General features: G+C 41.1%; 2 protein-coding genes across 2 annotated transcripts; one reads left to right on the forward strand and one right to left on the reverse strand.

The window, feature by feature from the left end:
- Window positions 1-16715: 16715 nt before the first annotated feature.
- Window positions 16716-35770, reverse strand: LOC134934057 (olfactory receptor 6N1-like). Its single transcript, XM_063929571.1, has 5 exons — window positions 35532-35770; window positions 22024-22141; window positions 18252-18379; window positions 17934-17965; window positions 16716-17650 (listed from the first exon to the last, which is right to left on the reverse strand). The coding sequence occupies exons 1-5, from the start codon at window positions 35768-35770 to the stop codon at window positions 16716-16718; spliced, it is 1452 nt and encodes a 483-aa protein (XP_063785641.1).
- Window positions 35771-67673: 31903 nt separating this feature from the next.
- LOC134934058 (olfactory receptor 11L1-like) lies at window positions 67674-68594 on the forward strand. Its single transcript, XM_063929572.1, has one exon. It carries the CDS (start codon window positions 67674-67676, stop codon window positions 68592-68594), a length of 921 nt encoding a protein of 306 aa, XP_063785642.1.
- Window positions 68595-72089: the final 3495 nt, after the last annotated feature.

A 72089-nucleotide genomic window follows, 5' to 3' on the forward strand; every position in this document is an offset into this window, starting at 1 on the left:
TCGGTTTCTTTGAATCCGAACCCGCACGAACTTCACTTTTTTTTTCACGGGTCCGAGCGACTCGGATCTTCCCGCCTTGCTCGGTTAACCCGAGCGCGCCCGAACGTCATCATGACGCTGTCGGATTCTCGCGAGGCTCGGAATCTATCGCGAGACTCGGATTCTATATAAGGAGCCGCGCGTCGCCGCCATTTTCACACGTGCATTGAGATTGATAGGGAGAGGACGTGGCTGGCGTCCTCTCCATTTAGATTAGATTTAGAAGAGAGAGAGAGAGAGAGAGATTGCTGTGATACTGTAGATTAGAAGAGAGTGCAGACAGAGTTTAGTGACTGACGACCACAGTGACCAGTGACCACCAGAGACAGTGCAGTTGTTTGTTTTATTTAATATATCCGTTCTCTGCCTGAAAAAAACGATACACAGTCACACAGTGACTCAGTCTGTGTGCACTGCTCAGCCCAGTGTGCTGCACATCAATGTATTGTATATAAAGCTTATAATTGTGGGGGAGACTGGGGAGCACTGCAGGTTGTTATAGCAGGAGCCAGGAGTACATGATAAATAATATTATATTAAAATTAAACAGTGCACACTTTTGCTGCAGGAGTGCCACTGCCAGTGTGACTAGTGGTGACCAGTGCCTGACCACCAGTATATTAGTAGTATTGTATACTATCTCTTTATCAACCAGTCTATATTAGCAGCAGACACAGTACAGTGCGGTAGTTCACGGCTGTGGCTACCTCTGTGTCGGCACTCGGCAGGCAGTCCGTCCATCCATAATTGTATTATAATATATACCACCTAACCGTGGTTTTTTTTTCATTCTTTATACCGTCGTCATACTAGTTGTTACGAGTATACTACTATCTCTTTATCAACCAGTGTACAGTGCGGTAGTTCACGGCTGTGGCTACCTCTGTGTCGGCACTCGGCAGGCAGTCCGTCCAACCATAATTGTATTATAATATATACCACCTAACCGTGGTTTTTTTTTCATTCTTTATACCGTCGTCATACTAGTTGTTACGAGTATACTACTATCTCTTTATCAACCAGTGTACAGTGCGGTAGTTCACGGCTGTGGCTACCTCTGTGTCGGCACTCGGCAGGCAGTCCGTCCATCCATAATTGTATTATAATATATACCACCTAACCGTGGTTTTTTTTTCATTCTTTATACCGTCGTCATACTAGTTGGTACGAGTATACTACTATCTCTTTATCAACCAGTGTACAGTGCGGTAGTTCACGGCTGTGGCTACCTCTGTGTCGGCACTCGGCAGGCAGTCCGTCCAACCATAATTGTATTATAATATATACCACCTAACCGTGGTTTTTTTTTCATTCTTTATACCGTCGTCATACTAGTTGTTACGAGTATACTACTATCTCTTTATCAACCAGTGTACAGTGCGGTAGTTCACGGCTGTGGCTACCTCTGTGTCGGCACTCGGCAGGCAGTCCGTCCATCCATAATTGTATTATATACCACCTAACCGTGGTTTTTTTATACCACCTAACCGTGGCAGTCCGTCCATAATTGTATACTAGTATCCAATCCATCCATCTCCATTGTTTACCTGAGGTGCCTTTCAGTTCTGCCTATAAAATATGGAGAACAAAAAAGTTGAGGTTCCAAAATTAGGGAAAGATCAAGATCCACTTCCACCTCGTGCTGAAGCTGCTGCCACTAGTGATGGCCGAGACGATGAAATGCCAGCAACGTCGTCTGCCAAGGCCGATGCCCAATGTCATAGTACAGAGCATGTCAAATCCAAAACACCAAATATCAGAAAAAAAAGGACTCCAAAACCTAAAATAAAATTGTCGGAGGAGAAGCGTAAACTTGCCAATATGCCATTTACCACACGGAGTGGCAAGGAACGGCTGAGGCCCTGGCCTATGTTCATGGCTAGTGGTTCAGCTTCACATGAGGATGGAAGCACTCAGCCTCTCGCTAGAAAACTGAAAAGACTCAAGCTGGCAAAAGCACCGCAAAGAACTGTGCGTTCTTTGAAATCCCAAATCCACAAGGAGAGTCCAATTGTGTCGGTTGCGATGCCTGACCTTCCCAACACTGGACGTGAAGAGCATGCGCCTTCCACCATTTGCACGCCCCCTGCAAGTGCTGGAAGGAGCACCCGCAGTCCAGTTCCTGATAGTCAGATTGAAGATGTCAGTGTTGAAGTACACCAGGATGAGGAGGATATGGGTGTTGCTGGCGCTGGGGAGGAAATTAACCAGGAGGATTCTGATGGTGAGGTGGTTTGTTTAAGTCAGGCACCCGGGGAGACACCTGTTGTCCGTGGGAGGAATATGGCCGTTGACATGCCAGGTGAAAATACCAAAAAAATCAGCTCTTCGGTGTGGAGGTATTTCACCAGAAATGCGGACAACAGGTGTCAAGCCGTGTGTTCCCTTTGTCAAGCTGTAATAAGTAGGGGTAAGGACGTTAACCACCTCGGAACATCCTCCCTTATACGTCACCTGCAGCGCATTCATAATAAGTCAGTGACAAGTTCAAAAACTTTGGGTGACAGCGGAAGCAGTCCACTGACCAGTAAATCCCTTCCTCTTGTAACCAAGCTCACGCAAACCACCCCACCAACTCCCTCAGTGTCAATTTCCTCCTTCCCCAGGAATGCCAATAGTCCTGCAGGCCATGTCACTGGCAAGTCTGACGAGTCCTCTCCTGCCTGGGATTCCTCCGATGCATCCTTGCGTGTAACGCCTACTGCTGCTGGCGCTGCTGTTGTTGCCGCTGGGAGTCGATGGTCATCCCAGAGGGAAAGTCGTAAGCCCACTTGTACTACTTCCAGTAAGCAATTGACTGTTCAACAGTCCTTTGCGAGGAAGATGAAATATCACAGCAGTCATCCTACTGCAAAGCGGATAACTGAGTCCTTGACAACTATGTTGGTGTTAGACGTGCGTCCGGTATCCGCCGTTAGTTCACAGGGAACTAGACAATTTATTGAGGCAGTGTGCCCCCGTTACCAAATACCATCTAGGTTCCACTTCTCTAGGCAGGCGATACCGAGAATGTACACGGACGTCAGAAAAAGACTCACCAGTGTCCTAAAAAATGCAGTTGTACCCAATGTCCACTTAACCACGGACATGTGGACAAGTGGAGCAGGGCAGGGTCAGGACTATATGACTGTGACAGCCCACTGGGTAGATGTATGGACTCCCGCCGCAAGAACAGCAGCGGCGGCACCAGTAGCAGCATCTCGCAAACGCCAACTCTTTCCTAGGCAGGCTACGCTTTGTATCACCGCTTTCCAGAATACGCACACAGCTGAAAACCTCTTACGGCAACTGAGGAAGATCATCGCGGAATGGCTTACCCCAATTGGACTCTCCTGTGGATTTGTGGCATCGGACAACGCCAGCAATATTGTGTGTGCATTAAATATGGGCAAATTCCAGCACGTCCCATGTTTTGCACATACCTTGAATTTGGTGGTGCAGAATTTTTTAAAAAACGACAGGGGCGTGCAAGAGATGCTGTCGGTGGCCAGAAAAATTGCGGGACACTTTCGGCGTACAGGCACCACGTACAGAAGACTGGAGCACCACCAAAAACTACTGAACCTGCCCTGCCATCATCTGAAGCAAGAAGTGGTAACGAGGTGGAATTCAACCCTCTATATGCTTCAGAGGTTGGAGGAGCAGCAAAAGGCCATTCAAGCCTATACAATTGAGCACGATATAGGAGATGGAATGCACCTGTCTCAAGTGCAGTGGAGAATGATTTCAACGTTGTGCAAGGTTCTGATGCCCTTTGAACTTGCCACACGTGAAGTCAGTTCAGACACTGCCAGCCTGAGTCAGGTCATTCCCCTCATCAGGCTTTTGCAGAAGAAGCTGGAGGCATTGAAGAAGGAGCTAACACGGAGCGATTCCGCTAGGCATGTGGGACTTGTGGATGCAGCCCTTAATTCGCTTAACAAGGATTCACGGGTGGTCAATCTGTTGAAATCAGAGCACTACATTTTGGCCACCGTGCTCGATCCTAGATTTAAAGCCTACCTTGGATCTCTCTTTCCGGCAGACACAGGTCTGCTGGGGTTGAAAGACCTGCTGGTGACAAAATTGTCAAGTCAAGCGGAACGCGACCTGTCAACATCTCCTCCTTCACATTCTCCCGCAACTGGGGGTGCGAGGAAAAGGCTCAGAATTCCGAGCCCACCCGCTGGCGGTGATGCAGGGCAGTCTGGAGCGACTGCTGATGCTGACATCTGGTCCGGACTGAAGGACCTGACAACGATTACGGACATGTCGTCTACTGTCACTGCATATGATTCTCTCAACATTGATAGAATGGTGGAGGATTATATGAGTGACCGCATCCAAGTAGGCACGTCACACAGTCCGTACTTATACTGGCAGGAAAAAGAGGCAATTTGGAGGCCCTTGCACAAACTGGCTTTATTCTACCTAAGTTGCCCTCCCACAAGTGTGTACTCCGAAAGAGTGTTTAGTGCCGCCGCTCACCTTGTCAGCAATCGGCGTACGAGGTTACATCCAGAAAATGTGGAGAAGATGATGTTCATTAAAATGAATTATAATCAATTCCTCCGCGGAGACATTGACCAGCAGCAATTGCCTCCACAAAGTACACAGGGAGCTGAGATGGTGGATTCCAGTGGGGACGAATTGATAATCTGTGAGGAGGGGGATGTACACGGTGATATATCGGAGGGTGAAGATGAGGTGGACATCTTGCCTCTGTAGAGCCAGTTTGTGCAAGGAGAGATTAATTGCTTCTTTTTTTGGGGGGGTCCAAACCAACCCGTCATATCAGTCACAGTCGTGTGGCAGACCCTGTCACTGAAATGATGGGTTGGTTAAAGTGTGAATGTCCTGTTTTGTTTATACAACATAAGGGTGGGTGGGAGGGCCCAAGGATAATTCCATCTTGCACCTCTTTTTTCTTTTCTTTTTCTTTGCATCATGTGCTGATTGGGGAGGGTTTTTTGGAAGGGACATCCTGCGTGACACTGCAGTGCCACTCCTAGATGGGCCCGGTGTTTGTGTCGGCCACTAGGGTCGCTAATCTTACTCACACATCTACCTCATTGCGCCTCTTTTTTTCTTTGCGTCATGTGCTGTTTGGGGAGGGTTTTTTGGAAGGGACATCCTGCGTGACACTGCAGTGCCACTCCTAGATGTGCCCGGTGTTTGTGTCGGCCACTAGGGTCGCTAATCTTACTCACACAGCTACCTCATTGCGCCTCTTTTTTTCTTTGCGTCATGTGCTGTTTGGGGAGGGTTTTTTGGAAGGGACATCCTGCGTGACACTGCAGTGCCACTCCTAGATGTGCCCGGTGTTTGTGTCGGCCACTAGGGTCGCTAATCTTACTCACACAGTCAGCTACCTCATTGCGCCTCTTTTTTTCTTTGCGTCATGTGCTGTTTGGGGAGGGTTTTTTGGAAGGGCCATCCTGCGTGACACTGCAGTGCCACTCCTAGATGGGCCCGGTGTTTGTGTCGGCCACTAGGGTCGCTAATCTTACTCACACAGCTACCTCATTGCGCCTCTTTTTTTCTTTGCATCATGTGCTGTTTGGGGAGGGTTTTTTGGAAGGGACATCCTGCGTGACACTGCAGTGCCACTCCTGGATGGGCCCGGTGTTTGTGTCGGCCACTAGGGTCGCTTATCTTACTCACACAGCGACCTCGGTGCAAATTTTAGGACTAAAAATAATATTGTGAGGTGTGAGGTATTCAGAATAGACTGAAAATGAGTGTAAATTATGGTTTTTGAGGTTAATAATACTTTGGGATCAAAATGACCCCCAAATTCTATGATTTAAGCTGTTTTTTAGTGTTTTTGGAAAAAAACACCCGAATCCAAAACACACCCGAATCCGACAAAAATAATTCGGTGAGGTTTTGCCAAAACGCGTTCGAACCCAAAACACGGCCGCGGAACCGAACCCAAAACCAAAACACAAAACCCGAAAAATTTCAGGCGCTCATCTCTAGTTCCCGGGGGACATCTCTATTGCGCATGCACAAATTACTGGAAAATATAAATTTGCTGAGTGGTTTTCCAAGTGTTTTTTGCCGCTGTGCTGCTAGTCCCCTGTCGACGGAGAGGTGAGTATAAATAAATGGGTGCAGGGTGCGTAGTGTGTGGACCCCCCAGGGGCCTGTGTGCACCACACATCTTGCACCCATTATAGATACATCAGTGCCCCTAATAATAACAAATGGAGAGAAGTGATAGAAAAAAATACTTCTATAAGAATGAAACTACAGTATATCACTTCCTTTGTTAAGTCCCTAGGGAAAAACTATTACTGTATGTGTAAATCCAATACAATTGTCTCCATTTCCTTGCTTCCTCCCTTATTGTTTTTCTTTACATATTCAAAAATAGAAAAGTAACAATGTTTTATCTTAGATTTGTGGACTGGCAAACTATGTGTTTTTATTTTATGTTTATTGTTAATCAAATGCTCTTGGATATGTCCAGTTTTTTGGCACTTCTTTTCATTTGTCCTTCACATGCTAAGCCACAGCTGCAGGTAGTTATGTAAACTATAAAATCCACATTGCATGTAACTACTTCTTTTAAAGTGTAACTTATGCCATTAGCCTGTTGGCAACTGGAAATTTTTCTCCATATACTTACAAAAGATCCATCAATTGCAAGGAAAATAACAAATTCTTTTAAGCAAGAAATTAATTTTCACTCTGTTAACAGTATTGTTCCGCTTTATTGATTTCAACATGCTAGGTGCTACTACAGTATACTTTTTTAGATTGGTGAGTCTTCTAAAAAACAAGTTTGGCCTACTTGGAAGACGGGTTTCTCGAATTGGATATTTTAAAAGTATGCTCCCATGTCAGTCCAGCACCTTTTTGATTGATTTTATTCTCCCCATTAAATTGGGTAGTAAAAGGTCTGCTTTGCCACTTCTTGTCATCTTCTGTCATGGGGTCCAAGCTTTTCAGTATGCATTTCATACCTGGTTCATCATGAGGACTTTGTATTCCATCAATAAAGCAGTCCTTTAACATTATTAGCCAGTAATTCTTAATATTGATGAAGGATTTTCTAAGTCTTAAATCTGAGTAAAAGTTACACTGACCTTCCAGCTTGAAAGGTGACAGAAGAGACAAAATTGTTTGCATCTACAGTCTCAATATATGTTAATAGATTTATAATACTGTTTATATGTAAATCCTAAGTTGAAGTCATTCGCATGTACAGGTATATGGGCAATGAACTGTTCTATTATGAAACTTTTACCTTGTCAGTTAAATAACAGAACAAATTTTAAATGATTATGTTCAACTGTCTTGAAGACAAAAAGCTCCTCCCATTCCCCCATCAGCAGTTGGCATACAATGGGGAAAACATCATCCCTACTGCTGTACCCTGCTGCTAGAGGAAAAATATATTCCTAATTAATATTTTATATATATATTTCTGTGTTTAGAGAGAGCACTCACGAGTCTTCTTAAATATCTCACAATGAAATTTTTATTCACTCACATAGCGACACATAGGTACGTCAATTTTTGCAGACCCAACATGGCCCTTCATCAAGACCAATATGCAAAAGCTTCTTCACCTTGGTATCTGGGTCTTGCTGTGCCCAAATCTTAATTAGAGTTTGAACACTGCTGATTGGGGTTCACTACGGCTGGCCGGCGGTCGGGCTCCCGGCGACCAGCATCCCGGCGCCGGGAGCCCGACCGCCGGCTTACCGACAGCTTGGCGAGCGCAAATGAGCCCCTTGCGGGCTCACTGCGCTCGCCACGCTACGGGCACGGTGGCGCGCTACGCGCGCCACACTATTTTATTCTCCCTCTATGGGGGTCGTGGACCCCCACGAGGGAAAATAATTGTCGGTATTCCGGCTGTCGGGCTCCCGGCGCCGGTATACTGAGCGCCGGGAGCCCGACCGCCGGCAAACAGAAGACCACCCGCTGATTGGCATTCTCAATTGCTTGGATATCTTTTTATATCCATTTCCTGTTTTATACAGTTCAATTACCTTTTCCCTCAGATACTTTGACAATTCTTTTGCTTTCGCCATGACTCAGAATCCAGACACGTCAGTGCAGCACTGGATAAAAGATGCAAGGGTGTCTCAGGAGTCCAGAAACTCACTGACCTTTTATACACACACACTGGTTACCTTTAGTAGCCATTCAAACCCGTTTGGGTCAACTTGTGTGCATGTAATCAGGCCAAAATCTCCAGGGTATGTAAACTTTTGATCAGGGTCATTTGGGTAGTTTCTGTTGTCATTATGATTAAAAAAAAAAGTAAACACCGTTGTTTGACAATAAATGGCTTCACCCAACCATTAACCATGAGTGAAAGAAAAGTTTGTGAGTTATCATTCATATTCTCCGACAAATGGCCAGAAAATCACAAATTCTGCTAGGGTATGTAAACTTATGAGCACAACTATATATATATATATATATATATATATATATATACCCGTGTGCTTTACTCCAGAATTTAAAGAATAATGCCAATCTTTGTCAGGCAGCACCTCTGGGCTTCCCCAGATTGATGCTGTCAAAATGCTGGTGCTGAGGAGAATATTCCACCTCCTTCTCTCCCCTGTCCTGCCTGTGATGCTGCCCTGCACAGTGCTGTAAATGTTGGGATGACAGGCCAAGCTCCGCCCATTGTATGTTAAATATGTTAGGTTTACAGGCTGAATCTATTTCAAAGGGCCCTAGATCTTCTTATTTAGCTTCAAAACTAACCTGTGCCCTACCCGTATGCCTATGATCCTATCCATGTGTGCCTCTGCCCCTACCCATGTGTGCCTCTGCCCCTACCTGTTTGCTTCTGCCCTTACCTGTAGGAGCCTCTGCTCCTACCTGTATGCCTATTCTGCTACCCATGTGCCTCTGCCCCTACCCATGGGTGCCTCTGTCCCTACCCATGGGTACCTATGCCCCTACCCATGGGTGCTTCTATCCTTACCTTTGGGTGCTTCTATCCTTACCTGTGGGTGCCTATGCCCATACCCATGGGTGCCTATGCCCCTTCCCATAGGTGCCTCTATCCTTACCTGTGGGTGCCTCTGCCCCTACCCGTGGGTGCCTCTACCCATACCTGTGTGTGCCTCTTTCCTTTCCTGTGGGTGCCTATGTCCCCCACCCATGTGTGCCTCTGCCCCTACCCTTGGGTGCCTCTGCTCTTACACATGGGTGCCTCTGTGTAAATTTCTCCAGCCATTCCAGAGTAATGTAAAAAACTATGGATTTTTACATGTCTCCCCCCTTCCCACCCCCACCACTCGGGGTGCTAGATGTGTCTTATCCCCACAGTATTTTCTTCCAGATTCTAAGCCATATGTGTACCACGTTTGGGGTTAATTGTTCAGGCATTCAAGGGTTATGCCAAAAACTATGGCTTTTTACATCACCCTTTTCCCTCTTCCACCTCTACGGGTGCTAGGGGTGTCTTAGCCACATAATTTTTTTCCAGATTGTAAGTCATATGTTTACCAAGTTTGGTGTAAATTGCTCCAGGCATTCCAGCGTTATGTCAAAAACTATGGATTTTTGCATGTCACCATCTTCTCCCCCCCCCCACCCCTAGGGGTGCTGGAAGTGTCTAACCACCACAGTGTTCCTTCCCAGATTGTAAGTCATATGTGTACCAAGTTTGGTGAAATTTGCTCCAGGCATTCCATAGTTATGCTGGAACGTTTATACATACATACATACATACATACATACATATGTACACGCATAGCTCTATATATATATACAGTATATATATATATATATATATTATTTTTATTTTTTTTCTTGAACAATAACATGCTCTACTGAGATTTTCACAAATGACCAATGGAATAATAAATAATTGATAGTATATAACTTATTAATCTTTCTATAAATCTTTGTGCCTAATTATATTATTTGTGATATTTACTTCAAGTGGACACGCTGGTGTTTGATTACTTTATGAATCATGTATTTGGATACATTTATTCATGTAAGTCCCTCATATTGTACTATTGCATTTTATTACATGGAACAATGTTTTTATCTTCTTTTTATTATAGAGAAGAGAGAATTTTCAGAAATTCCATCGGGTCCAGCTTGCCCTATGGTATAGATTTTGGCCCCTTTTTTCCATACCCCATCTCAAATTCAGCTTTAGGATAAGGGACTATTAATGTGGGACCCTCCTATAGGTATGAATCAATTCTAATTATTAAATAGCACTTTTTACTTATATTAGATATCTTATGCACTTATACTTCTCTTTCTATAGAGGCAAACGTCGCCCCAAAAATCACATTTTGGTCGGAATACTGTCCACCATATTAATTCTAAGCGTTTGAACTAGACCTTTCAAGGATTATTGTTTATCACACTTAATTAAGTAAGTTGAAATTGTAGTTCACCTTTATCTTAAAAATAATACAAAAATAAAAAATTAGAAAATAAATAATGTTTTCCTTTTTTATAGGAGTGACAATAGGAACTAGTATCACAGATGATTATGGTTTGAGTGGTATAACCAATCACACCGAAGTTTAATAACAAGCAGAGTATTCTTTAGGTTAGTATGAATATTTCTGCATTATTGTTGAGTTTATAGACATATAGAATTATGTATTCACTAATATAAATTTGTACCTAATAGATCCAATGCATGCCATTTTTTGGCCCACCATAAATTGAAACACATATGGGCAGTTCCCTTTGAGGACACCAATTCATTAAGCCACTAAGTTTTTAGGTTAGTTTTTCGCTCCCAATTCCTTCCTCATAATCAACCCTTCCTCCATGATTTTTTTTCACGAAGTATTTCTTTCACCCAGATACTTTTTTAAAACCTCTGAAGAAGTCCGTCAGGACAAAACACGTAGGGTTCGTCAATTGTTGTACACTGTCTTCTTGCTTCAAGTGTCCTACTTTGAGCTCAAACCGTTAGGTGAGGAGGTCACTTTGTTATACCATCTGAGCAATTTGATGTGTGTCCAATTGATTATGTATTTTATACAAAATCTTGTAATAAAAATCTTTTTTAACCAATATTTTAGTACTAATTGATTGTATTTTTGTCGGGTGACTGTCTTTCTGGTGAGTGGGTTTCTCTATAGGCTCCAATTGTGAAGGTAATAATTGGAACAGAATTCAAGAGAAGCTGCGATCACATGTTGCAAATTGAATATCATTCAATTTATATGTCATAGCGCACTCTGTTCTTTGATTGTTTTGATATATGTATTTTTTTTTCTTAAACAATAACATGGTCTACTGAGATTTTCACAAGTGACCAATGGATTAATAATTGATAGTATATAATTTATTCATCTTTATATGAATCTTTTTGCCTAAAAATATTATTTGTGATATTTACTCCAAGTGGACACACTGGTGTTTGATTACTTTATGAATCATGGATTTGGATACATTTGTTCATGTACATCCATCATATTGTACTATTGCATTTTATTACATGGAACAATGTTTTTATTTTGCACAGTAAAAGGATTATGTTTCAGAGATATAACCTTTTCATGCAAGCCACATGTTTGGCTCTGATTCAGGTGCTGTTATAGAACGCATAGCTGCTGCTTCTTTGGAAGCAGCAGCATTGCTTACATATGGTAATGCAGTAGGAGGCTTCTGGTATAAGTAGATACCTCCTGCATACATGTGTGATCTTCTGCAGCACCGGAGGACACAGCATCGGATCATGCTTGTCCAGATCAACAACACTGAGGTTATCCAGAGTGGCTGCCAGACCTCCATCACTGGGGCCAGACCTTGGACAACAAAATGGAGTCAAAATGCCTTTGTTTTTTTGTGTCAAATATTTTTATGAACTTCTTCAGAAAATAAACTTCAGCAGGGATGGTATATGTATAAAGTAGGTGTCAAAGCAATTGGGAACAAAATAACTTGTCATATGGTATGAAGTTAGAGCTACAATAGACTTGAACAGCACATAGGAAGTATTGCCATGTAGAAAAAAAAATATTTCAAAGAAGGTTTTTTTTACAATGACACCAGCTTGGGTACTGTGGAAGGTCTGAAAAGCTAAAGGACATCCCATGTTTAGAAACTAAATTAGTTAAAGAATTAGTTTAATTTGAGAAACATACAACAACATGAAAATAAGAGGGGAACCAAGACAGCAAATTGCATTTAAAAAAACTGTATTTTAATACAGTATCAGACAATATAAACAATACAGAACAATACAATGGGAAAGCACAAAAGGACAAGAGGAAGATAAAGGGAGGAGAAATATAGTTACTGCTTTTCCATTCATTAGCCCTGTACTAAGATTAGTATCAAAAAGATATTTGGGTGACGCTAAAGCTAAACATAGAATGGTCAGATAAATAGTGAGCCCCATAAGGCGAATTAGGTGAATGGAGAAACATATGCCTAAAATGAGTGTTTAGGTCTCGGGTAGCTAATGTATGCAATGGAACACTACTGTAATTCAATTAACCTTTCATGAATTCAATAACAGCTTTCAGTGGAGAAACCAGTCTGTGGATTCAAACATTTTAAAAATATGCATTTGAGTATGCGACTCAAGACTTTCAATATACAGTACTGTCCCCATTTTTAATAATGCTTTTTCCATCGCAATATTAATATTTGGAAGGGTAGATGGTCTATTGAAGTAGTGCAATCAGAGGAATCTCTGCTGCAATTCATTGATGGAGGAGGGGTGCAATCTGTCCAATTAAAGAGGATCAATTTCTGAGCTAGAGTAACTATAGTAGTGATTACGGGCAGTTTTGAGTATTTTCCCTCACCTAGCTCCCAATTCAAAGATTGAGCATAGGCTCAAGGCTAATGGATCTCGAAATAAACATAATTTTAAAATATTAATGAGTGAGAGGACTTTGTTCCAGAAACATCTAATTTTGCAACAGTCCCAGAAATAGTGTAGTAACTTGGCATTGTGCATAAGACATTTGACACATTCTCCATACTCCATGGATACCATATATTTTAGTAGTGGCATATCTGTGAGTGGCATAAGTATGTGAACCTTTGCTTTCAGTATCTGGTATGACAACCTTTTGCAGCAATAACTGCATGTAAACATTTCCAATAATTGTTGATTAGTCTTGAATGTTGCCTTGGAGGAATTTTACCCCCATTCCTCTGTACAAAACAGCTTTAACTCTGTTATGTTGGTGAGTTTCCTCTCATGTACTGCTCGCTTCTGGTCCATCCACAACATTTAGATTGAATTAAGGTCAGGACTTTAACTAGGCCATTCCAAAACTTTAAATGTATTCTTCTTTAACCATTCTTTGGTTGAATGACTTGTCTGCTTTTGGTTGTTGTCTTGATGAATGACCCAGATTCTCTTGAGATGCAGCACATGGACAGATGTCCTGACATTTTCCTGTAGCATATTCTGGTATAATTCAGAATTCATTGTCCCATTAATGATGGCAAGTTGACCCCAGCCAGATGCAGCAAAACAGGCCCAAACCATGATATCTTTATGTTTCACAGATGATATGAGATTTTTATTCTGAAATGCAGTGTTCTCCATTCTCCAAACATAATGCTTCTCATTTAAACCATAAAGCTCTATTTTGGACTCATCTGCCCACAAAACATTGTTCCAATAGACTTCTGGCTTGCCCAGGTGATTTTTAGAAACTGTTGACGGGCAGCAATGTTCTTTTGGTAGAGCAGCGGATTTATCCTTGCAATCCTGTCATGCACACTATTGTTGTTCAGTATCCTCCTGATGGTGGACTCATGAATATTAACATTAGCTAACGTGAGATTGGCATTCAGTTGCTTAGAGGTTACCTTGTATTACTCTGTGACCTTGCAAACTATTAGATGCCTTGCTCTTGCCCTGATCTTTGTTGGTTAACCACTCCTGTTAAGGGTAATAATGGTCTGGAATTACCTCCATTTGTACGCAATCTGTCTGACTGCTGATTGGTAGAAGCCAAATTCTTTAGAGATGGTTTTGTAACCTTTTCCAACCTGATGAGGTCTTCAGAAATCTCCTTTGTTTGTGGCATGATACACTTCCACAAACATGTGTTTTTAACATCAGACTTTGGGCCTAAATCAGGCCTGATCAGTGCTGCGAGTTTTAGCCTGTACATGCCAGACAGCCAATGGGTGTCTCAGCCCTGCGATCGCCTTTGCCTGATTGACAGGTGGTTGCTGGGCGGTAGGGGGTGGGCCGGTGGTGTTTGGCTGCAGTTTAGGGGGCACTTTATGGGCAACACAGTTGTGATACCCTCCCAGCAATGACTAGCTCCCTACCAGTGTGCAGGAGCTGCACTGGTAGGGAGCTACTCTTCAAGTACAAAAGCATTGCCGCTGTGCGATGCTTTTGTACTTGTGCAGGGGGGGAGTTGGGCCTGACATGCAGGGCAGACTAGCCCTGTTCTGGGTGTCCCCCCACATGTTTGTGTGACTGATCGTAGATGTGCTAAATTTAGCACATCTATGATCAGGTCTGAATTAGGCCCTTTGAAAGATCCTGTTCTTTTAAAAAGACAGGTTGTCCACTCACACCTGATTGTCATCCCATAGACTAAAAATACCTGACTATAATTTTGTCTTTAAAATATCTGCTAAGCCTAAAGGTTCACATACTTTTGCCACTCACAGATATGTGATATTGGATCATTTTCCTCAATAAAAAATTAGCACATCTATTTTTTTGTCTCATTTGTTTGATTTGGTCTCTTTATCTACTGTTAGGAAAAGCAGAGTCAGTTTTAGGCCAAATTTCAGCAGAAATATAGAAATTCTGAAAGGTTTACAAACTTTCAAGCACCACTGTATATGGTTCTGGATTACATAGAGCTGTAATATCCTGTTACATTATGACTGCCAATTGGACCCTGTGATGTGACAATAACAGCATGGGCCTACTTTTAATAAAGAGTGCTCCATCACCATTAAATCTGACCCAATGGTAGCAGTTAGTGGATTTTAATATCACATATTAGATTGAATTCAAGAAAAATATATGTATTTACCAAACTGCAAACTCTTTCTTTAAAATAAATAGGTGGATAAGGTTTATAATATGCTCATTACCCACTTTGAGGTCTGAGGACATTTTAGCATTATCCATTTAACCGCTATGTCACTTCTTCCACTGGCTCTTTGGAAGATTAAATAGGTAGTTATAGATAAAATAAGACCAACGGTTGGAAGAAAGATGTCTTATAAAGCCCTCTCTCAACTGTCAGAATGTATTTTACTTTTAAGCAACTGAAAGAAAGTTTTAAGAATAATTAATTCAATTAAAGTTTACTACTACTACTACTACTACTACTACTAATAATAATAATAATAATTATAAATTATTATTATTATTATTATTAATCTTGAAACACATTGGAGGAGGATGGGAAAACTGACATAATTGACTCTTTCAAAAATCACTCTTATGATGTGAAATTACACATTATTGTATATATGTACAGTATGTAGTATTGTATGTATTATATGACTTTGCCTATACTAAGGTTTTTTTATAGCTACTGTATACACTTTCTGTTGAAATCTTATCCACCTTAGTAGAAGACAGAAGGTCAGAGTTGGACTGTTGGATCATAACAATAATCCACAGAATTTTCCAACTATCACCCCTACATATGTTGCAATGTGTATAGTTTTTTGTTAGGAAAAAAAAAAAAAAAAAAAAAACACTGTAGTACAGCTACAGTATGCTGACTCACAAAAGTAACAGGGTATTAAACTCTGCTAGTATAAATGAAGGTCATGAAAACACTAGAGGCAAACACAATGATCCAAATGAGTAGAATCATACATTTTAAGTTAAGACAGGCCATATAGAAAAATAGGTACAAAGTGAAAAGGGCAAGTGATTAGCCCATGAAACTAAAGAGGAGGATGGTAAACTACAAAGTATTACCATGTAAGTTAATTAAGTCACAAAAATATTTTTATTAAAGTCAGTCGTTAGTAGTCAATTTTACGTTTTAAACTTACATGTGTGTTTTAGTAAAAATGTTTACAAGTTTTACTATTGTGACTTTTACTAAAATAAACATAAATTCAAAAGCCAATGGGCAAAATGTACTTAGCAGCGGATTGTAATTGCCGATGATTTTGTGGCAGTTTTGCAATCCGCTAATGTGCCAAGGCCAAATCTGCCACAAATCTGCAGACAAAGCACAGTTTTGAATACTATAGATCATAATTTAATATCAAATCACCATCATTGTTTTAGACCATAGAAAAATGGAATATAATAGAAACCAACAGAGTTCTACAATCCGTGCAGGCTTTGTTATTATTTAAAAAATGAAGAAGATTAAACAAAACACATATCAAACCACCACAAAATAGAAAATGTCACAGAGGGAAGTCTTCTACAATCCTTCAGGGATTGATAAAGTATTACAGTATATTTAGACATGAAAACCAACCTTTATTAAATGCTACCAATTTTATATGAAAACCAACATAAATTCACAGCATTTTTTGACGTGTTCTAAATTACACCAAAACTAATGCTTAATAAATGTAGCTCTGTGTCTCACATTAATGTCTATATCCCATGACAAATGGTATTCTCAAAAAACAAATACATTTAAATGCAAATTTCAGCAGCACAGAGAGATAGGATTTCACCCCCCCCCCAAAAAATTCTAATATTGTTGGCTGCAGTATTTACAATAATTATATTTCTCAATGTGGTTTTTAGGTAATTAAATAGAAAAATGTTTAAGTTTTTCAAAAGCTTCCTTGAAGTCTTTATTCCTCAGGCTGTAAATGAATGGATTAAGCAAGGGGGTCACCACAGTGTAAAGCAGTGATAATGCCTTACTGGTGGACAATAATTCTCCTTTGGCTGGAACAATATACACAGAAAGTAGAGTGCCAAAAAATATACACACAACAGTCAGGTGGGAGCTGCATGTGGAGAAGGCTTTCTGCCTCCCACTGATGGAGCGGATTTTTAGGATGGTGGTGATGATGTACACATAAGATACAATGATCATTATAAATGGACTTATGAGACCAATAAGGCCAACTAAAGCTGTATGGATGGGAATAAGTGAAGTATCTGAACAAGCAAGTTCTAGAAGAGGAGGGAAATCACAGAAAAAATGGTCAATAACATTTGATGCACAGAATTCTAACTTGTATATGTCTGTTTCAATGATCAACAGCACCAAAGCACTTAAGAACCACGATGCAATGACAGTTTTTATGCAAAATGCTTTGTTGATTATACCATTATATCGTAGTGGGTTACAGATAGCCAGATATCGGTCATATGACATCACCATTAGGATGAGGCACTCTGAGGAATCTGTGTTAGCAAACACATAAAACTGTAATATACAGGCAGCAAGAGACATGGTGGCACCTCCATGCAGGACAATGTGAAGAAAGTTAGGGAGAATGTCCGTGGTCATCAGAATGTCCAGTACAGAAACTTGTGTGATGAAGAAATACATTGGAGAGTGAAGCTTTTTGTTAATTGAAATTAAAGTAATAATAATAATATTACCACATATAGTGACACAGTAAATGAGGAGCATGGAAATAAATATTAGGATATTGAGGCCATGAAGCTGTGGAAATCCCAAGAGAAAGATGTGAGAGATATTGCTCTTATGCATTTTGTGACAAGATCCTGAAGAACAAGTTTAATTTCTATCCATAGAGCTCCATATTTGTTTGCTTGTTTCCTACTAGGAAAGTAAGGATCAAAAACCGTAACTGGAGATTGTCAAGACTTGCATTTTAAACTTAAGCATATTAAATATGAAATATTTTCCTAACACATTTTTTTTTAAAGTGCGAAATAATTTGTTCATGTAAAGTTTTTGTAATCATTCTGGAAGAAAAAAAAAGTAGTCCCCCCCCCCCCCCCCAAGCAGAAGCAACAAATAATTTAAATTGCTACAACTGATTACCATAATGGAAGCATTTGTAAGATTTGAAGGATCTAAGGAAATGTAATCATCAAATCATGAGCACAACACACAATCACATTGGGCCTTTGGGCCTAGCTCAAATTTGTAAGTAAAGCAAAAAAAGCAAATCATTTTGTGTGTGGAACAAACCATGTTGCATTGCAAGGGAACAAATACATTTATTTTGTTTCTGTGCAGGGTATATACTGGCTGCTATTGCATGTAGCACACGGCTTTATTTTTACTCTGCAATTTAGATTTCAGTTTGAACACACCCCACCCAAGTCTAACTCTCTCTGTACATGTTACATCTGTCACATCTGCAGTGCAACATGGGTGTCCCAGTTGCTTACTTTTTTCTTTGCTTGCAAATGAGAATCAGGCTCATAGTACAGATGTATTCTGTGAACATCTGTCTCCATAGCACAAGAGTATCTAGAAAATATCTAACAAAAAGAAAGAAAAAAGGGTACACATTGTGTAAAATTTCCAAGTAATTAATTATCACCTAAGTATTATGAAGTATTATGCACATACATTAAATTAATCCTAACTAGGCATATCAGACACATTTATCAGAGACTTACACATATCCACATTCCAGATTTAATTCTGGAATACCAATTGAGCCAAAAAGCTATTGTACAACAGGCTACCTTAGTGTAAAACTGTGAGGTTTATGAATTCAATTTAAAAACTCCAATAAAATTGTCTCTTACAGTAAGATAAAATGTAACAGACTTATTTGGTTATGAATCAGATAATTGGTTCACCATAAAATGCTCCAAGGACTCAACTATTGCCAACATGAAGAAGCAAATATGGGAAAGCAATCTAGCAAATTTAATAACTGGGACTTACTGTACTAAACATATTTGATATTCAAGAAAGAGTTCTCAACTATATGTATGGCCAAAATATTTGAGATCTTATCAGTTACTCAACACCATTGATCATTTACCCAAACAGTTTAAAGTCATGTATAGTTTTCAAATTCACTGATCATGTTATACCTGATTGATTTATGGCACATGAGCAATACACCGAAAAACACCCCAAGTGTGTTTCCTACAACATTCATTAACACATCCCTAAAAAAGAGATCTAAAATGTAATCTGTACAAAATCAAGCCATCAACCTTCAGAGAATATAAAATGTAATGTTTAAACTCTTACAATAAACATGCAAGATACTGAAAATCAATTAACAATTCTTACATTAAAAATAGATGTTAGTAGCATCTGAATAAAAAAAAAGTGTAAATCCACTATTCGTGTACTCATTACTTGAAAATAGTTTAAAACCACTAAACATGTATATTATATAAACTCTTTTTGGCAACATTCAAATCAAGAATAGCTAATCAACCAATTAAGTATAGCCTTACAACTATTAACACATTTCTTTCTAAGTAAGCTACTCAAACAGAAAATGAAATTCATGAACTAATCCACTTCCAATTACCATATGGCTCACTACAAACTCAGTAAAGGAATGATAAAAAAATATACAACTAGAGATTAATTGCTAATTAATGTACTATCAAAATGGGAAGAAATAGATTTAAAAAAACCCAAAGCAGTCCCATTTGAACACTTTTAGATAAAAACTTGATTCATTAGAAGATAGTCAATTGACTAACCTTATAAATAGAGGGATAGTAGAAAAAAAGAAAGATCAATACACATTACACTGCACTACTTATAAAGCATCTCTCATTCTAGAAGAGGACACTGAACTCACACTCTGCATGATATACAGTCAAAATGTTTTGCTACATTTAGGCTTATGGTTCAGTTTAGGGTTAGGCCTAGGCTTAGGGTAAAATATATAAAAATTGCATTTGACATTGTATTATGTCGACATGTACAATGTCACCATAATGAACATGTTGGTATTATGATCTTGTCTACATAAATGTACGTTGGCATGCTACATGTCAACATTCAGAAAAGGTTGACTTTTTGATGTACACATTCTGACTGTCAGCATATCATACCACATCCTTATGCACAAAGCAGAAATAACTATCACTCTAAAAGCTGACATTAAATTACTGCTTCACGTATCAATATGGAAAAAAAATCACAGATCATCAGGAAAGTAAGATGCAGAAGTGATAGCACTGTATAGTAACACAGCAGGAGGAGTCTATTACAAGCAGGTGCCTCCTGCTGCAGTAGAAATCTGATCTGCTTCCTAGGTTGCATCACTGGATAACTCCCTCAATATCGGGAAGTTTGTGGCACCCATAGTGCTGTACAAGCCGCCTGTGACTATGTAGTCAAATTAGATGTCACACAGCTGACCTGCACTCAGGAATCACATTTCCTGAGAGCTAAGTTGGGCTGCTTTAGATGTCTAGGATGTGCCATGTGCAATACGTTTATCACAGGAGCCACGTTTAATTACCCACTGATGTGCAAAAAACTGACCATCAAACGCCGACTTACCTGTACTACCACACATGTGGTTTATTTGCTTACGTGTCCGAGTGGTCTTGCCTATGTGGGCAAGACCATACGTCAGTTCCGAGAGCGTATGGCACTACATCGTAGTGGTACAGGGTACAGATCCACGATGCTGTACCCTGTGAGGTCACTGGAGGGCGACGCGGAATCGCTGCAGGGCATCCGGACAGACGTTTGGCACCGTGGAGCAGGTGAGTAACATAATATATAGTGATGATTTGTCTGTGTTTGTGTATAAATGTTTCCACTGTGGTTCAGTTTGGGTTGTTTAGCCCTGAGGATGGGGTTATATCCCCGAAAGATGTTGGTATATTAAACTGACCAACTTACTTTTGCTATGAAGTCTGTCTTATTTCCCCACACATATATATATATATATATATATATATATATATTTATATTTATTATTTATTTATTTATTTATTGTTTAAGAATTTTGAACATATCCTATCATGCAAATGCATTAACAAATTTGCCGTCATTATAATTTTTATCTGAAAATAAATAATGAAAAAAAAAAAAATACAAGAGACAAAAAGTGGCTTAGCATTCCTCAAATTAGAAAACTACATACTAGCTTGCCTCCCAGTTCACCTAAAGTTTGACACTCACCACTACTACCACAAATCTTGTGAGTGGACTTGAACATAATTTGAATATAACATTTCTTCTAAACATCTACACTATTCTGGATCCCTGCTAAAGACACTGTATATCAATTAATAAAGAAACCCCAAAGAAACTATAAATTCTCTACAATCCATAGAATTCAATTATAAACTGTACATATTGACATTTACATTATATTTAAAGTATGTAACTTGGCATTTTCTTACTGCTGCCAGGTCAGATATACCGTAACATTGATATAGTCCCACACTTATCTAACACAAAAATTAGTAGAAATTAGCAAAAATGCAGAAGAGTTTTGAAATGGAAACCAAATAATCTGCATCATCACCAAAAATGGAACAAGTGTGATGTACACAGCAACAAAATAAATGATTTATAAAATTCCAATCAAATAAAAAAAGAAAAGAAAATTGATCCACGCTTTTCTACTGAATATTTTTCCACCACTAGTAAAAAAGCCAGAGAATAATGTAAAGATCCAATAAACCCCAGCATTGGAAAATCAGGTTATCCCGTGTATAACTTAAAGTTCTCAATGACTATTAATACATAAAATCAATGTTGATTAATATAATCAATATAGCTATGGAATATTGAATGTTTAAAGCTGTTTAGGTTTTAAATTTCCCTTTGAACACTTGTCTCTACTGTACCTCCCTTACAATTCAATTTTTTCTGAACCTATCATATTCTTTGGAATATCGTAAAAATGACTAAATAAAATAAATAAAAATAAATGTAACTTTAAAACAAGAATGAAATAAATACTGTATGTTATTCACAATACCAGATTTTATTCATCGCCCTATAGTAAAGTGACAATCTAAGTAACAGATTCCCATCAATTTAGGCTTTATTGACTAACCTCGATAAATTTAACAAAATACTTCTCTGTTAGACATGTAATGTCCTATAAAGCATTTCATAATGTGGGAAACAGATGCAAGGCAATGTTCAATTCCTGAAGCCTCCTCTTATACATTACCAGAACTCTCATTAGTTCCATTTGGTTAATCTCTGGAGAGCTCAACGTGAATCTCTTGTGGGTGATGTACAGTAAGTAATATTCAGAGAATACAATGATTGTAGTGATGTTTTGATGACTAAATGATGAACATGTGAAACATTACTTATTATGGAGGAGACATTATTAATGGAGTCTGGCGTATTAATGAACATTAACTCTAATATATAAAATAATATAATCAACTAGTTATGTCATAGATTATATATTTATTTTGTTTCAAAACAATTTGTGTTATAACAAAGAGTTTGTCAACCTCTTTATAATACATGTAACACATAGGAGTAAATGTATCAAATGACAGTTGGATTTCAAACCACTGCATACAGTATTGCTGTATATTACATTTTGTTTTCAAAGCCACTGGATTTATTGTGTTAGGGTTTGGAGGGTTAAAATTCACATACATTACATATAATGGATTGTCCAGAAAAATTCAGAAATGACAAAAGACTAGAGCAGAGGATACTTGCAGACTTGCTGGGCTAAACACAGAGAGGAGAATGATGGGAATGGCAGAGTTGCTGGGCTAAACCCAGAGAGCAGGATGCACAATAACTGCAGAGTTGCTGGGCTAAACCAAGAGAGCTAGATGCACGTGAACTGAAGATAATGGAAATGCAGGTATGCAAGACAAAAGTACCAGATGCTGGCATACCAGGGACGTGCAGTCAGGGGAGGCAGGGTAGTAAGTGCCTTCCCTGCCATTAATGATAAAAATAATATAAAGAAGATACTTATGACATATTCTGTCATAAGTAATTTCTTTATATTATGATACCCATTTCAGTAATTTTAATCAGTTTGGGAGGCACTGATAGCAGTGCCTCCCATTAACAATAGAAATGGAATAAAACAAGGGGGCTGGGCCAAACACTGGGCCATAAAAGCCCATTGAAAAACTGAGGGGTAAGTGGCACTTATGCAAGTGCCTTGTTGACAGGGGAAACCCACCCCTGTCAGTGAGGCAGATGTGATTGGACAGCAGATCCAGTACTTGATCCGCTGATCCAATCACCCATATGCGGTGGGGTGAAGCGGCGGCGGGACCCGATGTTGGAGCTGCAGTGCCTGTCTCTACAGCAGCAGGAGCTACAGAGGCAGCGGGCCGGGAACGCCAGAGCAGGGGACCGCGCGGCGGCACCGTCCAGCACTGGGCAGTGCTGGTACTGTATCTCTCCTTCCTCGTCCTCCACCCTCCTCACAGCAGCACTTGCACCCTCCGGGATGGGGCCTCATCACCACGCAGGCGAGAGGGGGGGGGGAGTTGGGCTGGGTGGGAAGTGACTGGACAGCTCACCCTCATATCACCTAGACTGCAGCTCACCCCCAGATGATTTGGGGATGAGCTGCAGTCCAAGTGATCTGGGGGTGAGCTGCAGTCCAAGTGATCTTGGGGTGAGCTGCAGTCCAAGTGATCTGGAGGTTAGCTGCAGTCCAAGTGATCTGGGCCAGATCACTTGGACTGCAGCTCACCCCCAGATCACTTGGACTGCAGGGACAGGGAGGAATAAATAAAATAAATGTAAACATATTATATATATATATATATATATATATCACAGCCGCCGCTGACCAACGCTCACTACAGCACGCTGCACCGCCACTGAAAGCTGACCACTGCAGACCACAACTGGCGGTGGTCAGAGGGACATCAACGCCGCAGCAACAAAGAACAGCTTAGTACCGCTGCATTCCCTGCAGACCATGGGCTCCTCCTCTGCCACCAACGACAGTCCCTTCCGCACCTATGCTGCACATATCAGGTAATGTTCCCCTGCTTCCCTTTATCCTTGCTGTCACTCTCCCTGTCCCTGATGTCCCTCTGTCACTCACTGCTGTCACTCTCTCTATCTGTCCCTGAAATGTGGATCATACTGTGTGCTATAATGTGAATTTCGTCTCATACCATGTGCTGTGAATTATGGCTCATACTGGGGCTAATTCTGAGTTGATCGCAGCAGCAATTTTGTTAGCAGTTGGGCAAAACCATGTGCAGTGCAGGGGGGTAGATATAACATGTGCAGAGAGAGTTAGATTTGGGTGGGGTGTATTCAAACTGAAATCTAAATTGCAGTGTAAAAATAAAGCAGCCAGTATTTACCCTGCACAGAAATAAAATAACCCACCCAAATCTAACGCTCTCTGCAAATGTTATATCTGCCACACCTGCAGTGCACATGGTTTTGCCCAATTGCTAACAAACTTGCTGCTGCGATGAACTCAGAATTACCCCCACTGTGTGGTATAATGTGAATTTCGGCTCATACTGTGTGGTATAATGTGAATTTCGCTTATACCATGTGCTGAAACGTAAATTTCAGCTCATACAGTGTGGTATAAGGTGAAAGGAGCACCAGTATAGTATAATGGGTCCTACTACACTGAAGGACATGCTCCATTTGAGTGGCTATGACCCCTTTTCTGGAGGCGTGCACATAACCAGTGCCTCCCCAGCCAATGTCCTCACCACACGTCACTGTGGCAGACATTAGTGATTTAGGAAATCATAAGAACAGCTGCTTCAGACCTTGCAGGATGTAGACAGACAGGCCAGGAATCCAAGAACTACTGTGGCTTGGCCTTGCAGGATGTTTGGCAGACAGGCCAGGGGTCCAGAAACACCTGTGCCTTGACCTTGCAGGATGTTCGGCTGGCAGGTATAACAGGAACAGCTCCAAGATCAGCAACCTCCTCACATCAGACCAGGAAACGTAATGACAAGCACTGTGGATTGGCATCAAGCAGACTTTAAAGCTAGCTGACAGGTGTCCAGACTTTTGCTGATTAGGGAATCACTCAACAGGCACAAGATCTGCAAAAATGTCCATGGAGCAGCACCTCTGGCAGGGAGCAGAACTGTAATTCAGAAGTGTCTGGTGACCCCTGGTTGTGAGACAACAAATAAATGAACAGACATACAGTAGCAGACTGATTCAGAGGTAGACACAGTGCTGAAATGTGCACAACTGACCAATGGATTTTGAACTATGTGTGCGTCCAGGTAATACCATTCATGCATTCTGATTATCTGCACACAGAGATGCAGCCAAGATTCAGATGCAGGGTCTGTGAATTTTAGTCAGCATTCCTGGGCGGTAAAAGAAGGGTATGAAAGCTGCATGGGCAGGCCTAGGGCATGTATCTGAAAATGGTTGCTTTCAAAGATGCACATGTCTGAGTCAGCCTCATAACCAGGACCAAACCTTCCAAAATACTGGCATGTTTAACCCCTTTGATACTAAGGGGGACATGTTCCAAGCAGTGATAAAAGTGGAGAAGTGAGCCAGTGGAGAAGTTGCCCATGGCAACCAATCAGCTGCTCTGTATACGTTTATAGTATGCAAATTATAAATGTTACGTCAATGTTCATTGGTTGCCATGGGCAACTTCTCTACTGGCTCCCTAATCCACTTTTATCACTGCTTAGTACATGTCCCCCTAAGTGTTTTATCATTTTGCGCTGGGGCCATTTTTTTCCTGTTTCCACTTGGTAACACTAATACTGTTTCACTGATATTGTGTGCAGTACCCACACAATCCACCCTGTACTGTACTTTTCTGATTATTTTTTATTTTCCAAAAACAGCATTAGTCTTTTTGCTCATTCTAGAGAGTGCAAGAGAGAGAGAGAGGAGAGTGAGACAGAGAGATAGATAGTGTAGGTGAGAGTGCTGGGTGTATGTAGATGTATATGGAGTTGGTGGTCTCAGTCAGTGCTCATCCCGGAGGAAGAAGATGCTGGGACCGCCAGGCAGGTTGATCAGGGTGTTGATCATGATATGGGCCAGTCCTCCCTTTTCAGCTTCTGCCAATTCTGGCTCTGCTATCCAGCACCACCACCACACCTGACAATCTCTCAGACAGCATCGGGCACCCTCCTCTGGCACCACAAAGTCCATGGGAGATGCTGTGCCTGCTGCAACAGTACAGATTCACTTGGACATTCGTGGAGGCACTGAAGCACAGGTAGGGGCAGCAGTCCAATAGCAGACAACGCACAGTCCTTACTGGGGTGGTAGCGACTGTCAATAAAGGTCACACTCATGTAAGAACAACAACAACAGAGATGAGTATCGGTGTTACAATTCAACCTTGGGGGTTAATGCAGGTGGCACTTATATGCATCTGTACCCCTCAGGAGCTGGGACCCAGCCTGGCCCACTTAACAAGTACACAATCCACCCCTTAGTGCTCAGAGACACCTTTATTTTTATCCAGGGCAGTCTCATTTTATTTATTTATTTATTATTATTATTATTATTATTATTATTATTTATTACCAGTTATTTATATAGCGCACACACATATTACAGCTCTTTACAGAGAATATTTGGCCATTCACATCAGTCCCTGCCCCAGTGGAGCTTACGATCTTTATTCCCTATCACATGTACACACACACACACACACACACACACACACACACACACACACACACACACACACTCATACTAGGGTTAATTTTGTCAGAAGCCAATTAACCTACCAGTATATTTTTGGATTTTGGGAGGAACCCAGAGTAACCAGAGGAAACCCACACAAGTACGGGGAGAATATACAAACTCCACACAGTTAGAGCTATGGTGGGAATTGAACCCGTGACCTCAGTGGTGTGAGGCAGTAATGCTAACCATTACACCATCCATACTGCCAACCCTTTCAGGTGTTGGCACACTTAGGCAGCTACCCAAAGTGCCAGCCCTGCCTATAATTTTAAATAGCAAGAACTTAATGTGCCACCGTATTTGAAAGAGGGAAGTTTATTCTGTAAAATTATGTGTCCCACTAGTTGCTATTTTTCTGGAGATCACCTGTGATCTGTGATTACCAGACAATGGGGTTCATTCCGACTTGATCGCTCGCTGACGTTTTTCACAGCGCAGTGATCAGGTAACTACTGTGCATGCATATGTACCGCAATGCACAGGCGCATCGTACGGGTACAAAGCGGATCGTTGCTGGACAATGGATTTAACAAAGAATCCATTCGCACAGCTGATCGCAAGGAGATTGACAGGAAGAGGGCGTTTTTGGGTGTCAACTGACCGTTTTCTGTGTGTGTTTGGAAAAACTCAGGCATATCCAGGCGTTTGCAGGGCTGGTGTCTGACGTCAATTCTGGGACCAAAAAGACTGAAGTGATCGCAAGGGCTGAGTAAGTCCAGAGCTGCTCAGAAACTGCAAAAAAATGTCCCGCTTGGCTGCACAAGCGTTCGCACACTTGCAAAGTGAAAATACACTTCCCATGTAATTATCAATATATGGGGGATCTAAATTCCATATATTTTGTTAAATAAAAAGGTCATACCTCATTTAATGAAGTAGGTCGCCTAGTTTATAAAATGGTTGGCCATGTTGGGCTTCCATATTCTTTCTTAACATACAGTAGTAAGAGTTTTATTCAAGAAATTGACAATTTGAAATAAAATGCATTTTCATTTCAAATGCAGATTTTGTGTCAAAGCCTACACATAGAATCTTGCTTTGTCCACATTTGGAAAGTTGGATTACAACCTCTCTTTACTTCACCACTTTGAAACACCATTTTATCTGCCTCTTGTCCATGTCTACCTTTTTGCAGTTATCTTCTACCCACTGGTGCCTCCTCTTCCTTTCTTGACAATTGCACAGCCTGGATTGCCCACTTTTTAAACCTAGGACCTTCCTTCTCTCATCCAGGGTGATTTTAATAAAATATCTCCAATAGTTGAACAAAACTGTACTAATACAATCTGTAAATGTAAATACTATTGTTAAAAAAACAATGATGTGCCAGAAAAACCTTAGATACCTGTCTAGTAACATGTAGGTCCTCTGTTTGATCACAGCAGAAACTCATTGGATAATATATTCCATAAGTTCACTGAAGTACTTTAAAAATAGTATACACCATGCTTCCTGAATAATGGTAAACCATTGAATAATTTGGGTCATTCTGAGTTGATCGCACTCTGCCGATTTTTGCTGTGCTGTGATCTGGTCTCTACTGCGCATGCATTTGCACCACAATGCACACGCGATGGATTTAACGTAGCATCCATACTCACAGCCGATCGTAAGAAGATTAAAAGGAAGAGGGCGTTTATGGGTGTCAACTGATCGTTTTCTGGGAGTGGTAGGTAAAACGCAATCGTGTCCGGCCATTTGGAGGGCAGGTGTGTGACATCAATTTTGGCACCAAAAAGACTGAAGGTATCGCAAGGGCTGAGTAAGTTCAGACCTACTCTGAAACTGCACAAAATGTTTTTGTAGAGCTCGGCTGCACAGGCGTTCGCACACTTGCAAAGTGAAAAATACACTCCCCCGTGGGCAGCGACTATGCATTTGCACGGCTTCTAAAAACAGCTAGCGAGCGATCAACTTGAAATGAGGGCCAATATTCGCTGTTTGGTGGAACCCTGCCCTGCCATTGATGGCAAGTTGAACTACATCTAACATGTTCTACTAGATTTAAATCCTGTGAATGAGGGGGCTAATTCATGTTACTTACTGTTGCTCAGAGGAATGCTCCTCCTGTCACAGGGGGTTATTCAGAGATGAACGCAGATCACTGCATATGCAGCTGGATCTACATTCGTCACTGCACATGCTGATGGCCACCCAGCACAGGGAAAGGCCACCCAGCATGTGTGGGGCCATCTCCCGATACGTCTGCAATCTAATTACAGACACATCAGAATTAAGGTTGACCCTTGGCAGCGCAGCCTGGCTGTGCTGCCAGATGATAAGCAGCAATCTTTTTTATTGAAGTGGCTGCATGTGACATCATGCAGCCGCCCAGAAAGTGGTCCCAGGAGGTGCCTTCCTAGAAACAGTATTGGTATGGAGGCATGCACTGGGAATGGAAGTGTCTGTATCAATTTTTTTGTCATGAGTGTGCAAATATAGACAAAAGAGTCTCCCCATAGGGATTCAGTATGATATCCCAATGGACGGGATGCTGGCGGTTAGAAAACCAACAATGGCATCCCGACCATCAGAATCCCAACAGCCTTCTGGAAAGTAACCTAACCCTCCCCTTCCCCCTGCCCTAAATGTAACACCTCCTTGTGGGCACCTAAACCTTACCCTCCCCAGTGGTGCCTAACTCTATCCCTCCCGGGTTGAGCCTAACCATAACCCTCTCTTCCCCGCACATGTTACATCTGCACCACCTGCATTAAAACATGGTTTTGTCCAATTAATAACTTTTTTGGTTTTCTAACAAACCTGAATAAAGCCCTTAGTCCCCTGACTTTGAATCCCAAGTTTCTCCATCTCTCAGCTCCCTATTCTGTAAGTCACTATTTTTTCCACCCTGTTACCACCTACTGAAGCCTGCACAGATCAGTGAGATCCTTGCAAGCTTCTGTCAGAAAAAGCTTAGAAATCGTTAAAAAGTTTTAAAAAAATTGTCTCGCATTGCCAGTGGGTGCCAAGTGAAAGCTTCGAAGTATAAGAAATAGAATAAAAATTGTCTATTACAGGTGGGACTACAGGTCCCAGCACACCTCCTCCACATGCTGGTACTTGGGGAATCACAAGTTACAGCATGCAGGGCATTAAAGGGCCCACTGCTACCTGTAGTCCACCCTGTAAAATAAATATAAAAACACAATACACACACATCATAGTAGAACTTTAATAAAACATACTTGCAGATTTACAGTCACACTCATACTCACACTAACGCATGTTTGCCTACATTCCTTGTAGCTCTTCAGTCCTCTTCTCCTTGTAGAATCCACTAAACCAGTAAAAAACTTAAACTCACCTCTTCGTACTGTAGATCATTCCTCTTTCATCCAAAGTAGGCATCCAGGGTTTAAAGGAAAATACCCGGACCACACGCTTGGAAGAGGTCTATGTGTGTACTCATACTCCTCTCCCGAATGCCGTTCACCACGTAACTTGTGTCACTAGGAGAGCTGTGCCATTTAGGGCCTACCGTTTGATTGGCCATTTGCTGCTGCCCTGTCAATCACGTTTTCCCCATAGACTTCAATGGTAATAATTCTTCATAGAAGTTTATTGTGGGAATTGCGGCTTTATGTTATTAACCGTAAGGCTAATAGAGGTCAATCTTGTGGTACACCTCTTTTAACTTTGTGGTTACCGACATAATAATGTGATTCCCGCAATAAACTAGTATTAATATCTCTTTCAACCCTCTCCCTATGTCTCTTTTTCCCTCTTTGGGGTATATTTACTAAGCTCCCGATTTTGACCGATTTGGTGTTTTTTCTTCAAAGTGTCATCTCGGGAATTTACTAAGCACAAATCTCGGCAGTGATGAGGGCATTCGTATTTTTATTACGGCTGTGTAGTAAAAGTACGAATGAATACACCATCGGTCAAACGCGGCTGTTTAGATATAGAACTCGGTCATTTACTAAGCATTCGTATTTGTAATTTCTACCGTGAAAATGGAATAGCGGCCGCAAAAAATTACTAATCGTACAAAAAGCCTAAAAAAAAGTAGACCTGCTTTTGAGAAGCGTGTTTACATGTGTTGTCAATTCTACATTAGTCACACCTGACTTTTTGGACCTTTAAAAGGGGCCCCAACACATTTTTCAACACTCAACAGGGTCAGCAGGTTGTACATGTTCCGTGTAGGCTGGCCATGGCTTGTTTTTTGAGTGGGCGTTTAAACGATAAAAAAATTGCTGATGACCATGTTATACAGATGAGCAGACTAAATGTAAATAATATTTTCACTCTGTATGACCTTGTCAAACTGAACCTACACCCTGAGACAGTACGCTCTCGCTCTGTCTCAGGCCTGCACAAACTCCTGCCTGTGTTGCACTTTCTGGCTACTGGCAGCTTCCAGGCTGTGAATGCCGATGTAATTAGTATCTCATAGGTTACCTTTTTAAAATATGTAATTCAGGTGAGTTAACACATACATACACGTCTACGTCTAAGTGTTGCTTCTGTAATGTAATAGAACACAGTATTGTATTGCTTACAGGTTGTTTGTGTTGCGAATTAGGCAATACACATATTCTGTGTTAACAATTTAATTTTTTTAATACACCAATTTAGGCACAACAAAAACTGAAAAAAATTAAATTGTCACCATATTCTGGCCATGCATTATTATCTTTTTTTTTTTGGGTGCTGGGTGCGGAGGATTGTGCAGGCTCGTTGGCGCAGCTTCGACTTGAGCGTTGAACTGGGGATTGAACTGGTGTGGTGTTGTTGTCCCCGAGCTCGATGTCACATGGTGTGATGCCAACACACTTAGGCTTTGGCTAAGATTGTTCAAATTTGCTGTGAGCTGCGTATTTGCGGCAGTGTTGTTTGCGATCATTCTTGAGAGATTATCATTGATCATTTGATTATGTTGGATGATCTGGATGAGTGTTTGTTGCTGGCGCTGCTGTTCATCCAAGATGCGTTGGAGGTTTGACTGCATTTGGGTGTTGTCTGCCCTCATCTGCTCCATGGAGTTTGCGATTCCACCCACCTGCACTATAAGTCTGCCTGAGTTGCGACTCAGTCTAGGCAAATGATGGGGCAGACTTGACAGGTATTGGCTGTGGGTGGTGAGGCACGCTTAGTGTTGTGCCTGTTGTGACGACCAACGGCTCCAAATCTCAGGGCCCATTTGTGTGTGGCCTTGTGTTGTGCTCAAGTATGTCCTGATGCATGTTTGGCTGTGTCGGATCGATGGGCTGCAGGTGGAGTGTGAAGGTCTCCTGGTCACGGTCCTGCTGGACATCCTCGGTGATGATGCCTGGGTCTGTATGGGGTTGAAGACAGCCACTATTTAGTACATATGTAGCATTGGTCTTACGTCAGCTTTACGTCAACATGCATTACTTCTTAATATTAACGTAATAGCTAAATAGATTGTGGCTTAAACTTTTAAACTTAACTATGTTGGTCACCTTTTATTAAAAATATGTGGCTTCTAACATTCACTACTCAGTTGTTTAAAGTTTGTGGGAATAGTAGGATTCATAGCCATAATTACTGTTTAAACACGAAGAACTCTAACAAATACAAAGTACTACATTTACATATTGGGTATGAAGCTTCCTTTGGAACAACACACACAATACAATAAATGTGTTGACCAATACACTCATACATTGTTCAAGGCAGTCAGTGGTCTGGCCAAAACGTTAACTAATATAGTGGTCTAAAATGTACACATTAACAATGGGTGAAAAAGTTTTAAGGTGCCCTATGTTTAGAAGTGGTGTTTTTGGCCATGCAAAACAATTGGATGAGACTAAACATTTATGGGTTTTTTTAGGCCAAAAAATCATTTTAAAAAATGTGTTGATATAGCCAACATCACATATGACAATTAACCATCTAAAAATACCTTAACACCATCTGCTTGTTGTTGTTTGTTATTGCAAGTATGACTGGTCATTTGTTTTTTTGTTTTTTCAGTACTAACAGTGGTGCAGATGTATAAACCTGGAGAAGGCATAAGGAAGTGAAAAACCAGTGATATGTGCAAGGTGATAAAGGCACAAGGCAAACAGCTCCAATATGTACATTAACAGTTGTGTTTATTTTGTACTGCTGCCTTTATCATCTTGCACATATCAGTGTTTTTTCACTTCCTTATGCCTTCTCCAGGTTAATAAATCTACCCCACTGTTTTTTAACTTATTTACACGTAATTGTTAGGTTTACTCACCAGACAACTGAGGGGATTGTGGATCCTCACTTTGGGGGCTGGCCAAAAGAGCTAGTGGTGGCACGGCCGACACTGCGGAGATGCGCCGTTGGGGTGGTGATGCTGGTGCTGGAGCTTGAGCCTCAAGACGGGGCCTCTTGGGTGGCCTTGTAGCCACAGTAACCGAGCCCTGTGATGGGCGCCTTAGTGGAGGTGGATTAGCCGAAGAACCTATGTGATAAGATAATCATTAACATTTTGTGTTTCTATGTGTTTGCAGAATATGTGGTTACAGTTAAATCTTACCTGCATTGCCACCATCTGCATCTCTTGGCAATGTTGGATGTGGCCTGGCTGTGCTGCTTCTCCGGCGTACTGTAGAAATATGAAGAATGTCGATATGAACATACTGTTTGGTTGATATGTTTATGTGGTACCTGCTAAGAAGTAAACTAAACGATGCTTATGCTTGAATGCATGACTTCATTGGGTGTGTATACTTTAAATGCGAAACAATTTCACCAAACAATACATACACAAAGGCGCATAATGCACAATATTATACTACTTAAAACCAAAATGTCGTAGCTTTACACAGCCACAATATTGCACGCTAAGATACCAATTTTAGACGCTAACAAGAAAACACTAGCCACAAATATCTGCACAAAATTGTAAACATCAAATCCACAAATGCATGAAAAAACACATAATCAACACAAATGACCACCCAGAACAACACAAAATAAACATAAGTCCATTGAAATTGTTAAAATATAAACATATACATAAAACACAGTAATCACACTTCTTTAAAATACACCGACTAACATTTACTTTGAAAATTAGACACCATAAAAAGGCCAAGCCAACCAGAAACATTGACAATACATAAGCCAAAAAAACCCAGAATTGAGAGTAACACTACATCAGGCCTGGCCAACCTGTGTCTCTCCAGATGTAGTGAAACTACACATCCCAGCATGCCCGGCAACACATTTTGCATTCACTAATAGCAAAACTGTGGCAAGGCATGATGGGACATGTCGTTTTACAACAGCTGGAGAGCCACAGGTTGCCCAGGCCTGCACTACATCACCAACACATTAGAAGAAAGAACCAAATAACAATCACAATTAGCGCAAAGACATTTCACACAACTAAGGACAAAGCACAGATGTTTAAATTACATAAAAAAATTAAACAAACTCACCATCCTGCCTTGGCCGATCCGAATCCCGGACATGAGTTGCACCAACCACTTCAGGCGGAATTAGCGTACGAACAGGCTCCTCCCAATCCCGATAAGACGCTCGGAAGGGGTGTCCACCCGGTTTGGCGGGCTGATTTAGCCTCCTTCGCCATCTTCGCCTTCACACGGCGCTTGATGTCGTAGAAGCGCTTACGACAGGTGTCCTCGGTCCGCCTCACCACACCCTCACTATTCACAGCCGCAACGACCTTCCCCCACAGAACAGTCTTCTTGCGTGTCGACACCTTTGCAGCATCATGTCCAAACAACTGGCGATGATGCCTCATCAGCTCCCACACCAGAGCCATATTTTCAGCGTAACTGAACTTAACATTGCGGCCCGTCTTTGTAGTGGTGCGTGGCTGCTGAGCCACAACACCATCACTATTAGAGGAAGCCGCTGCAGCAACCTCCCCCTCCTCCTCACTAACCTCCTCCCTCTCACTCACCTCCTCCACCTCACTCACTTCCTCCCTCTCACTCACCTCCTCCACCTCACTCACCTCCTCCCTCTCACTCACCTCCTCCACCACACTCACCTCTGACTGGGACATAATCAGGACAAAGAACAAATAACACTGAGAAAAAAAACAATTAACACACTCCTCCACTACCACTACACACACACACACACACACACACACTCACAAACAATGACAATAGACGTAAAAAAAAACAAAGACAAAAAACTAGACAGACTTTTAAATAACTACACAACTAGTATGACAAGACTACATACACACACAGTACAGCACTCAACAATTGCAAAACTCCGCCTCAAATCCTCCACAAACTCCACAAAACTCACCAACTCCTAACACACCTTCCTCTCTCCTCTCCACTAGCTAAACCCACGAGGTGCGGCCAGTTTGGGGCGTTTTTATAGTAATGAGCACAGACACTCCTCCATCACGAATCAAACCAATCACGGACGAGTGACAAAATCGAAATTTAGAAAAAAAATGCGTCCGGGAATGGATAAACACTGCCATAACCAAAATGTGACGCAGTCGTAAAAAAACCTCATAACACGGCCGACAAACCACTAAATCGGCCGCATTATACCTTACAAAAATACGAATAACATTGACATCGGAAAACACGGAAAAAAAAATATGACAGCTTAGTAAATGAGGCGTAACAAATTCAAAAAGTTGCAAAATTACACTTTCGATGTCATTCGTGATGAATCTCTCTCCAAATCGGGACAAATACGAATTTTAGTAAATATACCCCTTTGTCTCTACCTCTCCCTCAGCCCTCCATCTAAGTCCTTTTTTTCCTCCATGTCTCCATCTCTCTTTCAGACAATCATTCTATGAATTGCTGTTTTTCCTCAGTGTCTCTAAGCGTCCTTTAGCTTTCTCTCACTTTGAATCTCTGTTTTCCCCTAGTGTCTCCACCTCTCCCTCAGCCTTTTGTCTGAGTCTGTATTTTTCCTCAATGTCTCCACCTCTCCCTCTCAATATATTGGTCAATGTGTACACAGGATAAGTCAGTCTTTTCCCTGCAGTGTATACCTCTCCATTAGCCTTCTCTGTTTCTTACTCTTTCTTAATCCTTGTTTTTCACTCAGTATTTCCATCTTTACCTTAGCACCTCCCTTCTTTCTTTCTTTTTCTGAATCTGTTTTTCGCTCATTGTCTTCACCTTTCCCTCAGCCCCTTCTCTCTGAGTTAATATTTTCCTTGCAATGTCTTCACCTCCCTCTCTCAATCCTCTCTTTCCTTGAATCACACTTTTTCTCCTCAGTGTTTCTCCCTCTCTCTCAGCCTCCTCTTTGACTGGAGTTTTTCCATCCTGTCTCCACCCTCTCTCTGCGTTAACCATTTTCCCACTATGTCTCTAACTCTCTTTTAGACTCCCTCCATAGTCCCTCTTTTTTCCTCAGTGTCTGCGCCTATTGTTCCATTATGGCTACAGTTGTGTCTTTGGGTCCTCGATCATTTCTGAACATTTAAGTTGAGTACATAGGTTTGTGAGACCATTCTCTCTACTTTATTATCACCTGACGTTTGTCAGCTGCATCCCGTTGCATAATTGACAAGAGGCTGGGGTGACATGGGCAGGAGTGGAGATAGATGTATCCTCGATCAGCAGCCCCTTTGATCTTTATTTATTGGTGCCCCTTTGACAGCTGGAGCCCAGCAGCCAGTGCCTCCAATGTCTCTTGGAGTTACACCACTGTTCAAAAGAGAAAAAAGAAAGACTATGTTGGGGTACTCTTACTAATAAACTTAAACATAACTTTTAATATTGTTCATTAAAAACATTGTTAGCAGCATACATTCTCATATAAATGTTCTTAGTGCTAATTTACAAAAATGTGCTTATCTATTGGAGACTCCTATCTTTAAATGTATGCGTGCCTTTATTAATGAGCAGGAAACTGCTTTATCATTAGAGGTGAATACAGATATAGGGCCTAATTCAGACCTTATTGCTGTTGTGCGAATTCGCAAGGTGGACGATTATCGACCAAACTGTGAAAACATCCTGCTTCTTTTTTGATCAATATGCATACGCAGGCTGATTGACAGGAAGCGTGTGTTTGTGCGTGGTAACTGGCCATTTTCTGGGAGTGTCAGGAAAAACGCAGGCCTTTCCAAACATTTGCAGGGAGAGTGTGTGACGTCAGCTCTGGTCCCGATCAGCCTGATTCTATTGCACTGTAGGAGTACGTTTTGGGCAACACACATACTGCACAGACTGGAAAAATCATTCGATGGTGAGTGAGTTGCGAACGGATTTACAGCAGACCGGCATATGCAAAGTTTTCGCACGGCGTATGCAGACTTGCACGGGGTGGATTTTCTCTCTGTCTGGATGGTGACTATCTGATCGCAAACCTCTACAAATTCACAGGGGAGTGATCAGGTCTAAATTAGGCCCATAGCTTTATAGTTGGAATATCAGATATGTCACCAATAGGGTAACATAAAGATGTAATATTCAAAAATATTTAGTGAAAATATAAATTAGGCAGCTAGCAATATAATTATGACACAATTATGAGTCTAGTTTTTTTTAAAATTGTGTTCTATATGCAGCATCTCTCCTGGTACCACTCAAAATGTTGGTGCTTATTATCCATAGGTATTCATCATGAAAAATGATTTTTTCCCAATGTGGTTCAAGATATCTTGTTGTTTTTAATGGTAACCAACCTAAATAAAAAATGATTGTGAAATTATAGGTAAATTAAAACTTGGGATAAAACTCCAGTATAATTCTCTGAAATTGTTTTATCTAGTTGCTGGGGGCAACTGCAAGGAGAGTTCCCACTTGTTAGTGGATCATTGCATATGTATACATATTATGCGTACAGGTTTATATCGGTAAACAAACTGGCATAAATGTAACATTTTATATTGACTGTGCATATGTCAGGTTGCTATGTGCAACTGTATATGCCATACAAGACCAATCTACATTAAAACCTATTACTTTTTATTTATTAACAGTTTCTTTTTTTTCTTTTTTTTTGAAAGTACGTTTTATTAAGGTTTTTACATGAAATGGAAAATACAAGTCATACGTGTGAGACACATTGCATGTATACAGAAACAAGGCTACAGAAATGTAAGCATTAAAATAACTGCACCATTTCACCTTGAGTGTAACTTCATCTTTTTCATAGAAACTCTCAAACCTGACAAACCTGACAAAACAGACACAAAACGGGGAAGGTTGAGAGGTGGTGTAGGAGGTAAAAGGGTGAGAATTAGATGAAATGGGGAAGGGGGAGAAGAAAGAATAGTGGATAAAGAAGAGATACCTAAGGAAGAAAGGATAAGCATGGGCCTAGTATTTCAATGAGTAGAGTAGAAAGGGATTTCGATTCACCTCTAGAACATAGAAAACATTCTGACCTGAATGGGGGAGGTTACAGCAAGCAATACATAATAAATATAATGCAACAAAACACCATTGATGATATAATGAAATCACACAGGGAGTGTTAGCAGCATTCGAGCCCTCGTTCATTGCTGAGAGCCGAAAAATGTTGATATAATGGATTTGCTTTCATCACCCAGAGAGTTTATATAAAAGTCCCATTTTTTATAAAAATTAGAAGTGGGATGGGCCTCGGTGAGTAGGAGAGATCTCATATCAAAGTACAGTAGGTGTAAGAGACGGGATTTGAGCTCATGTATGGTAGGTGCTGTTTTCTTGATCCAATGAATTAATATCAACTTTTTAGCCAAAGTCAATACCGTGACAACAAATGGGATTTAACGAGAGGTGACATCACCAAAGGTCCATTCCCTGATGTCCAAAAAGTAGACAAGCCTCCGGGGAGGGTGATAATGAAAGTCGTAGTGTGGCATTAAGATAGCATATTATTATCATCCAGAACCTGTGCACCTAGAAGCAGTCCCAAAAGCATTGAAATAGTTTCGCATTAGACATATTACATTTTACACAATTCCCGGATTCCCCAGAAAGCATATATTTTCTCTGAGCTGGAGAAACATAAGCTCTATGCAGAAGGCGTAGATGAGTATCCTGTAAATATGTAGATTGCAGATATTTAGTGTATTTGCAATAGTTTTGAAGCAACAACACCTCTGACCCACATAGCCTTGGCATATCCGCAGCCCACCCGGAGAAAACTTTTTGAGAGTGCTGAGGTGTCTTAACCTTAGATTCCATGAGTAGAGGGTAAAGATGGGAATAGGGTTAGAACAAAGCCTTATCCAAACTTACGTCAGTAAATGTGGAAGTATCAAGCAGCCAGTCGCTGGCATATCGAAAGAATACTGCTAAAGTGTAAGCAGCAAAATCTGGGATGCCAAGGCCCCCTTGGGTTTTAGACAATATGAGTTTGGAGAGTGCAATTCTGGGTCTTTTGCCATTCCATAGAAAATTTGAAATAGAGGCATTCACCGTAAGAATGTCTCTGTTGCTCAGAGCAATAGGGAGCATTTGAATTGCGTAGAATAATTTAGGAAAGATAACAGTCTTGACCGCAGCAGCACTACCCAGCAGCGAGAGAGGGAGAGAGTTCCAAGAAGTCATTAACATAGTAATTTTGCTTACGAGGATGGAGAAGTTTGCTTGGTATAATTAATTTATTGTATTAGAGATATAAATTCCCAGGTATTTTAATCGGGTGGAATTAATTTTAAATTCAGAGAACACTGGGGAAGAGGAGAGGTCTAGAGATTATGTGCCCAAGAGTAAAATTTCTGATTTGTCTACATTTACCTTGTAACCCGATATATGACCAAAACTAGTAATTAGAGACATGATTACAGGAATGGAGTTCAAAGGGTCTGAAATAAAGAGCAGCATGTCATCTGCGAAAAGAGACACTTTCAACTCATAATCGGAGATGCATATACCCCGAAAGCCTGAGGAGTTTCGTAACATGATAGACAGGGGCTATACAGCTATTGCAAAGAGGAGGGGGGACAGGGGGCATCCCTGTCTCGTACCTCTATGCAAAGTGAAACGGTCAGAGAATTGGCCGTTACACATGATTTGGGAAATTGGATTTGTGTACAGCATCCTAATATAGGAGAGGAATGTGGGGGGAAATCCAAAATGTTCCATTGTGTGGTATAAATGTGTCCAAAGAACAAGGTCAAATGCCTTTTCTGCATCCAATGACATAACCACTCCCGGGGGGCCAATGCCAGAGGATTGTTGGAGATGTTGGACTGCTGACAAAACTTTTCTGACATTAAGGACCGAAAGCCTTCCCACTATAAATCCGGTTTGGTCAGGGTGAATAATTAGAGGCAGGACTATCTTTAGTCTATCCGCCAGAATTTTAGACAGGATCTTGTAATCTGAATCAAGTAAGGAGATAGGTCTGTACGAAGTAGGTTGGCATAGGTCTCTGTTTGGTTTAGGTAAGATTCGAATATACGCTGCATTAAAGTACAAAGGTATAGACACGGATTTCAGCATGTGATTAAAAGCAAGTACAAGCGAATCCAAAATGTCAGAATGCATCAGCTTGTAAAAGCTCCCACCAAATCCATCTGGACCCGGGGCTTTTGTCATCTGCAGAGATGATAACAGCGGAAACTTCTTCGTGAGTGACAGGCAAGACCAGATTAGTTTGCATGTCAGCCGAAAGAAGGGGAAAAGGGAAATCATGCCAGGGGAAGGGGGGTGTTAGAGGAGGGTGGTTCGTGGAGATTTGATTCCTCCACAAATGGAAATCCTTCATAAGCTGCGCTGTTTATTGGTGGACCTGTAGGAGCCGTCCGGTTATCGTAAGGGTTGGACTGCTGCGGAAGAGTTTGCACCCTTCAAAATATTTGTAAGCAACTTTCCAGATTTGTTCCCAAATCTATGATATTTAAAATTAATACTATAAAAATATTTATTACCTTGTCTTGTGAGGTATTCATCAAAATGTGTTTTGGCTATGTCATATTATAATTTGTTATCTGTAGTAGGGGGTTCTATTAAGTTCAACGTAGGCCGCAGACAGGTTCTGCTGGAGGAGGAGATAAGAAGCAGTATAGGACTTATTAACTTTAGCCACATAGGAGATTATATCACCTCTTAGTACTGATTTGACTGTTTGCCAAAAAAGGGGTGGGTCTGAAGCAGCTTGTGATTCGTTATTACTTGAGAATCTTTTCCAGCTGTCTGACAACATCTCCTTAAAATCAGGGAAGCGTGGAGGTGAGAGGGAAAGCGCCAGGAGATCTGAGTTGACCGCTCCGAAGAGATGTGCAACTCAAATCTCAGTAGGGAATGATCAGACACAGAAATTAGTTCTATATGAACTGAGGAAGCTCTAGTGAACAGGGTCTGTGAGAGCAACAAATAATCTATCCTAGACAGGGAGTGGTGAGCGGCTGATAGACACGTATATTCTTTTACAGTAGGATTCAAAGCCCGCCATATATCTACCAACAGCAATCGGGAAATCAAGTAGGGCACGCCAAATTTGGGTATAGAGCAGGAGTGATTGGGAGTAGAGGATCTATCTAGGTGTCTATCCGAAATAAGGTGAAAATCACCACACACCATCAGGGATTCATGGAGAAACAGTATAAGTGTGGAAATCAGCTGAAAGAAAAATTGTTTTTTATAGACTGTGGGTGCATATACATTACAGAGGACATAGGGGGAAGAAAATAATGAGACATGAGCTGTATCAAATCTTCCCCCTGGATCTGTAATTATCTTTGATATTGTAAGGGGTATTCTACGTTTAATTAATATCAAAACTCCCCTGGCCTTAGAGGTATGCGAGGAAGATGCTAGCAGTTTCCAACCTAACATTTGAAGTTTCAACATTTCCGAATTAATTAAATGCGCCTCCTGAATAAAAACCAGGTCTAATTTCAGTTTGTTACAGTATACCAGTATTTTCCTGCGTTTTGCAGGGGAATTGAACCCACCAACATTAAGGGATCCTACCTTAAGTGAGGTCATTGAGAATATAGTGCAAAAGTATATAACCTGTCCAGGTACCAAATTGCAAGGTTGCTGTGAGAGAAAGAGAAGGACAGGGGGGGGGGGGAAGGAAAGAACACAGGGGGGAAGGGGGAGACACACATACAGAAAACAAGAAAAAATAAACGTGACATGCGTAGCACGTTGAATGCAAGTGCGGAATTATCATGCCACTTCCAGACAATATCAAAATTTATCTGAACAAACAATGTGGTAACAAAACTATAACCACTATAACCCAAAGCATAACTCCCAACGTCCCCAGCCAAAGAGCCAGAAATTCTCCCCAATTCTGGTTAGGGATGGAATGTATATTCCATAAACATATAAATAACAGTCCCCGAAGAAGAGGGATAACACCCTGAGGCAACTTGTATGTGGCTAAAGAAAAAAACTGTTAAGGCCGATCAGAAATATCATCCTCCAAGAATTTTGTTTTGTCACAAAGGAAATCAGCAGCATCATCAGTAGACAAAAAGTCAAATTGCTTGTCCTTATCGAAAATGCGCAATTTGGCTGGATAAATCAGGGCGAACTTCTGCTTGTCAGCAATTAGGCGTGTACATATCGGAGAGAAGGCTCTTCGTGCTTTGGTTAACTCTACGGAGAAGTCTTGGAAAAGACGCAGCATTTTGCCTTCCCATTTAATAACAGGCTGTTTCCTGGATGCTCTCCAGATAGTGTGTAGCTGAGGCACTTGAATATGGTGACCCTAGGTCGGGTATCAGTAGAGCGAGGGGGGGGCTATGCGATGAACTCGTACAGTAACCATATCGTGACATGGATCTTGAATCCCCAAGAGCTGAGGGAGAGTAGATTTCACAAAGTGTTCCAGGGACGGACCCTTAAATGACTCAGGGAGCCCCACCACCCTGATATTGTTACGCCTAGAGCGATTTTCAATTTCTTCTAGGCGATTAGTAATAGCATAGTTTTCCTTTTCCAGCCTTTTAACAGCGCCTTGATAATCAGCCAAATTATGGGCTATAGAGCTTATCCTATTTTCAGCGGTGGAAACCCTGATATTTAGCTGATGTATTTGAGTCGAAATGTCACTTACCACTTTAGATAGAAGCGGACCTACAGTTGAAGAAATTGCATCTACTAGATCCCCATAACAAAGGGGGGAGTCATGGTGTCACTGTGGGGGAGCCTTATCAGCATCCTGGGACTCAGTTGCTGGTTTCTTTGATAACGAAGAAGCCACTTGCATCTCCGTGTCCGGCGTCATTACAGGGTCAGGGCTCATCTTCACTTGGCGCAGCATTTGCTGCTGCGAGCGCGCCGGCTGGCTGGATGTGACAAATTTGTCCATCTCGAGGTGCAGGCAGTACAAGGAGAGGTGTGGGGGAGAGTGGAGGCTAAATAGCCTTGTAAAAGTGGCAAATTAGCCGAGGACGGAGGAGAGCTGTGTGACTTGCTGCTCACTCCATGCACCCGGAACCGGAAGATGTGTTATTAACAGTTTCTTATATAGTGCAGCATATTCCATTGTACTTTACAATTAGAACAATAGTAATAGAACAAAACTGGGTAAACACAGACAGACATAGAGGTAGGAAGGCCCTGCTCGCAAGCTTACAATCTATAGGGTAATAGGCAATTATACACAAGGAAAGATGCTACTTATTGGATAATGGTCCACCAGATTGCTAGGTACTTCATGGGTTGTAAGATATGATCACCCAGCAATGTTGGCCAAGGGTCAGGAGGGTGTGAGAGTAAAGAAAAACAAAATATGTGAGGCTGTGTGTACTGTACAGAGAGGGCATAATTAGATAGGGAAGCACTGAAGGTTATGTTGGTAGGTCTGGAATTTGATAGGTTTGTCTGAAGAGGTGAGATTCAGGGAACATTTAAAGATTTGGAGACAAGAGGTGAGTCTTATTGTGTGTGGGAGGGCATTCCACAGAGTGGGTGAAGCCCAGATAAAGTCCTGTAAGTTTGAGTGTGAACAAGTAATACGTGTGGATGAGAGATGAAGATCTTGTGCAGAGCGGAGAGGTCAGGTAGGAAGATATTTTGAGATGAGTGATGAGATGTATGTTTGGTTAATAGCCTTGTATGTAAAGGTATTTTATATTTAATAATACGGTAGAATACCGGTAACCAATGGAGGGACTGACAGAGCGGATCTGCAGATGATGAATGTCTAGTGAGGAAGATTAGCCTCGCAGCTGCATTCAAAATGGATTGCAGTGGTGAAAGCCTATATTTTGGAAGACCGGTAAGGAGACTATTACAATAATCAATGATGGAGATAATGAGAGCATGGATTAAAGTTTTTGTTCTGTAAGATATGGTGGTATTTTGGGTATGTTTCTTAGATATATTATTATTTTGATATACAGTATGCAATAGATTCTCACAGAGCATGCATGTTATAATGTACAGTTGCATACTGCATATATAGATTGACCTGATGTTATGAAAGTTATTGCTCACTCTCATATGTACTTCATAAATCCATCACAGTGAGCACACAAGCAAACTTACAAAATAAATATGTTGCTGTATATTATCACTGAAAATCATTGAATGCTAAAAGTAAATGAGAGTGGTTTGACAGTGGGCAGTCCTGTATATGCGAATTGCAATGAACACAGCAAGTGATAGAGAGCACCAGAGCCAGATTAAAGGGCAGGCACAGCGGATGCTGTATATCGAGCCCCCCCTCTGTAAGGAGGGCCCAAGCCAGAGCACACTGACATCACTAGTTCTCCCTCTTGTGCAGGAGCAGAACCATGCAGCCAGAAGACAAGCAGAACAGTATGCATTGCAGGCAGAGACACACAAGTATAAAGTTTAATGAGCTACCAATGGAGCTTCCTGACCAGAGGAGAGATAGGATGGGGGAGAGAGTGACCCAGGGATTCCAACTTCTCCTCCCCAAAATCTTGGTGTTTTGGTCCTGTGTAACCTGTTATCTAATGAGAGAATTTGGGTCTAAAGTAAGACACACACATAGAGGCCTGTCCCAGTGTGTCAGTAGTATAGAGGCTGCTGCTGTTCTAGTGTGTGACTAGATAAATTATACATTTTTATCTATGTGTATTTTAACATTAAGCTGTCTTTGTTCCACTACAAGAAAACTTTATAAAATAGTTATCTCTCAATTAGGTGGAGCAATAAACAGTCTCCAGGCATTATTACACTATTGAATACAATTTTTCGGCAATAAACTAAACTGGCGCAAAGCAGCTTAAGTGTTATAGAATTCAGAATAAATGTCACCACATTTAAATACTAGCCAAAATACCAAAAAGAGATGAAATCTGTGTTACAACACAAGCGCTAAAAGTTTACACATATATCGATAATATCACCAATACGTCCCTTGAGATTAGGTGGAATGTTTCTCAGGTTTGCTCTGAGCTACACTAAGGTTGTGGGAGACCGAAACCATCTGGTCTAGTGATATGCTCAGAGCAAACCTGGTGTCCTACAGCTACTACATCGATAACATCTTCTTTGTTTGGAGAGGCGATATGGATTCATTGAATGACTTCTGTTCCACTTTAAATTACAACAATAGAAATATTAATTTATCTTTTGTTATTGATGAACAATTAATTTGCTTGACATAACAATATACATAAATGAAGGGAAAATGAATACAAAAACATTCTCCAAACCCACTGACTCTGGGTCATACATTGCAGCTAATAGCTGCCACCACGATAGTTGGCTAAACTCCATCCCTGTAGGCCAATTAAAAAGGTTAAAAAGTAAATTGCAGCGATGATGTAATTTTCCAGACACAGGCTGCGACATTAACACAGATATTTGAAGGTTGTAGATATAGAAAAGAGAAAATAACTGAGGCCACAGAGGATGTGAATCGAGTAAAATGGAAGGACCTTCTAAAAAAAATTGAAAAAAGATAAAAACACTAAATTTGATTGGGATTGTGTTACTGAATACAATATACAACATAAATCCATTGAGAAAATTTTGAATAAACATTGGAAACCTCTGAAAAATCATCCTGGGATGACACCAGGAGTGTGAGTAGCTTCATGTTATTTTTAACCTTGAACTCATTTTTTCTTTTGCATATTTTTTTTGTGGACTTTGGAATCCTATTTACCATTTTTTTTTATTTTTTCTACATGTGAATCTGTCTGTTGCTGTTGATCTGTGACTCCCTGTTTACTCAAATCAATTTTTGAATTTTTTCTATGGATATGAGTACTATCGATGTCTCTGCAAAGTAAACGTGGGGAGTGAACCTCCTGGAACCATTTAAAATATACCTTTATAGGAGTCATACAATAATTCAAACTATGAGTTGGGGTACACTGTATTTGATTGCTACTACACCCCCAAAGATGCCTTGATGTGTTTACCACCCTCATCTCTATTGTGAGTTTCGGGGTACGCTCCATTATATTTACTCTAGATCTACAGCACACATTTCACCTTTGTTTAGAGCCATTAGATACCATGCCAGGCTTGCACGAGTGTGAGGAGTCTCTATTTAAAAGAAACCTTGATGTGCATGTGTCCACTTGACTAAAGTGTGAGCGGGGTATGCTCTACATCAATCCTAAGCACTGGAAATCTCTGTTGTTCATTTGTTTTTCATCAAAAACCTACTACAAATGTATTGTTTTTTATTTTGTTTCTTTCATGCTGGAGCACCCACACCAGATACTCCTAATTGAAGAAAGATCCAGCTCAAGAAACATTCCATCTAATCTCAAGGGACATATTGGTGATATCGATATATGTGTAAACTTTTAGCGCTTGTGGTATAAGACAGATTTTATCTATTTTTGGTATTTAGATTATTACACTATTAGTTTAAATGTATTATACACCATTGGTTTCAATTTAATATACACATTCTATACCTCCCAACATGACCCATTAAAGGAGGGACAAAATGCTTTCTATCTCGACTTCCCTCTTACTTTATGGTTGCAATCACCTGTGTGTGTGTTGAAACACCCTTCTTATCAGTTACATAGTTCAACACAAGTGACACCAATCATACAGTATATTAAGTCCAGGTAAAGAGAACTCCTCAAAAGGGTCATGTGGGGAGGCATGCATAATCTAATATATACCTGCCTCCCCTGGGTCCCGCTGTTATAAGTACTCCAGCACCCCCCCCCCCCAATCTTAATCCAGCCCTGTAGTTTACTAAGTAATGACCGGGACTGGATAAAGTATAGAAGTGGAATTTGCTGTTAGGGGAGCCTAAGGGACCTCTCCTCTTATGGGGTTATACACAGCACAGAGGTACTGTTGGGTGTTAAGGTGGGTAAGTACTATGCGATACGCTACTTTAGCGATATCGCATAGTGTTCACTCTCCCCTCCTGGGCCGAACAGAACATGCAGCTTCTGACGATATTGTCAGATAGAGCTGCATGGACAGCTACCAGCAGGGGTTATTTAAGACCTCTGGGAGTGTGCATTGGGCATCCCTCGTAGCATACACATTGGGCGATATTATAAATGATATAACTCAGGAGGGTAAAAATGAGCGATATTGTTTATAATATTGTCTAGTGTGTATGCACCTATAGGATCCTAAAGACAGTTACAATATGGAAAGGTAACCATGGATATTGCTTGAAAACATGCTGAAAAGGTATTACATATAACAGGTAACCATTAGGTGTAGAGTCTATGCCAACATTGGTGTTGCACTTAAATGAATTGTGACCATTTTCAGATAAGTACCAATATCATATAAGATAAATTAGTCATAGCAATTCCTTATAGTTTTATACATAAGTGGTTCTGGTTCGCTGAAAACTGGACCCAAACAAACAGGGCATCAGGGGCAACCAGAGCAACAGTGCAGATATCTCTGCCTGTCGTGATCCCAAATTGAGGCAATCCACTCGATCTTGATGTTGGATCATAAGGTTTTGCCTTGGGCACCAGTCACATTGCATTCAATTGGCTGAGAGATCCGTCTGTCACAGCTCTCAGCCAATCAGTGCGTCATCATAGACTTTAATGGCGCAAGATGGCGTCCACTACCGCACTGATGACACTGTCTCCCGCACAGCCGACATTGCTGTCCATACTGCCAACACTCCCATACTGCCAGCACCCCACACTGCCCACACTGCTGGCACTCCCACACTGCTGACACCCCCTCACTGAGGACATTGCTGAAACTCCTGCACTAAGGATACCGCTGGAACCCCACCCTGGTGACACCACCAGCACCGCCGCACAGAGGATACAGACGGCATCCCTGTACTGCCAATACTGGTGTCACTCCTGCACCAAGGATAAAGCCAACACCCCAGCACTGCTGACACAGCCGACAGCCCTGTACAGAGGACACTACTGGCACCCCCACATAGAGGACACATCCAGCACCCCCGCACAGAAGACACAGCCAGCACCCTGCATATAAGACACCGTCAGTATTCCCGCTTTTTTGACAAGGCTGGCATCCTCCTCCTCACAGACACCACTGAGGGCATTTATTATCAGGTGCCCCCTCCTCCTGCTGTCACAGTAAGTACACTGTTGTTGTATCCAACCCACACTGTATCCGACCTGCACTGTATTGAACCCACACTGTATTTAACTCACATTGTATCTGACCTGCACTGCTTCCGACCTGCACTGTCTGTAACCTGCACTTTATCCGACCCGCACCATGGGGGTCAGTCCGAGTTGATCGCTCGCTGCCGTTTTTAGCAGAATTGCGATCAGGCTAAAAACCGGCAGTTCTACGTATGCGTATGGGCCGCAGGGCGCACGCGCTAAGTACTTTCACACAAAACAAAGCAATTTTACACAAGGCTGTACAACGCTTTTCAGTCGCTCTGCTGATCGGTGAGTGATTGACAGGAAGTGGGTGTTTCTGGGTGTTAACTGATCGTTTTCCGGGAGTGTGCTAAAAAACGCAGGCGTGCCAGACGAAAAAGCAGGAGTGGCTGGGGAAACGGGGGAGTGTCTGGCCGAATGCAGGGCATGTTTGTGATGTAAAACCAGGAACCAAACAGTCTGCAGTGAATGCAATTTAGGAGTAGGTCTGGAGCTACTCAGAAACTGCAGGGAAATATTTAATAACAGAACTGCAAACCTTTAGTTAGCAATTCTGCTAAGCTAATATACACTCCCAGAGGGCTGTGGCCTAGCGTTTGCAATGCTGCTAAAAGCTGCTAGCGAGCAAACAACTCAGAATAAGGTCCCGTATCCGAACTACAGTGTATCTGACGTGCACTGTATCAAACCCTCTCTGTATCCAACTCACACTGTATGTGCCCTGCTCTGTATACAACCTACACTGCCTGTAACCTGCATGTATCTGACCCACACTGTATCCAACCCACACCGTATACATCCCACACTGTCTGTAACCTGCGATGTATCAAACCTGCACTGTATCCAAACCACACTGTATCCAACCCACACTGTCTGTATCCTGCACTGCATCCGGCCTGTACTGTGCCCACCCTGCACTGTATCCGATCCAAACTGTCTGCCACCTGCACTGTATCTGACCTGCACTGTATCTAACTCACACTGTATCCAGACCAAATTGTATCCAACCTGCACTGTAACTGTCCTGCACTGAAACCTGCACTATGGGCCTAATTCAAGGTTGATTGCAAAATAAAATTTTCCTCTAATGGGCAAAACCATGTGAACTGCAGGTGGGGCAGAAATAACATGCAGAGTTAGATTTGGGTGGGTTATTTTGTTTCTGTGCAGGGTAAATACTGGCTGCTTTATTTTTACACTGCAATTTATATTTCAGTTTGAACACACCCCATCCAAATCTAACTCTCTCTGCTCATGTTATATTTGCTCCACTACAGTGCACATGGTATTGCCCATTAGAGGAAAATGTTGTTTTGTAATCAACCTTGAATTAGGCCCTATATCCTACCCACAGGTATGGAGCACTTTTTTCATGGTTGGGAAGATTTTGGGTAATTGCTCAACAAAAAGGCTGAATGATCCAAAACATAACGGAGATACAGATCAAAAACCTATGATGGGGACCGGTTCACATCCCTAGCTAAAATTGTGTTACACATGCAGAATAGTTGAATGCTAGTATATACAGTATATTCCTAAATGGGTTCATACAATACCAGGAGATGAGTGTGAGGTCTGAGTGTGAGTGTGCACTGCCCAGTACCTCTGAGTCAGATGCACTGAGCTTCTTACACAGTTTCTACCACTTAAACTTACAAAGGCAAGGGAATTCTGATGACTAAGGCTGTAGCCTTAATGGACATGTTCCTTGCACAATTCAGATATGATGCCAACAGACCCTGTGGGTAACTGCGGATTAAGAACTCTGTATCCGACCCACACTGTATCTGACCTGCACTGAAACCTGCGCGGTATCCAACCTGCACTGTGGGGGTTATTCCGAGATGCAGCCAGATCTGTGTTCATTTCTGCACATGATGAGTGCTACACAGCACAGGGCAAGGCCTATCAGCATGTGTAAGGCCGCATCCCAATGCGTATGCAATCTAATTGTGGTAGATACATCAGAACTAAGGTTGACCCCAGATGGTTAGCAAGCATCTTTTTTATCGGAGCGGCTGCGTGTGATGTCACGCAGCCACCCAAAAATGGTCCTGGCCCTCTTCTGTTCACACCATCCGGCCCCACCTAATACCATGTCACCACCCCAAAAATGCACACCGCTGTCAATCACATTGTGGTTGCATCCATCGGGGTTGCAACCACAATGTGTAAGGCCATGCAGCCGCAATGCGGCCAAATGCAGTTTGCCACTACCGACAAACTACACGGCAGGCCACAATAGTGTATCTAACCTTCACTGTAACCTGCACTGTTTCCATCCCGCAGGTATGGAACACTGTTTTTATGGTTGGGGAGATTTTGGTGACTTTTCAACAAAAAGGCTGATTGATCAGGGTTTTTTAATGGCCTGATTATGCTACATGGAGAAGATAACAACCTGTGCAAGAAGTAGGGAAGTGTGTGTCAATTTTTTTACATGTAGTGGGATTCTACTGGAGAAGAGGACCAAGTGGCAGTGGGGACAAGGTGAGTATATGTGTGTGTATGCAGTACATTTTTACTAGATCGTGTGTGTGTTTTGTGGCTATTTTAATATTTATTTTACAGGGTTTATGTAGGTTCCAGCATAACCTTAATGACCCAAATGCTGGTACCTGTGGTTCTCCAAGTACCAGCATATGGGAATGCTTGCTGGGAACTGTAGTCCTCCAGTAAAAGACAATATTACTTTAATCTAACTTTCACTGATTCCTATCAACCCAACACCCAGAGCATGGGGTCTCAGGAGATAGCCGCAGGTTTCACTTAGCCCTGTGGGATCCTCCAGAAGAGGGATCCCTTTATTGGGGGGATTACGCCTTTCTGAGGAATCCCAGGGCTTGGGTGACTAGTTGTGGGGAGAGTGCTTTGCCTGGGTGACCAGTGAGCTGTCTACCCTTGCTAGTAAGAGCCTGGTTTTAGTCCTGGATATATGGGGAACCCCTATGAATTTTCCCCCCAAATATTTCCAGCACAATGACTGGCTCAAGAGCCCGGAGCTGGTTCATTGAAACACACGGTACCCCCACACCATTTTCCCCTTTATTTCCCGAACCAGGACAGGCTCTAAAAGCTGTATATACTGTACTTGGGGTAAGGGGACCCTTCACATTTTTGTTCTTTTTTTAACTCTTTCAATAATTTTTTACCACTAGTTTTCCTACTACTGAGGTGTGTTTGGAATCATGTGTATTGGTAAATTGTACTGTTGTTTTATATAGTATATTTGATCATTTATGTGTGATAGCCCATGTTTGGATGTTTAAGTTGATACAACACTCCCTTGTTTGCCTTTATTAAATTTTGATGTTTGAAATTTTTTTCCTAACACACCCAAAAATAGCAACTCAGGCAAACATGATTCTTAGTAAATGTATCCCCCGAGGGAGATAGAGGGAGGGTGCTTTAGAATGTAAGCTCTTATGAACAAGGCTTGCCTTTCATTGCTTTTACTTTAATCTGCTCAATAATCCTTACAATGGTACCTAGCCTTTGGTTTGTGCCACCCTGTTGCCTATTTGAGTGTTATGATCGCTGCCAAAGGAGGTGACTCTGAAACGCATTGATGTGCGGAACGAAGCTGGACCTGTGAATACCTTGCTGATCTCTCTCCATCTACCTGAGGCTGTCGTTGATCCATCCAACTTAGGGCACCCGGAAAGTCCTGTGTCCATGAGCACAACCTCCTCCAGGAGAGGGTATGTGGGCATCACCGCCGGCTATATACATTTTGTTTTTAAGAAAAAACGCATGTTGACTATTGTGATTTTTTAATAAATGTATCTTGTTTTAATACCTTCCTCCGTTTTTTTTTACCTTGCATGACTTTTATGAATGTATGAGAACCAGCGGAGCTTACACCTCAGGGAGCATTGATTAAGGGAGGATATCTGTGCTGGACGGAGGGTGTGTGACTGTCAGCATTTGCAGGGAATTAAGTCAAGTTGAGGAGAGATCCCACTGTGGAGTAAGATTCCTTTATGTGCATAAAACAAGCAGGTTCTATTGTAAGTTTGTTTCCTTTCGTTATCTGAAGTTCATGAAGAAACCTTTGGGAATTGAATGCAAACGGTTTTACCAATATAGATCACCACAAAATAGAGGGTGATTGATTTAAGTCAAGCGCCAAGCTTACCATTGTGTGAATATATGTGATTTATCTAGGGTGTGGTGTACACCTGTGAGCAAGCATGGCTGCAGGATTTAGGGAAGCGCTGGTTTGAGAGAAATTTTATTTTTTTCTATAGAGCTGATGCAGAAATGTTTATATAACATGTGTTTGTCCTGCATTGTTTTGTACTGTAAGTTATGCAGAGAGAGACAAGGGCAGATACTGAAGGAGAGAATGGGGGACTCCTAGCACAGTGGAAAATACAGACAGAATTCCTCCAATTACCCTGCACTGACTTCTGATTACAACTTATGCTAGCTTATGAATAAAAAAGACTGCTAGCCTTCATATCAAGGGTAGCATCATGTGATGTGGCCACATAAAGACATCTATTATATTTAATGGCAGCATGTGTTAAAAATAACATCAACCTGGCACTTGACTAGGTTTTTTTGGGTGATTAAAAAAACAACTTCCTTATAAACAATATACAGCCATAAAATCCACTGACATATGAAGTGAATTACATTGATTATCTTACTACCATGACACCTATCAAGGGGTAAGATATAGTAGGCAGCAAGTGAAAAGAGAACACTCAGTTCCTGAAGTTGATGTGTGGGAAGCAGGAAAAATGGGCATGAATAAGGATCTGGGTGACTATAACAAGGCACAAGTTGTAATGTTTTGTGCAGTGTTCCCAGAATGCAGGAGTTAGAACCTGTAGTCCAAGGAAGAACAACTGATGAACCATCAAAAAGGACATGAACATCCAAGGTTTATTGATGAGCAAAGTCTAGCCTATTTGTCCCGATTCCACAGAGGAGCTACTGTAGCACAAACTGCTGAAAAAATAAGTGCTATCTATGATAGAAAGGTGTCAGAACACACTATGTATCACAGCTTGCTTTGCATAGGGCTACATAGCCATAGAAACAGTCAGAAGACCCATGCTGACTCCTCTTCACCACCAAAAGCACCTACAATGGGTAGATGAGAATTACAGCTTGGCCATGGAACAATGCAAGAAGGTGGCTTGGTCTGATGAATCTTGTTTACTTTTACATCATGTGGGCCACTGGGTACATGTGCACTTTTTACTAAGGTAAGAGATGGCACCAGGATGCACTATGGGATAAGCACAAGCTGGCAGTGTGAAGCACTGGGTAATGTTCTGCTGAGAAATCTTTGGTCCTGGCATTCATGTGGATGTTTCTTTGGCAAGCACCACTTACCTAAACATTGTTGCAGGCCAAGTATACTCCTTTGTGGCAATGGTGTTCCTTGATGGCAATGGCTTTTCAGCAAGATAATGTGTACTGCCAAACTGATAAAAAAATGTTCAGTAATGGTTTGAGGAACTTGTCAAAGAGTTCAAGGTTTTGACATGTCCTCCAAAATCACTTAATCTCAAATCATGCCTGAACATGTTAGGGCGGTTTTGGTGCCACAAGAGAGACCCACAGTATATAATAGATATAAATAATTTTAGGCAGGTGGTTTTAATGTTGTGGCTGATGGGTAAATATACTAGAGATGAGCGCCGGAAATTTTTCGGGTTTTGTGTTTTGGTTTTGGGTTCGGTTCCGCGGCCGTGTTTTGGGTTCGACCGCGTTTTGGCAAAACCTCACCGAATTTTTTTTGTCGGATTCGGGTGTGTTTTGGATTCGGGTGTTTTTTTCAAAAAACCCTAAAAAACAGCTTAAATCATAGAATTTGGGGGTAATTTTGATCCCAAAGTATTATTAACCTCAAAAAACATAATTTACACTCATTTTCAGCCTATTCTGAACACATCACACCTCACAATATTATTTTTAGTCCTAAAATTTGCACCGAGGTCGCTGTGTGAGTAAGATAAGCGACCCTAGTGGCCGACACAAACACCGGGCCCATCTAGGAGTGGCACTGCAGTGTCACGCAGGATGGCCCTTCCAAAAAACCCTCCCCAAACAGCACATGACGCAAAGAAAAAAAGAGGCGCAATGAGGTAGCTGACTGTGTGAGTAAGATTAGCGACCCTAGTGGCCGACACAAACACCGGGCACATCTAGGAGTGGCACTGCAGTGTCACGCAGGATGTCCCTTCCAAAAAACCCTCCCCAAACAGCACATGACGCAAAGAAAAAAAGAGGCGCAATGAGGTAGCTGACTGTGTGAGTAAGATTAGCGACCTAGTGGCCGACACAAACACCGGGCCCATCTAGGAGTGGCACTGCAGTGTCACGCAGGATGTCCCTTCCAAAAAACCCTCCCCAATCAGCACATGATGCAAAGAAAAAGAAAAGAAAAAAGAGGTGCAAGATGGAATTATCCTTGGGCCCTCCCACCCACCCTTATGTTGTATAAACAAAACAGGACATGCACACTTTAACCAACCCATCATTTCAGTGACAGGGTCTGCCACACGACTGTGACTGATATGACGGGTTGGTTTGGACCCCCCCCAAAAAAGAAGCAATTAATCTCTCCTTGCACAAACTGGCTCTACAGAGGCAAGATGTCCACCTCATCTTCACCCTCCGATATATCACCGTGTACATCCCCCTCCTCACAGATTATCAATTCGTCCCCACTGGAATCCACCATCTCAGCTCCCTGTGTACTTTGTGGAGGCTATTGCTGCTGGTCAATGTCTCCGCGGAGGAATTGATTATAATTCATTTTAATGAACATCATCTTCTCCACATTTTCTGGATGTAACCTCGTACGCCGATTGCTGACAAGGTGAGCGGCGGCACTAAACACTCTTTCGGAGTACACACTTGTGGGAGGGCAACTTAGGTAGAATAAAGCCAGTTTGTGCAAGGGCCTCCAAATTGCCTCTTTTTCCTGCCAGTATAAGTACGGACTGTGTGACGTGCCTACTTGGATGCGGTCACTCATATAATCCTCCACCATTCTATCAATGTTGAGAGAATCATATGCAGTGACAGTAGACGACATGTCCGTAATCGTTGTCAGGTCCTTCAGTCCGGACCAGATGTCAGCATCAGCAGTCGCTCCAGACTGCCCTGCATCACCGCCAGCGGGTGGGCTCGGAATTCTGAGCCTTTTCCTCGCACCCCCAGTTGCGGGAGAATGTGAAGGAGGAGATGTTGACAGGTCGCGTTCCGCTTGACTTGACAATTTTGTCACCAGCAGGTCTTTCAACCCCAGCAGACCTGTGTCTGCCGGAAAGAGAGATCCAAGGTAGGCTTTAAATCTAGGATCGAGCACGGTGGCCAAAATGTAGTGCTCTGATTTCAACAGATTGACCACCCGTGAATCCTTGTTAAGCGAATTAAGGGCTGCATCCACAAGTCCCACATGCCTAGCGGAATCGCTCCGTGTTAGCTCCTTCTTCAATGCCTCCAGCTTCTTCTGCAAAAGCCTGATGAGGGGAATGACCTGACTCAGGCTGGCAGTGTCTGAACTGACTTCACGTGTGGCAAGTTCAAAGGGCATCAGAACCTTGCACAACGTTGAAATCATTCTCCACTGCACTTGAGACAGGTGCATTCCATCTCCTATATCGTGCTCAATTGTATAGGCTTGAATGGCCTTTTGCTGCTCCTCCAACCTCTGAAGCATATAGAGGGTTGAATTCCACCTCGTTACCACTTCTTGCTTCAGATGATGGCAGGGCAGGTTCAGTAGTTTTTGGTGGTGCTCCAGTCTTCTGTACGTGGTGCCTGTACGCCGAAAGTGTCCCGCAATTTTTCTGGCCACCGACAGCATCTCTTGCACGCCCCTGTCGTTTTTTAAAAAATTCTGCACCACCAAATTCAAGGTATGTGCAAAACATGGGACGTGCTGGAATTTGCCCATATTTAATGCACACACAATATTGCTGGCGTTGTCCGATGCCACAAATCCACAGGAGAGTCCAATTGGGGTAAGCCATTCCGCGATGATCTTCCTCAGTTGCCGTAAGAGGTTTTCAGCTGTGTGCGTATTCTGGAAAGCGGTGATACAAAGCGTAGCCTGCCTAGGAAAGAGTTGGCGTTTGCGAGATGCTGCTACTGGTGCCGCCGCTGCTGTTCTTGCGGCGGGAGTCCATACATCTACCCAGTGGGCTGTCACAGTCATATAGTCCTGACCCTGCCCTGCTCCACTTGTCCACATGTCCGTGGTTAAGTGGACATTGGGTACAACTGCATTTTTTAGGACACTGGTGAGTCTTTTTCTGACGTCCGTGTACATTCTCGGTATCGCCTGCCTAGAGAAGTGGAACCTAGATGGTATTTGGTAACGGGGGCACACTGCCTCAATAAATTGTCTAGTTCCCTGTGAACTAACGGCGGATACCGGACGCACGTCTAACACCAACATAGTTGTCAAGGACTCAGTTATCCGCTTTGCAGTAGGATGACTGCTGTGATATTTCATCTTCCTCGCAAAGGACTGTTGAACAGTCAATTGCTTACTGGAAGTAGTACAAGTGGGCTTACGACTTCCCCTCTGGGATGACCATCGACTCCCAGCGGCAACAACAGCAGCGCCAGCAGCAGTAGGCGTTACACGCAAGGATGCATCGGAGGAATCCCAGGCAGGAAAGGACTCGTCAGACTTGCCAGTGACATGGCCTGCAGGACTATTGGCATTCCTGGGGAAGGAGGAAATTGACACTGAGGGAGTTGGTGGGGTGGTTTGCGTGAGCTTGGTTACAAGAGGAAGGGATTTACTGGTCAGTGGACTGCTTCCGCTGTCACCCAAAGTTTTTGAACTTGTCACTGACTTATTATGAATGCGCTGCAGGTGACGTATAAGGGAGGATGTTCCGAGGTGGTTAACGTCCTTACCCCTACTTATTACAGCTTGACAAAGGGAACACACGGCTTGACACCTGTTGTCCGCATTTCTGGTGAAATACCTCCACACCGAAGAGCTGATTTTTTTGGTATTTTCACCTGGCATGTCAACGGCCATATTCCTCCCACGGACAACAGGTGTCTCCCCGGGTGCCTGACTTAAACAAACCACCTCACCATCAGAATCCTCCTGGTCAATTTCCTCCCCAGCGCCAGCAACACCCATATCCTCCTCATCCTGGTGTACTTCAACACTGACATCTTCAATCTGACTATCAGGAACTGGACTGCGGGTGCTCCTTCCAGCACTTGCAGGGGGCATGCAAATAGTGGAAGGCGCATGCTCTTCACGTCCAGTGTTGGGAAGGTCAGGCATCGCAAACGACACAATTGGACTCTCCTTGTGGATTTGGGATTTCAAAGAACGCACAGTTCTTTGCGGTGCTTTTGCCAGCTTGAGTCTTTTCAGTTTTCTAGCGAGAGGCTGAGTGCTTCCATCCTCATGTGAAGCTGAACCACTAGCCATGAACATAGGCCAGGGCCTCAGCCGTTCCTTGCCACTCCGTGTGGTAAATGGCATATTGGCAAGTTTACGCTTCTCCTCCGACAATTTTATTTTAGGTTTTGGAGTCCTTTTTTTTCTGATATTTGGTGTTTTGGATTTGACATGCTCTGTACTATGACATTGGGCATCGGCCTTGGCAGACGACGTTGCTGGCATTTCATCGTCTCGGCCATGACTAGTGGCAGCAGCTTCAGCACGAGGTGGAAGTGGATCTTGATCTTTCCCTAATTTTGGAACCTCAACTTTTTTGTTCTCCATATTTTATAGGCAGAACTAAAAGGCACCTCAGGTAAACAATGGAGATGGATGGATTGGATACTAGTATACAATTATGGACGGACTGCCACGGTTAGGTGGTATAAAAAAACCACGGTTAGGTGGTATATATTATAATAATAATACAATTATGGATGGACGGACTGCCTGCCAACTGCCGACACAGAGGTAGCCACAGCCGTGAACTACCGCACTGTACACTGGTTGATAAAGAGATAGTAGTATACTCGTAACAACTAGTATGACACTATGACGACGGTATAAAGAATGAAAAAAAAACCACGGTTAGGTGGTATATATTATAATAATAATACAATTATGGATGGACGGACTGCCTGCCGACTGCCGACACAGAGGTAGCCACAGCCGTGAACTACCGCACTGTACACTGGTTGATAAAGAGATAGTAGTATACTCGTAACAATTAGGATGACACTATGACGGTATAAAGAATGAAAAAAAAACCACGGTTAGGTGGTAGGTATATAATAATAAATAATACAATTCTGGTCGGACGGACTGCCTGCCGTGTGCCGACACAGAGGTAGCCACAGCCGTGAACTACCGCACTGTACACTGGTTGATAAAGAGATAGTAGTATACTCGTAACAATTAGGATGACACTATGACGGTATAAAGAATGAAAAAAAAACCACGGTTAGGTGGTAGGTATATAATAATAAATAATACAATTCTGGTCGGACGGACTGCCTGCCGTGTGCCGACACAGAGGTAGCCACAGCCGTGAACTACCGCACTGTACACTGGTTGATAAAGAGATAGTAGTATACTCGTAACAATTAGGATGACACTATGACGGTATAAAGAATGAAAAAAAAACCACGGTTAGGTGGTAGGTATATAATAATAAATAATACAATTCTGGTCGGACGGACTGCCTGCCGTGTGCCGACACAGAGGTAGCCACAGCCGTGAACTACCGCACTGTACACTGGTTGATAAAGAGATAGTAGTATACTCGTAACAATTAGGATGACACTATGACGGTATAAAGAATGAAAAAAAAACCACGGTTAGGTGGTAGGTATATAATAATAAATAATACAATTCTGGTCGGACGGACTGCCTGCCGTGTGCCGACACAGAGGTAGCCACAGCCGTGAACTACCGCACTGTACTGTGTCTGCTGCTAATATAGACTGGTTGATATTTAAAGAGATATTAGTAGTATACAACAATACTATACTGGTGGTCAGGCACTGGTCACCACTCCTGCAGCAAAAGTGTGCACTGTTAATTAATATAATTGTACTCCTGGCTCCTGCTAACAACCTGCAGTGCTCCCCAGTCTCCCCCACAATTAATTATAAGCTTTTAATTTATACATTGATGACTGTGCAGCACACTGGGCTGAGCTGAGTGCACACAGACTGAGTCACACTGTGTGACTGACTGTGCTGTGTATCGTTTTTTTTTTCAGGCAGAGAACGGATATAGCAGAGAGAAGTGAACGGATATATTATATTAAATAAAAGTTAACTAGCAACTGCACTGGTCACTGACTGTGGTAAACTAACTCTGTCTGCGACTCTGCACAATCTCTCTCTCTCTATCTAATCTATCTCTATTCTAATGGAGAGGACGCCAGACACGTCCTCTCCCTATCAATCTCAATGCACGAGTGAAAATGGCGGCGACGCGCGGCTCCTTATATAGAATCCGAGTCTCGCGATAGAATCCGAGCCTCGCGAGAATCCGACAGCGTCATGATGACGTTCGGGCGCGCTCGGGTTAACCGAGCAAGGCGGGAAGATCCGAGTCGCTCGGACTCGTGAAAAAAAACATGAAGTTCGGGCGGGTTCGGATTCCGAGGAACCGAACCCGCTCATCTCTAAAATATACTTGCTGGGGTAGCAACCCAAATAGGGGCCAAACAGCTCTAAACACATTCTCAAAAGGACAAAAGTCAAGACAAAAGTCCATTGACGAGCTATGCCTGTATTTAAATAAACTTCTATATTTTCATTCAAGTCTGGTGAGTGCACCCTCTATTTTATTATATAATATATATATATATATATATATATATATAGTATATATATAAATATATATACACTGTGCATCTTGTTGGTTGATTTTAATTTTATGATACACAGAACATTTTGCTTATGTTCTTTTCAAAAAAACACCTCAGACTTTGCCTTCCCTGCAGGCTACTTGCATCACAAACAAGAGGGACTTCATAATGTCTCCACAGATTAGCCAGATCCCCTAAGTCACCTCTGACACTGTATAAGAGAAGGCTGCAGGAATGGGTTGTAAACTGATAATTGTATCAGTTTCTGCATTATAACACAAGTTGATTGATGACATTTGTGAAAGCAGTTCTCTGTGTAAATTTGCCAGGTGAGTGAATTAGAAGACTTCTGTTATACTTACTTTAAGGTTTTAAAAATTTACAACATAATCTTGTTTTTCTTCTTGTTAAAGTCAATCGACAATGGATACCATATCAATATCTCAGCCAAACTGTTGTGAAGCAATCCTTGATTTGAATTTTGTTTTTCCCAGACATCTGGTTTCTGCCGCTGGTCCTAACATGGAAAAGTAACTGGAGCAATTTCCAACAGTCATTATGTGAAATTATGGGCAGAATATAATGTGTGAATGCATGAGAGGCTTATTTTGCAAAAGTTAAAGTACAGATTTTAAGTGTAAAACTCTCAACTATTTCAAATAATATGTATTTTACATTTTAAATGATGTAAGACTCTAATAGCATGATCAAGGTACCACAGAACCTTCAAAACTTAAAAAATTCCTCTGATAATTAGTAAATATCATTGAAAACAGTTTTCTTATTTCAATTTGAAAACTTAACTCTAATTTTTTTATAGAAATGTTAAGAAAACATCCCACCAATAGATCATCTTCAACTCTTTGTATTTTTAACAGTATTTTATTCGACTTACAATGCCATAGAATGCTGTGAGTAGGATAAAACAGACTGTAACATTCTACAATTATTTATTTTTGATTCTTACTGTATTAGAGACAACACAGAATTTGAGGATCTATGGACATTACAGAATTTTGCATTTTCAGTGCTATGAAGTTTGATACAGAAAATGTGACTTATTATATGAAATGAAATTTACTTCATCACAGATCATTACCATGGGTTTAATGCAGCTTGGCCATGACATCTTTTACAGGAACTGTCCTCACCCCAAAAAGATTCTTCTGTAGGGAAGAGTGGACATGTGCCATGCTTTATTAAAGTCAACATAATGTATTATTTATTAATAAATGAGAATTAGTATGCAGTTGATTACCTATTGTTAAAAGATAATATTAAACTAGTAAAACAATTTTTTGGGGGGTTATTATTGTACTTAGCGGTCTTAGCTCTATTGAATCATACATGTACATGATAATTAACCATTCATGGTGAGGACTGTAAGATCAAGCTTTTAAGATGCAAGGCCAAATGGTTTTATAGGCCTAATTCTGAGTTGATCACAGTAGCAAATTTGTTAGCAGTTGGGCAAAACCATGTGCACTGCAGTGGAGGCAGATATAACATGTGCAGAGAGAGTTAGATTTGGGTGGGGTGTGTTCAAACTGAAATCTAAATTGCAAAGGGAATATACCAAGGTATATAGTCGGGTGCTAGAATGGGACTGTTTTTCTAGCTGCTTTATAAAGGAGATAGTCAGTCTCCTGGTGTATACATAAAAGAAAAAACAGAAAACAGCGCTAAAATCAAATACCTAAACACATTTAATGTAGTAATAAAAAGACAATTGTAAATTTCAATTGCACTGATAGGTCACACATAATATTAAAATGTTCATTGACCATGGGGATGATAAATTTGCTAATTTCTGCCACTACTTTGTAACACCTTATGACCGAGTTACAGATAAAGTTAGCCAAATTCACATGCGAGGACTTCGGTATAAAGAAGTGTCCATTGTTACCAGCCTTGTGTTCCTATGTTGGGATCCGTAGTGATGGTGTCTGTATGCTGTTAGACTCCACGCAGTGATAGTTGGTATCCTGGTCCACAGAAGGCTTGGAAAGCTTTAAAATGGAAATGCAGCCGGATTGATGCTTTACCGAAAAAGTCCTCCCAGATCTTGCAAGGGCAGCAGTAGACTCCAGGTCTTTCTTAGGTGTGATGATGTAGATGGCAGTGAGTTCTCCTGACGCGTTTCGCCACTCTAGGTAGCTTGGTCAATGGACATTTTAATATTATGTGTGACCTATCAGTGCAATTGGAATTTACAATTGTCTTTTTATTACTACATTAAATGTGTTTAGGTATTTGATTTTAGCGCTGCTTTCTGTTTTTTCTTTTATGAAATCTAAATTGCAGTGTAAAAATAAAGCAGCCAGTATTTACCCTGCACATAAATGAAATAACCCACCCAAATCTAACTCTCTCTGAAAATGTTATATCTGCCCCCCTGCAGTGCACATGGTTATGCCCAATTTCTAGCAAACTTGCTGCTGTGATCAACTCAGAATTACCCTCTATGTGCAGTGAATGGTCTAAATGAGCAGCTTGTAAATAATTTTTTTTCTATTAAATATTTTTCCATTTTTTCCTGTTTCTTAAGTTTTTTGGGTGGCAGTTACAATTTTTAACCAATAAAATAGATGTTTTTTGCGACTGAATTAATATAATTTTCCATATCTTATTTATTTTTCAACTTTTTTAATTTGCAATTTATCATTATACTTAATATTTTTGTTTTGTACTCACCTTTATACATTTTTCTTTGTCATTATTTGTAGTGTTATTTGATGATTAGTATTTATACGTCCCATTTGGTTTTTGTATTTAGGTTACTATGCCCTTGCTAGGTGATGTTATTTGTCTGTTTAATCGACACTAGCTCCTGTTCACTTTCCAAGGATCTAAGCAACTCAAACTTGCATTTTTATTGGTTGTCTCTGACTTCGTTTTTTTTAATAACATTTTTATAGACACCCACTGTATTTACTATGAGGGGCAATTTCTTTGCAATGTCTGCCCTGAGCAGCTCTTCTTGGTGTTAAAAGTGGCTGAATGTGTTCTGATGCTTGTTTAAAGTACTTTGATGTGATGGGTTAACACTGATAATGTGACTTAATTTCTGATATGACTGCTCTAGAAACACTGGGACTCATTTACCAACGAGTGATAAAACTTGTTGTGAATGATAAAAAAAAGCATTGCAGAAAAAAGTGTTACCACAAAACAAACCATCTCAAAAAGTGGAGCCCATTAATCAATAATTATAAAAGTCGTCAGTGATAAAACTCATTGATATATGGTACTCCAGCCAATCAGCTCCCAACTGTCGTGTTTTCAGCTCCTTACTGACATGTTTTTTTTTAAATTACATTTGGGAGCTGATTGGCTGGAGACCCATTTATCAACAAGTTTTTTAATTGAAGAGTTTTATCACTCGTTGATAAATGGGCTTCACTGTTTGTGATGGTTGGTTGCTTGTTAATACTTTTTTCTGCAATTTTTTTTCCATTATGGTAAGGTGTGTACACATAATTGTTTTCATTCAGTGCTGGTTATCATTTGCCAAATGTTATTGTTCATGGCGCTTAACCAAAGTATTAAACATTTTTGCTGATGTTAGTGTTATATGATCTTGTTACTTATAACATGAATTAGACAATTGGGGTGTCAGTGCTTGTTTATTTTTTATTCTATATTGTGATTATTATCTATAGGCACTTTATATTCTAGAGTTCTTATATTTATTAATACTGCTGGTGTTTTTACTGTTCATTTATATCTTTAGGATTTCTAGTTTTTATAGTTAACTGTTAAATTAAATTGAGTCGCCTTTTCAGTTATGATGGGCCAGTTTTATATATTATAAGAAAAATACACTAAGGGTTATATTTACTAATATTTTATTATGGATTTAATTTTATGTTCGACTTAAATGAAATAGAACTTTTTTACTCATCAAATCCCACATTTACTAATATTTGATTTTGCATTTGATTTCAAAATCGAATTTGAGTGAGTTTGTGTTCAGTTTAGGATATCTGTTTCAATCACTTATAAGATCGACTGCAAAATTCAATGCAAAGCCTAAAAAAGTCCTCATTTAATCCTTTTGGTCCAAATATATCACATGTACGAAACTGATGTGGTTTCTCTAGTTCGGGTTTGCATTTATGTCCTATGATGGGGTGTCTGCGCATGCGCAGGACCAACTCTTTGCATGTAGAGAACGGGTCCTATGTTGTTGCACAAAATGCCCCCTAAGTCGCAGCCTGTCACCATTTGGAGGTGGGTAAACCATTGTGTACTGCATCCTCTCTGAATGAGGCCCATAATTCCTACTGCCTCAGTGAACCATAAGTTTGGTCCCTTTTTTATTAGAGAGGTGCACAAATCCTCAAGTGTTTCTTGATTAACTTTTAAAATTGATAAAAACATCTAAAATCATGTAATTTTGACCTGTCACATAGAGCCTTCACAGTTTTATTAAAATCTGGTCTTATTCATTGATGGATGCTATGGCAATTGCAGCTGTGATTGTGTAAGTTGAGGATGTGCAAAATCACCAAAATCCAAAATAGAACCTTGTTAAATATACCCCAAAGCCTAAATCCACAGTCCTTTTAAAAAGGGATTTTAAATTTTTTATTATAAAAAAATATGATATTTAAAAATGTAAACATTAACCTCATAGTCTATTTTTATTTTAAATATGCGAACAAATAAAGATTGCATGTTTGAAAGTTTACAGTTTAAAATACATAATATTTTGTTTAGCTAACCTTAAAAAACTAATGTTTGTTGATTCATTTGTCATAAAAAAATATTTTTTAAGTGTTTATTATTTGCCCATAGAAAATTAGAACATTACAAATAAATCTCTTTTTACACTGTTTTATACATGAACATCTAAATGAAGAATATAATATTGTTGTATGTAATAAAAAATACTTACAGCTGAAATATGTAGTTGGCAATAAGTGTAGCCCTAATCTGCCTTTCACTTTCGTCAGTTGTTAATAACAAAAACTCTGCCCTCTTACTGTCTATTGTATAACATGTGGGAGTGGTTGATTTAATGTAATATTATGCATTAGACTGCAGCAGAGCACAATATCAGACACTTTTGCCGGTTGATATAATAATATGCCTCCTGATTTATTAATACTCCTGAATCTTGTTTTTAAATAAACAGAGAAAAATAGAAACATAGAATTTGACAGCAGATAAGAACCACTTGGCTCACCCAGTCTGCCCCTTTTTTATCTTTAAGGTAATCTTAACCCTTTTTATTTGTAAGGATATTCATAAGCCTATACCAAGCATGTTTAAATTGCTCTACTGTCTTAGCCTCTACCACTTCTGATGGGAGGCTATTTCATTTATCCACTACCCTTTCCGTGAAGTCAATTATCCTTAAATTTCCCCTAAACCTGCCTCCCACCAGTTTCAGTGTATGTCCTTGAGTTCTAATATTTCTCTTCCTTTGAAGACATTTTCCTTCCTTTACTTTGTTAAAACCCTTGGTATAGTTGAAAGTTTCTATCATGTCCACCCTTTCCCTTCTCTTCTCCAAGCTATACATGTTAAGATATTCTAGTATTTCCAGGAAAGTTTTGCGATGTAGGCCATGCACAATTTTAGTTGCCCTTCTTTGTACACTCTCTGATGTATTTATATCCTTATGGAGATATGGTCTCCAGAACTGGACACAGTATTCCAGAAGAGGCCGTACCCAAAGGTACATTCTATCTCGGATTGGGTGGCTATACATGCCTGAGTTTGTGGATCTGATAGTTGTATTAGCTGTTTCATTAACACAAACAGACAACATACCCAGCAACCATCTCTCTGGCATTGACCAACCTCAATTTTTTTAGACAGGGATGAATTTCTGAGGCTATAGGCATCATGGAATGAACCAGGATACAAAGTCACAGCATTCATTATTTTTACTTTTGCATCACAGACCACCTGCAAGTTCATGGAATAGGTATAATGCCTATTTGTTTACACATACAGTATGCAAAATTCATGGGTGGTCTCAGCCCAATGTGTGTGCAAATTTATAGCTTCCAGAACATTAGGCATGCCTGAGAGACTATAAAAAGCTACCTTAAGTTCATGCCACTGTGCCTCTTGGATATGAAAGCAGTTGTAGCTGTTGCAAAGAGGGATCGGTGCCCACATTACTTGGGTCAGGTACTGTACCCACTAAAGGTAGGCTGGGAAATACCTAGCACTCTACCTGAAACTGACTGAAAGGAGCCAGTATCAAAGAAATGCAAAGTACCCAGCAGCTTGTGCAGGCCTTATACGGCATGTGACAGTGCAGTGTCTGGTTCAAGCTAATTCTTGATGAGGTCATACAGCATCATTTTGTTGGAATGTGAGAGGCAGAACTTCTGTATGACCTCATCAGCAGACAATGCATTGAGGTTTATCTGACAATAAAGAACCTAGGCCTGTGTAGGTTGTGGGGTAACTCATGAAGCTGCTGATGTTGCGCTGACTGATGCTCCTGGATTCTCTCAGTCAGGTGGTGATTTCTTTAAAACAGGAAGGTCATCCATTATTCCTATAGCCACACTGCCCAACATGCTTTTGGTTACTTTTAAATGCATCACAAATAATTTCAAACCAATAGAAGTGTTTAGAAGCTCAAATCTCCTGTCTCTTATTATTCTATTCATTTTGGGGATTTGAAGTTCCATTTTGAGTTTGATTTGCGTTCGATTTGCAAATCAAATGTTAGTAAATAAGGAGATCCATTATTTAACTATAGTAAAACATCGATGGCAATACACTTCTTTGGACACGAGTCACATGCTATGCCATTATTCATGCAAATGGGCAATGCTTTTTTGTCTGCGCAAACATCCAAGTCACACCTCAAATGTTTCCAATAGTGTTCATCCAAAAAGAAAGTATATATTTACACATACAGGTAGCTGCATATTAGAAATGTATGAGACCTTCCTGGGAGGTGACTAAAAGGTAAGAGAGGAGTGGCTAATCAGACACAGTGTATTATGGGAGTGTCATGGACTCATTGCTGAAAGTATTTGCATAGAGTAGCTCAATTATATTTATAGTAGGCCATTCTCAGATGGAAATTCTGCACCTAGCACAGGGCAGGTGCAACTCTCGATGGTGCTTCTGGTGGTACAACTAAAGTTGAACTAAGCATGTTTGCTACATCTAATGATGCTTAGAGTGGGTGTCTTAGACCTTGCATATTTGTATGTGCTTCTGTACACCAGGGAAGGGCTTTCTAGTAGTATTAGCATAAAGTCGCATATGATGCATAGTCATTACAGAGAATGTGCTTATAATGTATTATCAATCATACAGAAAAAATATTCTTGTTTTACCATTCAACATGCACTGCCCCACCTTCATTCGTATTGTTATAGTTTTGATTACCTTTGAGTATCAGCAAAATTCCCTTGTGCCTCCTGTGATTACTTTGGTACAGTTTCTCTCTCTCTCTCTCTATATATATATATATATATATATATATATATATATATAGAATAGCATAGACCTAGGCGCTTCAGTACATATGTGCTGTGTTATTTATTATAAGTGACACTCCTTAGCTCTTTTAAGAGTAGCTGCTCATAATACAGAATAAGTGTAAGGTGTACACTTAAAAACAAAGATACGTAGTGAAGAAAATAAGCGCTTGGGAGTGCAATAGCAGAATTTAGAGAGGTGGACAAAAACAGGTGGGTATAGTTAAAACCAAGAACACTTATCTGGTTTTACAAGTATTTCAGTATTACAGATAAGTGTTCTTGGTTTTAACTATACCCACCTGTTTTTGTCCACCTCTCTAAATTCTGCTATTGCACTCCCAAGCGCTTATTTTCTTCACTACGTATATATATATATATATAATATCACTCTTTTAAGATAATTTGGGGAGACTATAGACTCTCCTCATGTAAAGCTGGGTAAATAAAAATCTAGTTTATACTAATGTGATTTAATGCTTTATTTTTGGGTGTGATATTTTATGCTTGTACTTCAGGTCTGCCTCATATAATGTATGAGCAAAATATCTCTTACGTCTATCTCCTGGGATTTCCAAATCTTAACAACTTTAACAGTTTACTGTTCTTGTTCGTGCTCTTCACATACTTTGTCACCATATGTGGTAACGTTATTATCATTTTTCTAGTTTCAATGAGCAACAGTCTCCACTCTCCTATGTATTACTTCATCACATTAATATCTTTACTGGATATCCTGATGACCACGGACATTGTCCCTAACTTGTTGCACATTGTCCTGCATGGTGGTGGCTCCATGTCTCTTGCTGCCTGTATAGCACAGTTGTATGTATTTGCTAATATAGAGACATCAGAATGTCTATTTCTCATGGTGATGTCTTATGACCGATATGTGGCTATCTGTAACCCACTGAGATATAACGCTATAATCAACAAAGCATTTTGTGTGAAATCTGTCATTGCATCATGGTCACTAAGTTTCTTGTTGATGTTAATAAGTGAAGTATATATTTGTAAATTAGACTTCTGTGGACCAAACGTGATTGACCATTTCTTCTGTGATTTTCATCCTGTTCTAGAGCTTTCTTGTTCAGATACTTCACTTATTCAAATCCAAGTATCTTTATCTGGTATTGTTTTTGTCATCTGTCCATTCACAGCGATTATTGTGTCTTATGTTTTTATCATCACCACCATCCTAAACATCCGCTCCAACAGTGGGAGACAGAAAGCCTTCTCCACCTGCAGCTCCCACCTGACTGTTGTGTGTATATTTTTTGGCACTCTCCTTTCTGTGTATATGGTTCCAAACAAAGGACTTAATTTGGGTGCCAGCAAGGTATTATCTCTGCTTTATACTGTGGTGACACCACTGCTTAATCCATTCATATACAGTCTGAGGAACAAAGACTTCAAGGGAGCTTTTGAAAAAAATATATATAATTTTAATTAGATCAAATGAATTATTAAATGATGCTGATAACATAACTAAAAAAATTTTTTGGACAATATACTTATGTCCCTGTGTTACTGAAATGTAGATGTGAATACAGGGGTGTGTTGCTAATACTGTTTATTGCCTGATGTGGATATCTGAATACCATACAGCAGTGGTTCTCAAACTGTGTGCCTAGATACCCTGGAGTACCTTGGGGTACTTTCAGGAGTGCCCTGGGTTGGTGGTACAGTACCAATTCAAATTATTTATGGTCAATGTAATAGATGAACCCAGAGCTGGAGGCTATCTATCATATAATATGTGGACTAACAGAAGCAAATGTTGCCCCTTACCACACAATTGAACCTAAGAATGACATATAAACATGATTTACTTAATATAATATTTATTTGTAAATTTTGCAATAAGAAACTTTTGGTCTAGGCGTGCCATGAAAAGAATTTTGATACTCTAGGGCACAGTTATTTGAAAAAAAACCTTTTGGAACCACTGATATACAGTATTAACACTGACAACAGTATGAAGCTAAAAAAATATTAATAAAGGTTTAACTTGAAAACTGTTAACCACTTGCCTAACTCATTAGATGTTACAATGCCAAGCTGGGCTTACCTTGACATAATCACATTTTGTATGTTGTGAGCCAATGGGCTAAGCCCACCTGGCTGGTATCTTACTTGCCACAGTATCCTACTCCAAAGGCTCCTCCTGTTGGTTGGGGTACAGAATGGCCATCCTAAAAGGATTGCCCAGCGACGGCTGCAGAAAGACAGTCTCACTGCAGTCCTAGCTCAGAAACTAAGGAAATCTGTGGCTTCCCATCTCTCCTCTGGCTACAGGCATTTCCAGGTGTCAGCAGCAATAGGTGACCCTAGTAGGATCACCCCCGCCTTAGCTGACTGCTCTGCAGCAGCCCCACCTTTCCCTGCTATCTCCTCCTCCCAGCTTGCAGTCATGGGTAATGGTCAGAATCATCCACCTCTACTGCTGGCTGCTCTTCTTGCAAAAAATGTAAAAACAATTTTGTTTTACAGTGATGGTATTGGGATCCCGGTTCTATGGATGCCGGCAGTCAAAATACTGACAGCGGCCTCCCAAAGCTCAAAATCCCGACATCACACATTAAACACAATGATGCTTACATGAGTATTTACAGTAGATGCTGTTACTGTATACAGTAACACATGGAAATAAAAAATTACTACATGTCACCCAGGTGCTTAACATAGTAACAAACTAGTTACATAGTTGATGAGGTTGAAAAAAGATAAAATGTCCACTGAGTTCAACCTGTATTATAATTTTTTATATAATTTAAATACTGTATCCTTGGATATTTCTTTCAGTAAGGAATTTATGTAATCCATTTTTAAACTTATTGACTGAGTCCACCGTTACTACCTTCTCTGGCAGAGAATCCCAAATCCTTACTGCCCTTACTGTGAAGAACCCTTTCCTTCGTTGTGTATGACATTTTTTCTCTTCAAACCTCAGAGGGTGTCCACGTGTCCTGTGTAGCCTTTTTTATAAACAAATCATCTGATAACTCCTTGTATTGTCCCTTTATGGGGTATATACAATTCCGGGCAAATTGCAGCACTTTTTCGCCAGGTTTTTAAATTTGACACAATTTGACCGTCGAATTCTGGACGGCGGGTGCCGGAATTCGACATATTCAATAAAAAACGGCTTCGACAGTCCCGCTGTCGAAAAACGGACCAATTGACGGATTTGGTTTTGACTTTTCAGACGGTACAAAAAACGGTAAAAAAAACAAAAAAAAATTGCATGGGGTCCCCCCTCCTAAGCATAACCAGCCTCGGGCTCTGAGCCGGTCCTGGTTGTAAATATACGGGGGGGGGGGAATGACAGTGGATCTCCCGTATTTTTAGAACCAGCACCGGGCTCAGCGTCCGGTCCTGGTGCAAAAAATACGAAGGACAAAAGACGTTGGGGTCCCCCGTATTTTTTACACCAGCACTGGGCTCCACTAGCAGGGGAGATAATGCCACAGCCGGGGGACACTTTTATACTGGTCCCTGCGGCCATGGCATTAAAACCCCAACTAGTTGCCCCTGGCCTGGGTACCCTGGAGGAGTGGGGACCCCTTCAATCAAGGGGTCCCCCCTCCAGCCACCCAAGGGCCAGGGGTGAAGCCCGAGGCTGCCCCCCCCATCCATGGACTGCGGATGGGGGGCTGATAGCCAGAGTGTAAAATAAAAGAATATTGTTTTTTGCAGCAGAACTACAAGTCTCAGCAAGCCTCCCCCACAAGCTGGTACTTGGAGAACCACAAGTACCATCATGCAGGGTGAAAAACGGGCCCGCTGATACCTGTACTTCTACTGCAAAAAAAATACCCACGCATTTATTTTCTGGTTTTTAACCCATTCCATTAAAAATATATATATATATATATTTTAAAAAATATATAAATAATACTTGTGCCTCCTAAATAGACAAACCAAGTCCCTAATCCATTCTAATATAAATAGATATGCAATTAGCAATAAAAAAACACAAAAAAAACATGTTTTTACATTTTTTTATTAGATTCTGCCAGCAAAGTGAGGTGGATTGAAAATGACGAATTTACTGTCGAAAAGCACTGTTGTCGAATTTACATTCTTCAATTGAATATACTTTTGTCGAAAAGCCGCATTTGTACCATTGCAGAAATGTCGAATTTCTCAAATGTCGAATTTCAAAAAGTCGAATTTGAAAAGTCAGTTTTTTGACAAAAAGTTCTGTATTGCATTGTCTATTTTTTGGGGGGCAAAAATGTCCCGTTTTTCGAAATTTTCGGGAATTCGACCGCAATTGCATATACCCCTATGTATTTAGAAATTTTAATAATCCCCTCTCAGTCGCCTCTTTTCCAGTATAAACATATCTAACCTTGTAAGTCTTTCCTCTAATTCCAGTGCCTCTAACCCCTTAACCAGTTTGTTGGCTCACCTCTGAACCCTTTTGAGTTCCAAGATATCTTTTTTATAGTGTGGTGCCCAGAACTTCACACAATATTCCACAATATTCGACCTGAGCCAGCCAAGGTAGAAGACATTTGTTCTCTCCTCGGCCCACTAATTAGAAACAAGTTTGAGCTTTTTCCAGCACTACAGGGTATTACCGCAAATTTGTGCCCCAATATGGTACTATTGCCAAAGCACTGACAGACATGACAACCTAGATGATAGTGTTACAGGTATTACAAATGAGTGTGAACAGGACTTCTGCCAACTCAAGCAGGTAAAGGTCCTAGTCCCCTGTGTTAGCAGCCCCAGACTTCTGATGGTTATTCATTGTGCAAACTGATACTATACAGTACATATGTATTAGGAGCAGTGCGGAGTCTGGTCAGGAAGGATGGTCAAGAACATCTTGTAGCATATTTGTCCAAGAAACTGGTGGCTAGGGATATTGCCTACCTTACCATTAAGAAAAGTGGCCAGGAGCTAACAGTTGTTACTGACCATAATCTTCTCACTT

Source organism: Pseudophryne corroboree, chromosome 6, assembly GCF_028390025.1.
Source record: "Pseudophryne corroboree isolate aPseCor3 chromosome 6, aPseCor3.hap2, whole genome shotgun sequence".
Taxonomy (NCBI): domain Eukaryota; kingdom Metazoa; phylum Chordata; class Amphibia; order Anura; family Myobatrachidae; genus Pseudophryne; species Pseudophryne corroboree.

Coding starts and splice junctions, on each gene's coding strand:
- LOC134934058 (XM_063929572.1), top strand. CDS start 67,674: ATGTATGAGCAAAATATCTCTTACGTCTATCTCCTGGGATTTCCAAAT.
- LOC134934057 (XM_063929571.1), bottom strand. CDS start 35,770: ATGGTTAACGCAGAGAGAGGGTGGAGACAGGATGGAAAAACTCCAGTC. Junction 18,380..22,023: donor TGGAACTAATGAGAGTTCTG/GTAATGTATAAG, acceptor TCTTTTTGTTAG/ATATTTTCTAGATACTCTTG. Junction 17,651..17,933: donor TTACAAATGCTTCCATTATG/GTAATCAGTTGT, acceptor CTTGTTCTTCAG/GATCTTGTCACAAAATGCAT.